General features: G+C 46.7%; 1 protein-coding gene across 1 annotated transcript; it reads right to left on the reverse strand.

The window, feature by feature from the left end:
* Positions 1 to 44279: 44279 nt before the first annotated feature.
* LOC144768378 (heat shock 70 kDa protein-like) lies at positions 44280 to 46890 on the reverse strand. The gene has a single exon (XM_078651985.1). It carries the CDS (start codon positions 46479 to 46481, stop codon positions 44544 to 44546), a length of 1938 nt encoding a protein of 645 aa, XP_078508111.1. The 5' UTR covers positions 46482 to 46890; the 3' UTR covers positions 44280 to 44543.
* Between the last annotated feature and the right edge of the window lie 25199 nt (positions 46891 to 72089).

A 72089-nucleotide genomic window follows, 5' to 3' on the forward strand; every position in this document is an offset into this window, starting at 1 on the left:
AAATCAGTAGGCCACTGATGAACATGAACTTTTATTAAACAACGAACAAAGAAACGATAACATAACGTAATGATAAAACCTATTAATGTCCTAGAAACAAGAAAACGTTAAAATATGCCAGTGGTGAGAGACCAGAAAAACAGTAAGAGAAACCAAATCACCCCTCGCTGTCCCACCGCCTGCCACGCCAAAAAAATCGATAGACTAGGGAAAATGCAAGTCAGTAGAACATCCGCCCCCACTCTGGAAACTTCCAAGGTGGGGCAGGGTTGCGGCTACGCCCAGCCGGGAGCAGCCCATATAAGGCAGGTCCTGCTGCCACGCCTCGGCCAGGAGATCCTAACGTAGGGTGTAGCCGGAGGAGAGGCCGAGGCCAGCGGGACTTTACAACGCTGAACAGTTGCAGGGGGGGGAATGTCTCCTCGACCCTCCCCTCTCTCTCCCAGTCCGGCCGCGGTGGCCCTTGAGAGTTGCAGGTACTCCCGCCACATGCTCTTCCGGTCCGGCCACCAACGGTCGGGGGGCCGAGGACGACGGGATCCGGCTGCAGCCGATAAACCAAGAAACCCGTTCATGGGGCCAGAGCCAGGGGCGTCCGGCCGACATCTACCGGAAGCCCGGCCCGAAGACGGACGGGACACTTCTTCTGTCTTGAATAATGGCTGCGACAACACTGGGTGGGGATGTCTTGCACATGCCTCCGACAGCCCCCCCCCCCACCGTCGTCCTCATCGCCTGGTCCGGCCATAACAAATCTCAAGCGAGACGCCGTGGGGTGCACTGGGAGGGAGAGACGATGCGAACAGGCCTCTCCCGCCTCCCCAGGTGGAGGCTTCCCAGCTGCACCCTCAGCGCTCCAGGCGCCCGGAAAAGGGTTCTTCCACTGTGGCCATGCTGCAACGTCTCGCCCGGCAGGGTGGAGCCCGTCCGCTCATTTGACCCCGCGATCGCCAGTAGCTACCGAACTCTCAAAATGGCGGTCGACCTGGCAAGAGCGGGCCCAGCATAAAGAAATGGCCCGGTCACTGCTTGACTCCACCACCGTAGTCCTCCACGACCTTGAAGATTCTAGAGGAGCCGCGGGAGTCTCCGACCCCCGATGGGGAATGACTGCCATGATCGCCCGTGGAGTGACGAAACTGTATCCGCGGGACGTCGGCGCTCCCATGCTGGCGCCAGCCTCACTTTGAATTACTAGAATCCTGCAGACCTCAGTTCCGGTGAAAGCACAGTGTGACCCGGTAGGAAAAATTGTTGCACCCCCTCCCCTTTTTCACTGATAGTTCAAACCACCGATCCTTTCCTTTGCCCTTTTAACGGAACTTTGGACTGCCTCCCCCTCTTTTACATTTTCTAGAGAAAACAAAACATTAACCACTACATTAGCATAGCAGTTGACACCAGAACTGTTTTCAAATTTAAAACCAACAACATCTTCAACAAAATCCTTTTTGTTTCTGCTGTGACCCTGCTACAGCACAGGCATTGTCCCCAGCAGTAATTCTGCGATGCCGGTAAGAATAGCTGTGGTGCCTACTGGACTCACTCACCCCGCGGCGCCCCACGCCGTTATTTGCTGGGCGGCAACTTACTAGACATCACTTTCGTGCCATCTAGATTTCAGCGCGTTCTGCTGCCTTGGAACTATTCGCACAACAGACTGCTACTGACGACCCACCCCCAGGCAACATCTTCTGAATTTTCATAATTTGAAAGAACTAGTAACATGTCCTCATCAGGAATTCAAAAGAAATTGCCACGGTCTCTTCGTTGTTTAAATGTTTTTACTGTTTTTGTTTTGTTGTATATATTTATATGTTATTAAAGTTTTATATTCCTACTACTTTGTTGGAGTGCTATATATTTTTAATGTGACACATAATTGTAAAAACTTTGATGTACCAAGAGTCATTCCTGGAATCTTCCGCTTCAGGCTCGGTCCCCTCCCCAATCACAATACAGGATGGTTTTCAGATAGTAGGAACACGTGTGGTGTGACGGATCTCATCGGGTGTGGGCCTTGATCTACTATAACTCCTTTGAAGAGGGGTGATTCTTTACAGCTGGGGCCATAAACTACATCTGCAGGGCTAGCCGATAGCCTGGACAATCGGACACAGAGGAAGAGGAGTGTCAGAGGGTGCGGTAGTGAATAGGGCGAAAGGGAGGTGTCGGGCGGGCACAGAGTGTGATTCTCAGGGAAGAGCAGCGCAGATGGGGGGAGGTTTATTGCCGATGCATAAGACAGAGAGCGGGGGTGACCAGTGCCTGGGGAAGATGCTTGCGAGGGTGAGGAGCCATGCTACGAATCGACAGCGTGCAGAGAGTGGGTCTGGTCAAGACATCTAAAATGGCTGCCGTGCACCACAAAAGTGTGGCATTTCAAAAAAGGCAAGATGGCGCAAACAATGTTTTTCAACACTTCCTCATTTCCTTCGAATCGAACGTTAACAGACGTTGGGGCATATTACCAAAGTTAAGCGATATTTATCGCTAAAGATGCTTACCAACGAATTTTTTACCGCTAAGCATCGTCAGAAATTATCAAAGATAAACCTTGCTATTATCAAGGTTTATCGCAAATGCGATAATAAACGGCCGCAATGCATCAATATCGCTAAAAACTCAGCGATATTCATGCATTACCGAGCTAATGCTCTTAGCCATGTTATCCACCTCCCATTGGATAACATGGCTAAGAACTGCTCAGGGCAGGTGTTACTTTTTGGAGATATTCGCGCTTAGCGCGAATATCTCCAAAAGGAGATAGATATCTTGCATGTTGTAATGCAAGTTATTGTGGTATAAGTAACTCATACCATAATCTCTCAGGAAAGCAGAAACTGATCCTTTTGGGACCGCCTAAAAAGGCCTAGGGGGTGAGGAGTACTCTACTTTGCCCCCTTTTCACGTTCCGAACTATTTTATTTTACTCTCTTCTGTAATTACACAAAATAGCAGCGATAAGATGCATCGGAGACACACAGGGGCATATTACCAACAACTAGCGAAAATTTTTGTCTCTAACTTGTTTAGAGACAAAAATTATCGCCGCACATCAGCGATTTTTATCGCAGATAAACCTTGCTATTAGCAAGGTTTATCGCAAATGCGATAAAAAACGGCCGCAATGCATGAATATCGCTGAAAAGTCAGCGATATTCATGCATTATCGAGCAAATGCTCTTAGCCATGTTATCCACCTCCCATTGGATAACATGGTGAAGAACTGCTCAGGGCAGGTGTTAGCTTTTGGAGATATTCGCGCTTAGCGCGAATATCTCCAAAAGTTGGTAATAGGAGATAGCGATGTTAGCGACTGTTTCCAGTCGCTAACATCTTGGCACGCCCACTTTGCATGTCATTAGTGATAAATATCACTGACATGCAAAGCGGGGCCCAAGATGGTCGCTATCTCCTATTAGCTGTCACTAACTGGTGTTAGCGACAGCTTGGTAATAGGGAGATAATTTTATCTCCGCTTTCTTGGCTTTTAAAGCCAAAAAAGCGGAGATAAACCCCCTTGATAATATGCCCCACAGTGAGAGAAAGGAGGCCGGAGATGAAGAAGAGATGTCAAATACACATTGGAGATAATATAGTGGCAGAAGGGAAGTAAATATGAGTAAACTTACCATGTAACATAAAAATGTTGCACTCTATACTATAAGTCTCATTTTATACTACAATCACTTCTCTACAACCTCATAAATTAAAAATAAAAATGAATAATGTCTCAAACAATTTTTGATTTCTAAATATAAATTTATTCTTCAGAATTTTCTAAATTTGAAAGAACTAGTAACATGTCCTCATCAGCAATGTCCTCATGAAAAGTCTGCAATGATGATTCTTGTAACTCTATGATCTCCAAACATTCGATAAATTCGCCATCAAGAGATTGATCAAAAAAATCATTCAAGTCATCTCCTCCTTGTGACAATATTTCATTATTGGTGCTGTCAATTTCAATCAATGTAGTGGAATCATTCAAGTCATCTCCTCGTGACAATATTTCATTATTGGTGCTCTCAATTTCAATCAATGTAGTGGAATCATTCAAGTCATCTCCTCCTTGTGACAATATTTCATTATTGGTGCTGTCCATTTCAATCAATCTAATGGAATCATACAAGTCATCTCCTCCTTGTGACAATATTTCATTATTGGTGCTCTCAATTTCAATCAATGTAGTGGAATCATTCAAGTCATCTCCTTGTGCCAATATTTCATTATTGGTGCTGTCCATTTCAATCAATCTAATGGAATCATACAAGTCATCTCCTCCTTGTGACAATATTTCATTATTGGTGCTCTCAATTTCAATCAATGTAGTGGACAATTCAAAAGAAATTGCCACGGTCTCTTCATTGTGAGCCATTTTATTTTGAAATTGCTTGCTGTAAATTGCAGAAAAAAATAATCACTTTCATTTATCGTTTTTAGTAATACATAATATAAAACTAACTTTATCAAGTATTTAGTATAACAGAAGGACTGCAAATAAATAACAGAAAACATTTTTCAAATTATCTTCAAGTGTACAACATAGTTCCCCTTACAAATTAACAACTCACCTTTTTAAAAGTAGGAGAAGTGTTAGTACTGTGTAAATCAAACACCAGAAATTCACCACCAAAAATTCCTCACAAATGTACCTCAGACAGTAGTATCACAAAATGGCTGTGGTTTCCTCTCATTTGAAATATATACATAACCAATTAACTTTCATCACACACAAATACAAAACCAAACTAACATTTTAATTGGTTCTAAATTTCAACACTTTCAAATGTGTTTTCCCCATGCAATTTTCCATAGGACATTTACATACGTCTACAGCCTGAATGGCTGAACGGAATTACACCAAACTTGGCAAAATGGTACATCAAACCTAAGAGGTCAGGAAGGATCTACTATGCCCCCTTATGGTCATTTCCCCCTTCGCTTTGGCCTCCTCTTGTCTCTCAATCCTACCGAGAGACAAGATGGTGGCCGCTACGGACTGTTTGGAATGTTGACAGACGCCGGAGAACCAATCAGCTTCGCAAAGCTCCGTAACGCGAAAAGTACGCGAAGCGGAGCGCTGTTACAGATATATATCTTTTTTTGAACGTTAATTTCTCAAAATCCACTGGAGCACATATATTGAGACCTAGCAAAGGCACATCGGGCTACCAGTCTCTAATATTTTGCCAAGTTTCGTGCAAATCCATTCAGCCGTTCGATTATTATTATTTTATATTTTTTTGCCCCGCGGGGCCCTTTTAAAACCTCCACATCAAACGTTGGGGGTCAGCGAGGATCTACTATTCCCCCTTATGGTCATTTGCCCCTTCGCTTTGGCCTCCTCTTGTCTCTCGATCCTACCGAGAGACAAGATGGCGGCCGCTACGGACTGTTTGGAATGTTGACAGACGCCGGAGAACCAATCAGCTTCGCTTCACAAAGCTCCATTGCGCGAAAAGTACGCGTCCTGGAGCGCTGCCCGGTCCGCTGTTACAGATATATATCTTTTTTTAAACGTTAATTTCTCAAAATCCACTGTAGCACATATATTGAGACCTACAAAAGGCACATCGGGCTACCAGTCCCTACAATTTTGCCAAGTTTCGTGCAAATCCATTCAGCCGTTCGGGCTAAAATGAGGCCAACCGCCCTATGGAAAACTCAATGTTAAAAACACGTTTTGGGACCCCCCTTTTTTCTCAGCCCCCCCTTGACGAACCCCCCCCAAATTTTCAAGGGCTGCTCAGAAACAAAATGTGCCATTTTCCTGGAAATTTCAGCCAATTCCGTCCACAAACGCCAAAGTTATTAGACATAGAATTTTCAAAAATCCCATAGAGAAAAAATCCTAACTATATATACCTACTGGCGACCGCCAGTAGGTAATATATATATATATATATATATATATATATATATATATATATATATATATATATATATATATATATATATATATACTTATTTAAATATCGAACCAAACCACATTCACTGGATGATGTCATCAGAGATGTCATCAGTGATGTCATTTGAGATGTCATCAGTGATGTCATCAGTGATGTCACTGACCATGTCATGAATGATGTAGTATGTGACATCATCAGCAGTGGATTGCGGGCGCGCGAGTTATAGTTAGTACAACTAACTATAACTGGGGAATTTCAATGGTTTTGTACAAGTGAAATGTCCAACTAACTATAACACCCCTAAAACCTATGATTTGTTCAGTGAATCTCTAAGGTTTTTTAAATGCTAATTCCTAACTATAACATGTCTGAAACGTATGGTTTTTTCAGTGAATTTCAAATGCTTTTTAAATGCTAATTCCTAACTATGATTTACTAAAAATGTTTAAACTATTTATTTTTAGATATTTTATTTGTTAAATCACATTATAATTACATTATACATTACATTACAAAATATATTTTCTCAGAATGAATTACTTTAGTTTAAATACTTTGCAAATAGGCAATAGACTTTTAAGTACAGTAGTTACAGTTGTTGCAATGGGCAACACAATTTTAAACACAATGCAAAATTGAGCTGAATGGGAATTTCTAGTTAAATTCAATTAGTTACTTTATGGAATACTTTTCTAACCACAGGACTGGAACCTAGATTCAGTCCTGGGACATCTCCTGTAAACAGTTGAGTAAAAGCATTTTGGTTACAGTAGTGATTTTTAAGGAATATTATTGTATTTTAAAAGTTGACACAGAAACTTTTTCACATAGAATCACCAATGTTATCCTATGGGAGGAAATTCACTTAGCAAGTAAGTAGTGTTGTCGTTACTTTTTCTTACTCAGTGGTGGATCCTGGATCCAGCACTGGTGAATCTCCTGTAAACAGTTGAAAGAATGCGTTTAAGTCATACAGGCGAAATTGGTAAGGAATATTTGTAGTTTGTGAAAATCAACACTTAGAAACTTTTCTGGTGAAAACCAGACAATGGATTCCTATGGAAGGAAATACAAGTTACTTGTAACTATGGTTAGAATTACTTTTCAGGGTCAGTGCTGAGCTAAAAGATGCAGCACTGAGTTCTCTCATGATAACAGGTGAGTAAATCGGAATTCGTTGTTCGGATGATTTTAGGTGAATATTTTAAAGTTCCAAAACTCCACACCTAAAAGAATTTCTAAGTGAAACCAGTCAATATTACCCTATGGAAGTAAATTCACTTAGCAGGTAAGTAGTGTTATCGTTACTTTTTCTTACTCAGTGATGGATCCTGGATCCAGCACTGGTGCATCTCCTGTAAACAGTTGAAAGAATGCATTTAAGTCATACATGCGATTTTTTAGGAATATTTGTAGTTTGTGAAAATAGACACTTAGAAACTTTTCTAGTTAAAAACCAGACAATGGATTCCTATGGAAGGAAATACAAGTTACTGGTAAGTATGGTTAGAATTACTTTTCAGGGTCAGTGCTGGGTTAAAAGATGCAGCACTGTGTTCTCTCCTGATAACAGGTGAGTAAATCAGAATTCGTTATTCAGATGATTTTAGGTGAATATTTAAAAGTTGCAAAACTCCACACTTAGAAGAATTTGCAAGTGAAACCAGTCAATGTTAGCCTATGGAAGGAAATTCAAGTTACTGGTAACTATGGTTAGAATTACTTTTCAGGATCAGTACTCGCCTCAAAGATGCTGCTTTGAGGTCTCTCCTGATAACAGGTGAGTAAATCGGAATTCATAGTACATCCAGTAAGTGCCACAGAGCTGCATAGCAGAAAGATGTAAAAAGGGGCACGCGGACTCTCCTTTGTCCCTACAGCCCCGTTCCACGCGTTTGAACTCCACAAAGATGTTCAGGCCTTTTTTCGCAAGATCAGGCTTAAAAAAATTTTCATGAACAAAGAGACTGAACCTTCTAACAACATTTCAGGCTTTCGACCACCTTCTGTTTTTACCCCAACTCTTGAACAGGTTGGCCCAGAAGTTGGTGTATTTGAGAAAGCAGTATGTACCAAAATCCAGGACCTTACCAAATGTGTTCCTAAATCAGCATACAATCTCAGCTATGACGAATATCATGCACTTAAGAAATTGTCTGCTGACAATTCCCTTACCGTAAAACCATGCGATAAGGGTGGTGGCATTGCGGTGCTAGATAGTCTTACCTATAAAGATCGAATTTTATCTATGCTCAACTGCCCGGAACATTACAACAAGGTCATGACTTATCCATCCAGAAGGATCATGTCAGAAATTTTTGAAGTCACTAATGGCGCCCTACTTCGAGGCTCCATTTGCAGCCAGGAATTTGATTTTTTCAATAAAACCTTCTTTAAAATCCCGGTTTTATACGGACTCCCTAAATTGCATAAAAATCTCATGGATCCGCCTTATAGACCGATTGTGTCTACTATCGGATCCCTGACGGAACCATTATCTAAATTTGTGGACGCCTGCCTTTCCCCTATTATATGTCGCCTTCCTGCATACGTTCGTGACACTGGCCATTTAATTACTAAAATTGAAGGCCTAGAATTTAACTCACACACTGATTTACTTGTCTCAATGGATATTGAGGCATTATATTCTAATATCCCTCAGGAAGGTGCACTAGAAGCGGTGAAAAAGATGCTTGATGGGGCAGATTGTCCCTCGGAAAAATTGTTCATTCTCGAATGTCTAGCTATTGTCCTTAAAGAGAACTTTTTTGAGTTCGATAAAGTTATTTACCAGCAAGTACTGGGCATTAGCATGGGAGCGGCATGTGCCCCCAATGTAGCAAACGCATACATGGGTGCTTTTGAAGAAAAGTACATCTATAACGAGATCGCCCCATTTTTTGAAAATGTTACCCATTATAATCGATACATCAACGACATTTTCTTTATCTGGCGAGGCCCTCAGGAACAACGGGATGAATTCATTCTGTGGATAAATCTTTGTGACCCACATCTCAAGTTTAGCGCGAATATTAGCTCGTCTAAGATTGAGATTTTGGATGTCTGGATTTTAGTGAACGACAACCACATTGAAGTATCTCTTTACACCAAACCCTCTGCCCGGAACTCATTGCTCCTCTACGATAGTTACCACCCGCGGAGCCAGAGAAATAGCATTCCATTCAGCCAATTCCTCAGGCTCCGTCGTAACTGTACTAATATGAGCAACTTTGAGTACCATGCTGGAGAAATGAAAACGAAGTTCCTAGACAGAGGATATCCCAGGAGACTCATACAAAAGAGCCAAATATTTTGACAGGGAAACTCTCTTGGAACCTAAAGAGAAAAAGAATGACAACAAACTTGTCATGGTCTCTACCCACTCCAACTTCAATGAAAAACTGAGATTTATCATCAACTCTCATTGGCATCTCCTCAATATGGATAAGTCCATAGGTAAACTGGATAAACCCATTTTTGCGTTCCGACGCAACAAGAATTTGAGAAACTTTTTAGTGAGGGCATCCCCTGCTGACCCCCAGGCCCTATCCAAAGGAGCATCACCGGAGCAAACCCTATTACAGGTAGCCACAAGTGTGGCGGATGCCACGCCTGTGATCAGGTCATCGGTACCCCTGAGCCTAAGTGGGGTAAAAGGAATATCGAGTTTAGAGAAATGACCAACTGTAAGACAAGCAACGTGGTGTATCTCCTTACCTGCCCTTGTTCTAAAGGCTACGTGGGAGAAACAGGGAGAGAATTCCATACTCGGTTCTCTGAACATAAATCCTGTATTAGAAACTCACGTTTGGGAGCACCACTAGTTGCACATTGGAAGGACCTAAGACACTCGATTGAGGATCTTAGATGGCTTATCCTTGAACGGATTCACTGTCCAAAGGATGGAAATTCCGATGCCCTCAGGAGTAAAAGGGAAGTATATTGGATTTTTCTTCTTGAGACGGGCGTCTCAGGATTGAACGAATATATTCCATGGGAGAACGCGATTCATTAATTTACTGGTTCTTGGATTTTTTACTTTGTTCTGTACTGCGGTCATTATTACGTATGGTCTGTTTTAGAGCTGACGCAATTATGCTATATTGTTTTCATTTTTCCTGTTTCATTCTTTCTTCTATTCCTTTTCCACTGTGTTATTTTTAGTCCTTTTTTTTATTTTTAGGGCTCGCCTGCTGGGCGCATGCGCCTAGCTGGCGAAGCTCTATTGGGGCTTAAACAGACTTTACCGAACTTGGCGATTTGGTGCTGTGCCCGTGGCTTTTAGGTCAATGCGTTTGCGCATTGACCTAAAATGCGCGTGCACATCACCAAATCGCCGTCTGTTCCCTCAGCCGCACCTTTGAAGTGAAGCTTAGCTTCACTTCAAAGGCCCCTGCTGCTTTCACACCCTCTCCCCGCTCCGCCCCCTCCCCTGCCCGCCGTGTCGCATTTCTCCCCCCCCCCCTTCTCTGCCTTCCCTCCGTCGCTCGGCCCCCTCCCCTCCCTCTGTTCCATCGCAGAATTAAGTAGCAGCCCACGCAGAAAGCAATTTAGTTAACACAGATGACTCGGTGTGTTAGAGTTTTATTGTATACCCTTTATTTGCTCATTGCATGTGCTTTCTGTGGTGGCAGGCTCTGTCAATTGTTATTCTGTGCCCTTCTGTGGATCCACAATTGTATTCCTACTTCTGTTTGTGTAATGTCTCCGTTTTTGTGTTTTTTACACAATATGTTCCCTCTTCTATAAATTCCCTTCACCTAGCAGCCTTTATCCCACCTGTCACCCCCCGATGAGCGGACCAACGCTTAAGCATGAGTTGCCGTGATTCCCTGATTCACTAAACCTTCTCTCTTTCCCTCGAAGTCTATCCTATGTATCACGGACATGATGTCCAATACTCGATTGTTTTCTTCCGCATATTTTTTGCCAAACTTCAGCGACCTTTTTTGCAATGGCTAAACCTGAATTACTGTTCAAACATGACACTTACCTAGCTTCACTCCATGAACATGGCATGAATGAGAGAGAGAAAGAAAGCGAGCATTCGCAAAGCCAGTAACCGAGCCTGTCATCCTTCTGAGGTTGGTAAAGTGAGTGGTAAAAGCAACATCTGTTATTTTACAATGCTTATTTTATTGATAAATTATTAGGGTGCTTTCAAACACCAGGTCTCGTATGGAACGCTCTCTCTATATGTGCAAGCATTATAGGCATACATGTTTATTACTGCAGGTTCCTAAGTAATGCGGCGCAGTTTTACATATGGGTGTGTGGGTCTCTATAGGTGGCACAGGCTGATGGGTGCTATGGCGACATCTCTCTTTTCCATCGCGTCGTCACTGCCATCTCTCTTACCTTCTCCCATGCCTCTCTCTCACCCCTCAGACCTTCTCCCTACCTCCTCTCTCTCTCTGTACCCTTTCTTTTTATGGCCCCTCTCAACGCTCTGCAGGCTACAGCACCAATGCCCCGTTGGGCGCTTGGCCTGCCTTCTCAGCCTTCCATGGAGCGCGACGTCCAGGCCACCCCTGCAGCACGGTCCTCAATGGCCTCTAACTCACAGCAGGAGGCTTGGTTTTTTTCGGGATGGCTTCGACCGTTGGTTGTGTAATGTACTCTTTGTTCGAAATTCCGGAAGAATTGGATTTGTCTTAGACACAAATACAGACACGAATTTAAATGTTATTGAAATAAGATCATCTTTTCTCTGTCACAAACCCTTATGGAACCCACAGGACCACCACCCCCACCACCACTACATCCACCACCACATCCACCACAACCACCACCCCATCCACCACCACCGCATCCACCATCACCGCATCCACCATCACCGCATCCACCACCACCGCATCCACCATCACCACATCCACCACATCCACCACCACCGCATCCACCACCACATCCACCATCACCTCCACATCCACCATGACATCCACCGCCACATCCACCACCACCACATCCACCACCACCGCATCCACCACCACACCCACCACCACTACATCCACCACCACTACATCCACCACCACATCCACCACCACCCCATCCACCACCCCATCCACCACCACCACCGCATCCACCATCACCACATCCACCGCATCCACCACCACCGCATCCACCGCATCCACCACCACATCCACCATCACCTCCACATCCACCATGACATCCACCGCCACATCCACCACCACATCCACCACCACCACATCCACCACCACCACACCCACCACCACTACATCCACCACCACATCCACTACAGCCACCACCCACCACCCCATCCACCACTACCACCACCACCGCATCCACCACCACCACCGCATCCACCACCACCACCGCATCCACCACCACCACATCCACCACCACATCCACCATTTATTTGCAAGTTTGTACCGCGCTGGCTTCACTCCCGGAGGAGTATCTCCGCGCCTTTGGCTTCTACAAAGAATTAAGAAGAAGGGCTATTGCAGATGTTCTAATCTACTGTTGAAACAGGAAGGTCTTCAACATTTTCCTGAAGGGAACCATCACCACCACATCCACCATCACATCCACCACCACATCCACCACCACATCCACCGCCACATCCACCGCCACATCCACCGCCACATCCACCACCACATCCACCACCACATCCACCACCGCCACATCCACCACCACCACATCCACCACCACCACATCCACCACCACCACATCCACCACCACTTCACCAACGCATCCACCACCACCACATCCACCGCATCCACCACCACCACATCCACCACCACCACTGCATCCACTGCATCCAGCACCACCACCACATCCACCACCACATCCACCACCACATCCACCACTTCCACCGCATCCACCACCACCACATCCACCACCACATCCACCACTGCATCCACCACCACCTGATCCACCACCTCATCCACCACCTCATCCACCACTGCATCCACCACCACCACATCCACCACATCCACCACCACATCCACCACCACTTTCACCACATCCACAACCACCACATCCACCATCACCACCACATCCACCATCACATCCACCACCACCACCACCACATCCACCATCACCTCCACATCCACCATGACATCCACCGCCACATCCACCGCCGCATCCACCACATCCACCACCACATCCACCACCACCGCATCCACCACCACCGCATGCACCACCACCACCACACCCACCACCACCACACCCACCACCACATCCACTACAACCACCACCCCATCCACCACTACCACTACCACCTCCACCACCGCATCCACCACCGCATCCACCACCGCATCCACCACCGCATCCACCATCACATCCACCATCACATCCACCATCACATCCACCATCACATCCACCATCACATCCACCATCACCTCCACCGCCACCACATCCACCACCACCACCACATCCACCACCACCACCACATCCACCACCACCGCATCCACCACCACCGCATCCACCACCACCACATCCACCACCACCACCGCATCCACCACCACCACCACCACATCCACCACCACATCCACAACCACCACATCCACCACCACCACATCCACCACATCCACCATCACCACCACATCCACCATCACATCCACCACATCCACCATCACCACCACATCCACCATCACATCCACCACCACCACCACATCCACCATCATCTCCACCATCACCTCCACATCCACCATGACATCCACCGCCACATCCACCACATCCACCATTTATTTGCAAGTTTGTACCGCGCTGGCTTCACTCCCGGAGGAGTATCTCCGCGCCTTTGGCTTCTACAAAGAATTAAGAAGAAGGGCTATTGCAGATGTTCTAATCTACTGTTGAAACAGGAAGGTCTTCAACATTTTCCTGAAGGGAACCATCACCACCACATCCACCATCACATCCACCACCACATCCACCACCACATCCACCGCCACATCCACCGCCACATCCACTGCCACATCCACCGCCACATCCACCACCACATCCACCACCACATCCACCACCGCCACATCCACCACCACCACATCCACCACCACCACATCCACCACCACCACATCCACCACCACTTCACCAACGCATCCACCACCACCACATCCACCGCATCCACCACCACCACATCCACCACCACCACTGCATCCACTGCATCCAGCACCACCACCACATCCACCACCACATCCACCACCACATCCACCACTTCCACCGCATCCACCACCACCACATCCACCACCACATCCACCACTGCATCCACCACCACCTCATCCACCACCTCATCCACCACCTCATCCACCACCTCATCCACCACCGCATCCACCACCACCACATCCATCACATCCACCACCACATCCACCACCACTTTCACCACATCCACAACCACCACATCCACCATCACCACCACATCCACCATCACATCCACCACCACCACCACCACATCCACCATCACCTCCACATCCACCATGACATCCACCGCCACATCCACCGCCGCATCCACCACATCCACCACCACATCCACCACATCCACCACCACCGCATCCACCACCACCGCATGCACCACCACCACCACACCCACCACCACCACACCCACCACCACATCCACTACAACCACCACCCCATCCACCACTACCACTACCACCTCCACCACCGCATCCACCACCGCATCCACCACCGCATCCACCACCGCATCCACCATCACATCCACCATCACATCCACCATCACATCCACCATCACATCCACCATCACATCCACCATCACCTCCACCGCCACCACATCCACCACCACCACCACATCCAGCACCACCGCATCCACCACCACCGCATCCACCACCACCGCATCCACCACCACCACCGCATCCACCACCACCACCACCACATCCACAACCACCACATCCACCACCACCACATCCACCACATCCACCATCACCACCACATCCACCATCACATCCACCACATCCACCATCACATCCACCACATCCACCATCACATCCACCACCACCACCACATCCACCATCATCTCCACCATCACCTCCACATCCACCATGACATCCACCGCCACATCCACCACATCCACCACCACCACATCCACCACCACCACATCCACCGCATGCACCACATCCACCACCACCGCATCCACCACCACCGCATGCACCACCACCACCACAGCCACCACCACTACATCCACCACCACATCCACTACAACCACCACCGCATCCACCACTACCACCACCACCGCATCCACCTCCTCCACCGCATCCACCACCACATCCACCACCACATCCACCATATCCACCATCACATCCACCATCACATCCACCACCACATCCACCATCACCTCCACATCCACCATGAAATCCACCGCCACATCCACCACCACCACCACATCCACCACCACCACATCCACCACCACCACATACACCACCACATCCACCACCACATCCACATCCACCACCACATCCACCACCACATCCACCACCACCACCACATCCACCACCACATACACCACCACATCCACCACCACCACCACATCCACCAACACTTCCACCGCATCCACCACCACTACATCCAACACCACATCCACTACAACCACCACCCCATCCACCACTACCACTACCACCTCCACCACCGCATCCACCACCGCATCCACCATCACATCCACCATCACATCCACCATCACATCCACCATCACATCCACCACCACATCCACCACCACATCCACCACCACATCCACCACCACATCCACCACCACCGCATCCACCACCACCGCATCCACCACCACCACTGCATCCACCACCGCATCCACCACCACATCCACATCCACCACCACATCCACTTCCACAACCACCATATCCACCACATCCACCATCATCTCCACCATCACCTCCACATCCACCATGACACCCACCGCCACATCCACCACATCCACATCCACCACATCCACATCCACCACATCCACCACCACCACATCCACCACATCCACCACCACCGCATCCACCACCACCGCATGCACCAGCACCACCACACCCACCACCACTACATCCACCACCACATCCACTACAACCACCACCCCATCCACCACTACCACCACCACCGCATCCACCACCTCCACCGCATACACCACCACATCCACCACCTCCACCGCATACACCACCACATCCACCACCACCACATCCACCACCACATCCACCATCACATCCACCACCACATCCACCACCACATCCACCACCACATCCACCATCACCTCCACATCCACCATGAAATCCACCACCACCACATCCACCACCGCCACATCCACCACCACCGCCACATCCACCACCACCACCACATCCACCACCACCACCACATCCACCACCACTTCCACCACATCCACCACCACCACATCCACCACCACATCCACATCCACCACCGCATCCACCACCTCATCCACCACCACATCCACCACCTCATCCACCACCACTTTCACCACATCCACAACCACCACATCCACCACCACCACATCCACCACCACCACATCCACCACCACCACATCCACCACCACCACATCCACCACATCACCACCACATCCACCACATCACCACCACATCCACCACATCCACCACCACCACCACATCCACCACCACATCCACCCCCACCACCACATCCACCCCCACATCCACCACCATCACCACCACATCCACCATCACCACCACCACCACATCCACCACCACCATATCCCCCAGATCCACCACCACCACATCTATATGTGTGTGGCTCTGTGTGTGTGTAGGTGCAAATGCAATGTTCTTGGATTTTCGTCACAATAAAATACACTGAACATAATCTTCACAAAAGTTATTTACAAACGTTTAAGCTATTGCCATTATAAATTACAAAAACTTTTATTTAAGTATTAATTATTTACAAAATTAAAAGCCATTGTTATTTGTAATATAAATACATCTAAGTCACGTAAATACAACACACATTGCATTACAAATGCTATAGGTGTCACATTTGCGAAAGTTAAAACTAATGACATTGTAACTGACAAAGCTATTAATTTTGTTACTCTCAAAACCAACACATAAATAAAAAAAAGTGTCATTTACAATACCAATAGCTCAAACTTTCCTAATGCGAGACCTATTGCATTTCCAATGCTTGTTACTTTTATTGTTGTTATACCTTTTGTGTCCTCTATTTTGACTGTTATCTTATTTTTAACATCCTTAGTGGCAGAATCTGTTTCTCCCTTTTCGGTTCTACCTTGGAGTCCTGCCCGATTATTATCATCTAATTCTAAAAGCTCCGAGTATATCTCGGCTATTGGGAGTCATCTTCCAATATGGCGGCCTGCTTCCGCTTTCAGTCGTTGTTATCTCTAGCGGTCTAGTGCTGTGCACGTCGTGTTAATCTAACTCACACAGGTGCCGCGCATTGCAAGATTTACCGACGGTATTTATACCTTCCGGTTTTTTCACGGGCTTACCTTCCCCTATCGGTGTAGGAGACAGACCTGAGTGGCATGGATCCCGAGATTTTCGGAATGTTATGTTAGGTAAGCACTCTTCGGCGCAGTCGACTTTATATCTTCTATGGACATTCGCCCTGGTCGTTTTTAGGTCTCGCCTGTCGATGCGCATGCGCATCGAGCTTGCGAGACTATGGGGGCTTAAACAGTCTTTAACCAACTTGCAAGGAATCGTGGCGATTCCTTGCAGTGCCCGTGAAATTCAAGCTTAATGCGCATGTGCATTGAGCTTAAAAGCGCGTGCACATGCCCCCAGCCGCCTGCCTTGCATGTATTTTCCCTCAGCCGCACTCCTCCCACACCCCCGCTCCGCCCCCTCCCCTGCCTGCCATGTCGCATTTCTTCAGTTCCCTTAGCCGCACTCCAGGCCCCTGCTGCTTTCACACCCTCATGCCGCTCTCCCCGCTCCGCCCCCTCCCCTGCCCGCCGTGTCGCATTCATCCCCCTCCCCTTCTCTGCCTTCCCTCCGTCTTCCCTCCCACTAGTTCACGACGCGCGTCCACATCACAGCCATCAGCCTCCCTCCCGCGGGCAGCTTGGCCTCAGGTATTCACCCCAGCGCGACTTCTCCTCCCCCCTAATTACATGCCTGCTGTTTACTTCTTTCACGGCAGCTCTCTCGCACATCAAAGGCTGCCCCCCACGCCTCGCAACAGACTTCATTGGAATGCGCTCCATGCATTCTCCCCTCCCTTTCAGCCTCTTTCCCAGCTCCAAGCCGGACCCTCCTTTCTCACCTCCTCTTTCTTTATTTACAGGGAGAACTTGTATTTTTCCCCGAGGCAACCAGTTCTGACACTGCCCGTCCCAGCACACACCAACTTAGAGCTTGACTTGTACTGACGCTGTCACCCCAGCAGACATGCAAGCATCAGACATCCACAAGCATCAGACATATATATATATATATATATTGATAGATGGCTACTTTGATTGATAATCCGTCTTGGATACTTGTGTTTACGAGTGTCAGGATAACTCTGTAGGGTTGTGCTAATCCAAGGGGCTACTGCTTGACTCTTAACTTGCACTTTTCTGCTAGAGACTATTATGGGAGCTTGTGCTAAACTATGGGGAACACTTTGATTTTGAACGTGCACTATTGCTAGAGAATAATAGGGGAGGGCGTGTTATGTTTTTTTATCAAGTTTTACTTGGTTTGTTATTTTACGGAACTATGTTTTAATGTTATCTGGATGTATTACACCTTTCATGGTTTTATCTATGTGAAACTGATTAAAGTTTATTTGATTTGATGATGTTTTCTAACTTTCTAGGTGCCATTTTTGTCTTCCACTGTATCTATTTTGAATTCAAAGAATGAATTACTGGAATTAATGTCCAGTATACGAGGGATGCTTGTGTTTAGAGTCACAGTGCACGCCTTTCCTGTGCTAAACACAAAGCCAATGCAACAGGGGCTGCAGCTGTTCCTGCTTCCCAGACTGCACAGGCAGCGTCTGTGTAAGCGTGTGTTGGTTGTATTTGACAGCTGCCCGCAACACAAACGTAACGTCAAACATCTAACACCACAGGCTTCAAACACACCGTGACAGCACAGGCTTTACATGCACACGTTGCAGCAAGCAGACTTTGCTGTAACGGCACACATCGCAAACCATTATCCTCGATTCACAGCACAACTGTACCTGCGCACACCAGCAAGTGCAAACTTAATCAACAAACAGATCACAGCACAGACTTTGCACATATACATGCATTCAAACACCTTCCAATCCTTGCCCTCTAACAGCAAAGGCCTTACTTGCCACAAGCGCAGCACAAGCTTTACACACGCAGTTCAATATTCATCTAGATGTTCGTTTCTATAGACCTACCCGGGGAGCACAGCACCGTAAATAAAACATGTTCACAAGAGGTACATTATTCTGTTAACATATGTAGCATGATGTACCTTAGGCCTTTGACATGGCAGACGTCACAAGTGCAACCCTCGCTCCCCTACACACTTAAACGCACCTGTCAGCACCCGTGCTTCCGGCTGTCTCTGCAGTACTGGGCACAGTTTTGCGAACTGTAGTTCATTTCCTTGCGCATTGTACTGAGCCCACAAGCTGTATTTTTGTGCGGCTAAGATCCTGGTGTCACCTGGCTCTATCTTGGTGAAGAACATAGACTGAACAGTACAGCAGTGTTTGGATTTAAACTACTTGCTACTCGAATCTGGAATTCGTTTCTGGCTAACCTTCAAGGTGGCGTTGAGCTTTCTCATTGGCAGCAGTTCTGCCTTTAGTGATTCTGTGCATGTTGACACTGCATCTCTATTTACCTGTCTGAGGAGACTCCTGACTTGGGTCAAGAGGATGCAATTTTATCAAATCTACTTGTCCAGTTAGGTAGTTTTTGGAGAAATCGACTTGTCCGATTTAAAAAAGCTTAACTTGCCATATTTACAGAATGCAGTGAAGTGACTGATCACGGAAGAGATCGTATTAGAGCTCTGATAGCTTCTCTGGCTATGCCAGGGTTCTATTAAGTCAGCGTTTTTTGTATCTTTGTGATGATACAGGATTTTAGATATACCAAGGCTTAATTTGCGTCAAATCTTTGAATATTCACGCGCTGTGTGTTCATGGCCTCTGTTTATGAACACGATAATCTTAGGCCAGTTTTCTTATGGCAGGGCTTAAAATATGCCAGCATTTAGTTCGCTAAAATTCATATTATAGCAGATTTGAAGAAATATAATCTTTTATATTGTACCACTGCATCAGACATCCACAAGCATCACAAGCGTCAGGCATCCACAAGCGTCAGACATCCACAAGCATCAGACATCCACAAGCATCACAAGCATCAGACATCCACAAGCATCAGACATCCCCAAGCATCACAAGCAGCAGATATCCACAAGCATCAGACATCCACAAGCATCAGACATCCACAAGCAACAGACATCCACAAGCATCAGACATCCACAAGCATCAGACATCCACAAGCATCAGACATCCACAAGCATCAGACATCCACAAGCATCACAAGCATCAGACATCCACAAGCATCAGACATCCAAAAGCATCAGACATCCACAAGCATCAGACATCCACAAGCATCAGACATCCACAAGCATCACAAGCGTCAGGCATCCACAAGCGTCAGACATCCACAAGCAACAGACATCCACAAGCATCAGACATCCACAAGCATCAGACATCCACAAGCATCAGACATCCACAAGCATCAGACATCCACAAGCATCACAAGCATCAGACATCCACAAGCATCAGACATCCACAAGCATCAGACATCGAAAAGCATCAGACATCCACAAGCATCAGACATCCACAAGCATCACAAGCGTCAGGCATCCACAAGCGTCAGACATCCACAAGCATCACAAGCATCAGACATCCACAAGCATCAGACATCCACACGCATCAGACATCCACAAGCATCAGACATCCACAAGCATCACAAGCGTCAGGCATCCACAAGCGTCAGACATCCACAAGCATCACAAGCATCAGACATCCAAAAGCATCAGACATCCACAAGCATCAGACATCCACAAGCATCACAAGCGTCAGACATCCACAAGCATCAGACATCCACAAGCATCAGACATCCACAAGCATCACACATCCACAAGCATCACACATCCACAAGCATCACAAGCATCAGACATCCACAAGCAGCAGACATCCACAAGCATCAGACATCCACAAGCAACAGACATTCACAAGGAACACAAGCAGCAGACATCCACAAGCGTCAGACATCCACAAGCATCACAAGCAGCAGACATCCACAAGCATCAGACATCCACAAGCAACAGACATCCACAAGCATCAGACATCCACAAGCATCAGACATCCACAAGCAACAGACATCCACAAGCATCAGACATCCACAAGCATCAGACATCCACAAGCATCAGACATCCACAAGCATCAGACATCCACAAGCATCAGACATCCACAAGCATCACAAGCATCAGACATCCACAAGCATCAGACATCCACAAGCATCAGACATCCAAAAGCATCAGACATCCACAAGCATCAGACATCCACAAGCATCAGACATCCACAAGCATCACATGCGTCAGGCATCCACAAGCGTCAGACATCCACAAGCATCAGACATCCACAAGCAACAGACATCCACAAGCATCAGACATCCACAAGCATCACACATCCACAAGCATCAGACATCCACAAGCATCAGACATCCACAAGCATCACACATCCACAAGCATCACAAGCATCAGACATCCACAAGCATCAGACATCCACAAGCATCACAAGCATCAGACATCCACAAGCATCAGACATCCACAAGCATCACAAGCAGCAGACATCCACAAGCATCAGACATCCACAAGCATCAGACATCCACAAGCATCAGACATCCACCCACAAGCATCAGGCATCCACAAGCATCAGACATCCACAAGCATCAGACATCCACAAGCATCAGACATCTACAAGCATCAGACATCCACAAGCATCAGACATCCACAAGCAACAGACATCCACAAGCATCACACATCCACAAGCATCACACATCCACAAGCAACAGACATCCACAAGCAACAAACATCCACAAGCATCAGACATCCACAAGCATCAGACATCCACAAGCATCAGGCATCCACAAGCAACAGACATCCACAAGCATCACACATCCACAAGCATCACAAGCATCAGACATCCACAAGCATCAGACATCCACAAGCATCAGACATCCACAAGCATCACAAGCATCAGACATCCACAAGCATCAGACATCCACAAGCATCAGACATCCAAAAGCATCAGACATCCACAAGCATCAGACATCCACAAGCAGCACAAGCATCAGGCATCCACAAGCATCAGGCATCCACAAGCGTCAGGCATCCACAAGCGTCATACATCCACAAGCATCACAAGCAGCAGACATACACAAGCAACAGACATCCACAAGCAACAGACATCCACAAGCAACAGACATCCACAAGCAACAGACATCCACAAGCAACAGACATCCACAAGCAACAGACATCCACAAGCATCAGACATCCACAAGCATCAGACATCCACAAGCATCAGACATCCACAAGCATCAAGCATCCACAAGCATCAGGCATTCATAAGCATCAGGCATTCAGAAGCATCAGACATCCAGAAGCATCAGACATCCACAAGCATCAGACATCCACAAGCATCAGACATCCACAAGCATCAGACATCCACAAGCAACAAACATCCACAAGCAACAGACATACACAAGCATCAGGCATCCACAAGCAACAGACATCCACAAGCATCAGACATCCACAAGCATCAGGCATCCACAAGCATCAGACATCCACAAGCATCAGACATCCACAAGCATCAGACATCTACAAGCATCAGACATCCACAAGCATCAGACATCCACAAGCAACAGACATCCACAAGCATCACACATCCACAAGCATCACAAGCATCAGACATCCACAAGCATCAGACATCCACAAACATCAGACATCCACAAGCATCACAAGCATCACACATCCACAAGCATCAGGAAAGATAAAACTATTGGCATTGTAAATAACAAAGCTATTAATTCCCTATTTTTAAAAAAAGCACATACATAAAAAATGTGTCCTTTACAATACCAATAGCTCAAACTTTCCTAATGCGAGACATATTGCATTGCTTTGCTTCTCTCCCCTGCTGCACTCTCCTGCTCTCTAGAGATGTAGCATAACGACCAGAGCTGCCATATAAGTCACGTAAATACAAAACATGTTGCATTCCAAATGCTATAGGTGTCACATTCGCGAAAGTTATAACTATTGGCATTCTAAATGACAAAGCCATCAATTTAGCAATTTTAACAACGAAAAAAAAAAAAATATGTCATTTACAAGACCAATAACTACAACTTTTCTAATGCGAGACCTATTGCATTCCAACCCCACTCATCCACGCAACGCCACTCACACACGCAACGCCACTCACACACGCAACGCCACTCACACACGCAACGCCACTCACACACGCAACGCCACTCACACACGCAACGCCACTCACACACGCAACACCACTCACACACGCAACGCCACTCACACATGCCACTCATCCACGCAACGCCACTCATCCACGTAACGCCACTCATCCACACAACGCCACTCATCCACGCAACGCCACTCATCCACGCAACGCCACTCATTCATTTGCAAAACGCAAAAATGTCAAACTCTTCTATTTCGAGACCTATTGCATTTTCTAAAAGTCAATTTCCCTGCTAATATAATTTTCTCCATGTATATTGATGAACATTGACACTACATGTGTGGATAATCGCTGAGCATTGTAGCTTCACTTGAAGTAGGAACACAGCTATTAATTTAGTAATTCATCACTCGAAGATCCAGTCCCGGAACAGTACGTTGATGTCAGATAATGTCTTTATACAGCAATTAAGCAATGATGTCTGCTGAATGTGTATTTCAGAGGCAATGAAACGCTGCCAAGGATGATTAAGCAGCAAGTGCAGCTGAAGTGTTAAATCAGCATTTAAAGATGTTAGGTTTCAATCTGTTGCAATAGAGTAAACATGCCAGCTATAATTCGATGCGCCACTTCACATAGGATGGACAGACAGATAAATAAATATATATATATATATATATATATATATAGATAGATAGATAGATAGATAGATAGATAGATAGATAGATAGATAGATAGATAGATAGACAGACAGACAGACACGCAGGTGGTACGGTAGGTATTCAGAAAGATAGAGCTGAATGGAAGGATAAGTGGAAGGCTGTATGGACAGGTTCGGATTGGATGCTGGTGGATTTCAGCTCCCTCTGCTTCATCAAACTATTATACTCGTACTAAAACAACATGTGTTTACCCTTTCACCGGCTCAAACAACCACCTCTTCTTCCTTCAAGCACCTGCAAAATATGGTCTTTAATAGGCTCACTCACAACCCAACAACCAACAGCAGATCAATGATTGACCTTGATTTAAGCAGTAAGCCATGTGGTTCCAAATCTGATGGGGTCTATATTGTGTGCCTGCACTATACTCTTTGTGTGGAGACGTCCTCCGACATGTTATCTTTCCAAAGTCAAACAACCCATCATTATGCCAGGCCCAAACCAAAGAATAAAAAATATAGCAATGTGTGTCCCTATCTGTTCTAAACATATTAAGAGCTTTATAGTTGGTACTGAAACTATACAAGTGTTTAATTTAGAGTTGATGACGTGTCAATTATTTTCTTGTTCTTGAAATTTATTTAATTCAGAGGGCATCTTGGAGATGGATGAATACCATGTGTCGACATAATTATTTCAGATTTTGAAAATCCATGGGGGTAAATTTAGAAACAATATGAACCTCAAGTGTGTTTACTTATCAAATTTTTATTTTAATAAGTTAAAGAAATGCATCCATTAAAATATAAAACCTTAACACAGTAAAGTAATTTACATTTCTAATGGCTAATTGAACAAACTCATACAAAAAAAAGCAAAAAAGTTATAGTTAATAACTGAAACAAAAATATAATACCGCTGTAAATTAAGCCACCGGAATAATTTCATCAATGTCCACAAGCACAGATACATTACAGATTTTAAGACAAAGCATTTCACAATTAGTTTTCGTCTTATTTGCACCAGCGCGTTAGTAGTAAATTAGCTAAAAATGACTCCAAAGTTAAACGACATAAAGCCAAATGGCCTATATATGTGAGTGAGATTTTTTCCATTGTGCTAGAACAGCAGTACATCAAATATACAAAAAAAGAAATTCGCTACTCTACAGTAATGTGGACATAAGTCAGAATTCTGATAGCAACATGGAGAAAGCATAACAAAAGAAGACAATATTGCTTTAAAAATACATCGTAACACAAAGCGGAGACATTGCATTGATTATTAAAGAAGAGGAAGTATCACAAACCACAGCACGAAATTTACATACACATCAAAATAAAAAGCTATACAAACATACATTTAATAATAACTGAAATAACAGAACGTAGAGATGAAACAATATAAATTATTCACGCAGATATACAACATACTACACAATTACACAAAAAAAACACTGCTCTAATTATTAACACAACTACTAACGAAAAGCAAACATTTTAAAAATTAGATCTGTAAAAATAGGATACAATGCATTACATACATAAAGAGCCGACAATTCAAAATAAACATCCTTCGTTGCAAAAAAAAGACACTACTATGCCAATAAAAATAATAGGAAACAACAAATCTAATAATTCATAACACTATACACACACAAAACAAACAACAAATAACAACTTACCTGTCGAACGATGCACGGAACAGACAACGAAGCCAACACTCCTTACACGGGACCCGCTTTCAACAATATGGGGATTTCCAATTAGACGCGAGTAAATTGTTACGCAACGTGAGAGGATTTTGAAATCTCATTGGCTGACACGGACGTCAATCAAAATAGTACGGGATTCCAAATAAAAACTAGAACGCAATAACTTAAATACGTTAATATAATTATGGGACAGTCACACAAGCACACACACCACAATCACACAAATACACAACACACAAACACCCTCACACACCCTCACCCTCACACACCCTCACTCACACCCACCCTCACCCCCCCACCCTTACAACACACTCACCCTCACTAACCCTCACACACACACCCTCACACACCCCCACACTCACACACCCTCACCCACCACCACCCTCCCTCACACACCTTCACACCCTCAACCTCACACATCCTCACTCACCCTCACACCCTCACACACCCTCACTCACCCTCATGAACTCAACGACACACCCTCACATGCCCCCACCCTCACACACCCCCACCCTCACACACACCCGCCCTCACACACTCTCACACATCCTCACACACCCACACACATTCTCAATAAGCCTCACACCCTCACCCTCGCCCACCCTCACTCACCCTCACCCTCACTCACCCTCACCCTCACTCACCCTCAACACCTCACCCTCACTCACCCTCACTCACCCTCAACCCCTCACCCTCACCCTCACTCACCCTCACCCTCACTCACCCTCAACCCCTCACCCTCACTCACCCTCAACCCCTCACCCTCACTCACCCTCACTCACCCTCACTCACCCTCACTCACCCTCACCCTCACTCACCCTCACTCACCCTCACTCACCATCACTCACCCTCACCCTCACTCACCCTCACCCACCCTCACCCTCACTCACCCTCAACGTCTCACCCTCACTCACCCTCAACACCTCACCCTCACCCTCACTCACCCTCAACCCCTCACCCTCACGCTCACTCACCCTCAACACTTCACCCTCAACGCCTCACTCACCCTCACTCTCACTCACCCTCACTCACCCTCAACCCCTCAGCCTCACCCTCACTCGCCCTCACCCTCACCCTCACTCACCCTCAACCCCTCACCCTCACTCACCCTCACCCTCACCCTCACTCACCCTCAACCCCTCACCCTCAGTCACCCTCACCCTCACTCACCCTCACTCACCCTCAACCCCTCACCCTCACCCTCAACCCCTCACCCTCAACCCCTCACCCTCACTCACCCTCACCCTCACTCACCCTCAACCCCTCACCCTCAACCCCTCACCCTCAACCCCTCACCCTCACTCACCCTCACAACACATATTGTGTTACTATAGGTGTCACATTTGCGATAGATAAAACTATTGGCATTGTAAATAACAAAGCTATTAATTCGCTATTTTAAAAACAAGCACATACATAAAAAATGTGTCCTTTACAATACCAATAGCTCAAACTTTCCTAATGCGAGACATATTGCATTGCTGTGCTTCTCTCCCCTGCTGCACTCTCCTGCTCTCTAGAGATGTAGCATAACGACCAGAGCTGCCATATAAGTCACGTAAATACAAAACATGTTGCATTCCAAATGCTATAGGTGTCACATTCGCGAAAGTTATAACTATTGGCATTGTAAATGACAAAGCCATCAATTTAGCAATTTTAACAACGAAAAAATAAATAAATTATGTCATTTACAAGACCAATAACTCCTACTTTTCTAATGCGAGACCTATTGCATTCCAACCCCACTCATCCACGCAACGCCACTCACACACGCAACGCCACTCACACACGCAACGCCACTCACACACGCAACGCCACTCACACACGCAACGCCACTCACACACGCAACGCCACTCACACACGCAACACCACTCACACACGCAACGCCACTCACACACGCCACTCATCCACGCAACGCCACTCATCCACGCAACGCCACTCATCCACGCAACGCCACTCATCCACGCAACGCCACTCATCCACGCAACGCCACTCATCCACGCAACGCCACTCATCCATTTGCAAAACGAAAAATGTCAAACTCTTCTATTGCGAGACCTATTGCATTTTCAATGCTTGTTTAAGCCGTGTTCTTTTTTCTTAAATTTGTAGGACTGTGCTAGAGCTTCATGTCTCCCTGACTCCGGCGACTGCATCGGTTTGAGTTTTTTTCCCCGATGTGTGTATATGACTCGCCTTCTTTCGCAACAAAGGTAAAAATCTTCCATGAGATTACCGCTTCTTATTGTGAGATCTAGGTCCCCCCCCTTTTTCGAATTCTTTGGTTTATATCGGACCATACCCCCATATATTGTTGTAGCTGTTTAGTTGATGGTGGCACCCTCGTGAATTTGTTGTTGTTTCTTTTTGTTATTTTCTTTGCATTTTATATTATCTGTGGTGCATTTATAGGTGAATGTTTATTCTTTGTTTTCTCTATTCAGAGTGCACTATTCGAATATTTATTTTCTCGTTGCTCCAACCAGGAAAGTCGGAATTTAATACCTTCTTCGAACTCTCGCCCTTCCGAACATTCAGGTGAGCTTCTGCTGCTCTTTTGGTACACACATTTTTCGGATATTTTAGGACTGTTTGCATTATGTTTTGATGTGCTGGAATTCGACATGGAGTAGGAGCGTTAGTGTTAAGAGCCACTCTATGATATCTGTAATTATATGGCCCCCCACTCTCTCTCTCTATGTACTGCAGCACAGATTCTCCTGAAATGTTCGCTTCTGACCTTACTCTGACCACCTAATATCGTTCGTGAGGCTGCTTGTCCACCATTCTTATGTTCCAGGCTTCGTGGGAACTTATTTCCTGGTATGTAAATATTTTAACATCTCTCTCTCCCTTTCATTAGCGAGCTGTCTCTTCTATATTGTGGGACTGGTTGATCCTGTGATCTTTAAGGAACAGATATGATTATCTGACTAATGGATCCCCCAGGGTTGTTTTGATCTTGATGCTCAGATTTCTCCATATAAGAAATTCTGTAATTCTATTTTTTCTTCACTGTATGTATGTGGATTGTATGGGTTAGAGCTTCATTTTGTTCTGTTTTACTCCATGTCATGACCAATTCCTTCTTTGCATTAGAGTACTTTATTTAATTTTGCATTTTTTATTGATTATTTTTGTCTTGCCCACAGATATGCTCTTGTTTGCCCAGAATTTATGAATATGATCTAATTTTATCTACCTGGACATCTGGAAGTCCGTGGTGTTCTTATGTACCCGGATGATTTGCGCCCTGATGAAGGAATTCCCCATTGTGGCACTGTTCCGAAACGCGCGTCGGCGCTTCTTTCTGTCTGGTTGTTGAGAGTTTTTCTAGTTGTCTGAATCTATATGGATGTATCGGTGTGTAAGTGTGTTTGTGACTGGTAGAATGAGTGAATGATGTATGTGCCTTTTTTACTGTTCCTTGTGATTCTGGGCTGATGCGATATGAACTGCATGTGCTGTTTCACTCAATGAAGTATGGATTGTGCTCTATGCATATTTTTCTATGAATACAAATGATAATAAAATAATTTGAATACAATCAGCTGTTCTGTGGGCAATTGTTACTACTGGAACTCTTAGGTCTTTTATATTATTGGGAACTGCCTTTCCATGTTGTTATATATGTAAAAAGGGGCACGGCCTGCACCACCTCTCTGCAACGCAGCGCGGTGGCGTTTCCTGGAAGCACCTAGTGGGCTACTTGGCCCCCATGGTCCCTCAGTTTTGAAGCGGAATTTTTTCCCCAACTTAAAACGCGCCACAGGGTGTGTTTTTACACATCACGTCAGGCCCCTCCCCTCCCTTCACCACTGTGTAAACGAGCCCTGTCACCGTTCTAAATTGAGAGATTAAGTCCCCTTCAATCCTAAGGGTTCCTACGGTCAAACTATCCCACTAGGTACCTCCAGTAAGCGCCAGAGAGTTGCGTTGCAACAAGGTGAAAAAAGGGGCGTGGCCTCTGAACACCTGTCTGCAACGCAGCTCCCTGGCGCATACTGGAGATACCTGTTGGGTTATTTGGCCCTCAGGGACCCTCAGTATTGAAAGAGAATTAATTCCCCAACTTAAAACGTGCCACAGGGCACGTTTGCACAGTGGTGAAGGAAGGAGGCGTGGCCTTAGGTGATATGTCTGCAAGCACACCCTGTGGCGCGTTTTATGTTAGAGAATTAATTCCTCCTCAAACCTGTGGGTCCCTGGGGCCAACTAGCCCAACAGGTCCCTCCAGTATGCACCAGGAGGCTGTGTTGCAGAGAGGTGTTCAGAGGCCACGACCCTTTTTACAACACTCTGCAACACAGCTCCGTGGCGCTTACTAGAGGTACCTGATGGGCTAGTTGGCCCCCAGGGACCCTCAGTATTGACAAGGAATGAATTCCCCAACTTAAACCGCGCCACAGGGTGTGTTTGCACACATGTGAACTCAGGACCCCCCCTCCCTTCACCACTGTGCAAACGCGACCTGTGGCGCGTTTTAAGTTGGGGAATTAAGTCCCTTTGAATCCTGGGGGTCCCTGGGGTCCTTCTAGCCCACCAGGTACCTCCAGTAAGCGTCACCAGGCTGCGTTGCAGAGAGGTGTAAAAAGGGGCGTGGCCTGGAGCACCTTACTGGAGGTACCTGGTGGGCTAGTTGGCCCCCAGGGACCCCCAGTATTGGAGGGGAATTAATTCCCCAATTTAAAACGTGCTACAGGGCGCGTTTGCAGAGTGTGTTTGTGAGGAGGCGGGGTCTTGAGACGATATCGTCTTTTTAAAATAAATTATACATTTGAAAGGGGGGCTGTTTGGCCCCCCTTCCTTTTACTTTTTTTGGGCCCTGGGGACCCCATCCCCCAGATCCTGACCCCCAAATATAAATGTTTACAATTTTTTTACGGGAAGGGGGCCGCGTGGCCCCCCTCCCGTGGCCAATTCCGGGCCCCGGGGACCCCATCCTCTGGGGCATGGTCAATTAATTTAATTTTTTTATGGAGGGGGAGCTGCATAGCCCCCCTCCTCAGGCCACTTCAAGGCCCCGGGGACCCCATCCCCCGGGGCCAGCCTTTTTTAAAAAAAAAAATGTTTTAATGGGGAGGGGGCCACGTGGCCCCCATCTTGGGCTACTGGTAGCCCTAGGGACCCCATCCCCCGGGGCTGGCCCTCACCGTTTGGGACCGTGGGGGGGGTCCCCAATCCCCCCACGGTCCCGCCGGCTCCCTGCCTCCTGCGGGAGCCGGCATTGCTTTTCCATATGGGGAGAAGCTAACATGCTGCTCCCCATATGGAAAAGCAATGTGCTTTGCTTCATTGAAGCGAGAGCAGGTTTCCCTGCTCTCGCTTCAATGAAGCAAAGCAGTTTGCAATGCAAGGGTGGGAGCCCTCCACACTATTGTTTGAAAATGCCTCCGGGATTTGGCCCTCCTGGGGGCTAATAACCTTCAAAGCGTGGGAGCCCGCGCTTCGTTTTTTTTTTGTCAGCTGCAGGATACGAGGATCCTACGCGCATCCAGCGATTAAAAAAAAAATAATAATTTGGGGGGCCTTGGAGGTCCTTGTGGGACCCCATGAGCAGACCTACGCGGTCAGGGTGTGTCTACCCTGCACCCTTTTCACGTTTTGTGGCGTTTTTGGGGGGGGTTCTTGTGCCTCGGTTCTACCGAGGCACAAGATGGCTGCTAACACTTCATGATTTGGATTGTTGACAGCCAATTAAAATACAAGTCATGCACGGCAGGGTGCACGTAAGATGCGCGTAGGGTACGCGGATAGGATCGTGGATCCACCGCGCCCATAGATATATAGATGACTTTAACTGTCATTTCCCAGGAACTACTGAACGGATTTATATCAAATAAGCAAAAGACACGAGTCTGAACCAAGAACTACCTCTTTGCCAAATTTGGTGTAATTCCGTTCAGCAGTTCGGGCTGTAGCTGCGGTTAAAGGTCCTATGGGAAATTGCATGGGGAAAACGTGTTTTGGGACCCCCCTTTTTTCTCGGCCCCTGCTTGATCAATCTTAGTGAAACTTTCAGGATAGGAGCGGACCAGAGCTGGCCAAAAGTTTGGAAACTTTCACGCAGATTCGTCAATCGGCGCCAAAGCTATTCCAAATAGAATGTTGTGGATTTCCTATGGATAATAGGTCCTAATTATAACTACCGACTGCCTGGTAGACTATATCCAATAATCAACCTAATTTAATTCCCAGTGTTCTTTTTATTTTCCTTCATTTGTTCTATGTCTGGTTTTAACAATGTTTCCATCTCCGTTCTATCCACTTTGTTCTTTGCATATCTGATAGTGTCATGTTTGTACCCTCTCTACAAAAACCTATTGGTAAGTGCCTCCTGTGCTTCTTGGAGCGCCATAGGTTCACTGCAATTTCGTTTCATCCTTAAATGTTCTGCATAAGGGATACTCATTTTCAACCTTGGGGGTTGAAAACTTTCTGCTTGCAATCTCGTATTGCCAGCAGTGGGTTTTCTGTACGTACGGGTATGAATCGACCCCTGTTTCACATATACCTTCAAGTCCAAGTATGTAACACTAGAGTTACTGGTGTGTTCTGTGAATTTCAAATTTAAATCATTTGTATTGATATCATGTACAAATGCCTTGGCTGTTTCTTCCGATCCATCCCACAATATGAAAAGATCATTGATTAATCAAATCCACATTACTACAGGGTCGTTCCATTCCCAATTGTTTTCGATTCTGAGCACCTGCTCCTCCCAACAGCCCGTCTGCAAATTAGCATAGCTTGGGGCAAAGCAGATGCCCATTGCAGTACCCTGTAGCTGCTTGTACGTGTCTCCACCAAACATGAAGTGATTATTAGTTAGACATAATCTACACATTTCCACTAACATGCTTGTATGTTGGTATAGGTTGATAGGTCTTGTGTTTAGAAAATGACGTATTGCTCGCAAACCGTCATCGTGATCAATGCTTGTATATAAGCTCACGGCATCTAACATGATCAGGAGATATGAATCTTTCCATGCCATGGTAGCAATTTTATTCAGAAACTCCCTTGTATCCTGGATGTATGCAGGTAGTGCTTTTCCATACACCTGCAGGAAAGAATCTAAATACCTAGAAGTTGGCTCAAATAGACTGCCAATGTCAGAAATTATTGGCCTGCCTGGTGGAGTTTCTTTATTTTTGTAGATTTTCGGTATCAGATATAGGGAGGCATCACTGGATTGTCCACTTTCAGGAATAGGTACTAAGCTTGCGAGATTAACCCTAATCCCCGCCACCTTGCTAAATCCTTCAAATTCTTCTGTTGTACTTCAGACAAGTTACTCTGTGGTACTTTGAGATAGCAATCTTGGTCCTTTAATTGTGACTATATATATATATATGGCATAAATCTTCCTTCATTCAAAGAGAAGCGAGGGACTCAGCGGGGCTCATGAAGACATTTATTTAGAAAAGCAAACGGCATGACCGGTTTCGGCATGGAGCCTTTTTCAAATGCCACAGTTCGCTCGTTCTTCCCATCTAGTATTTGTAGGGCTCCTCCTACCCAGTGATGGCGGGCCCAGCTGCAGCTCATTACGTGCTGATGCCCCCACAGGGGGCACGGACTGCCGATCCCATCATGCACCTTGCTGGTATTCTGTGAGCTGCAGTGGGAGAGATCTTGCAAAAATCCTGGGCAACAAATGTCCTTAAGTCCCCAACTTCCAAGTCTCCTTGTGCCTGCGTCCTCAAGGCCGGGGTTGCAGAGACAGTGCACGCGCTATATACATACATATATATATATATATATATATATTACCTACTGGCGGTCGCCAGTAGGTAGTTTTAGTTAGGATTGTTTTCCATAGGAAATCCGCAACATTCTATTGGGAATAACTTTGTCGCCGGATGAGGGATCTGCCTGTAATTTTCCTTAACTTTGCCTCGCTGCGCTCCGCTCCTTCCCTGAAAGTTTCGGGGGGATCCGTCAAGCGGGGGCCGAGATAAAAGGGGGGTCCCAAAACGTGTTTTCCCCATGTTAATTTCCATAGGGCGGTTGGACTCACTTTTAGCCCGAACGGCTGAATGGATTTCCACCAAACTTGGCAAAATTGTAGGGACTGGTACCCCGATGTGCCTTTGCTATGTCTCAAGATATATGCTCTAGTGGTTTTTACGAAAATTAACTTTGAAAAAATATATATTGGGCTACATTGGGCTATATATATGTTAGAGCCCTAATGTAGCCCAATGTAGCCCAATGTAGCCCAAAGATGGCCACCGGAGACAAAAAAAAACAAATGTAGCCCAAATATCAGCCAGATGTAGCCCAACTATAGCCCAATGACAGAATGTCCCAGAGTGTTCTAAAGAACAACTAGAGCGCTAACAGTCTTACTTATGACAAAAGTATGGCACACCTGAAGTCATCTTGATTGGAATAAAGTGTTAACACTTAAAACATTTAATTTGCAAAGGAACAAAATGTGGGGGTTCATTTTGCCATAGAAATTAAGATTAGTGCTGAAGAAAGAAAAATTAGGGCACATTTTGAGTGACTTCTCAAATCCTCTTATATTTCATTAAAAAAATTCTGATATGCAGTCTCCCAAGATGGCCACCAGAGACAAAAGAGCCCAAATGTAGCCCAAATATCACCCAGATGTAGCCCAACTATAGCCCAATGACAGAATGTCCCAGAGTGTTCTAAAGAACAACTAGAACGCTAACAGTCTTACTTATGACAAAAGTATGGCACATCTGAAGTCATCTTGATTGGAATAAAGTGGTAACACTTAATACATTTAATTTGAAAAGGAACAAAATGAGGGGTTTCATTTTGCCATAGAAATTTTATATATATATATATATATATATATATATATTTATTTTTTTTCACTGAAAAAACCATACGTTTCACACCAGTTATAGTTAGGAATTAGCATTTAAAAAACCTATTAAATTCACTGAAAAAACCATAGGTTTCACACCAGTTATAGTTAGGTGGAAATTTTACTTGCATAAAACCATTGAAATTCCCACGTTATAGTTAGTTGGACTTACTATAACTTGCGCGTGCAATGCACTGCTGATGACGTCACATATTACATCACTCATGACATGGTCAGTGACATCACTCATGACATCACTGATGACATCTCAAATGACATCACTGATGACATCATCCAGTGAATGTGTATCTTTCTGAAAAATAAATATTTTTTATATATGTATATCTAAAGGTTGATTGAAGAATAAATGGGTAAATAAATGTATAAATGGATGTTTTTTTGTGTAAAATTGATTGGTTAACTGACTTATTAAATGTATCTTAGTGAATACATATATTAGCGAGTAATGTTTAAATATTTAAATATCTGTATCTGTGTCTCACTTTGTGTATAAGTGGCTGCATGGGTTGGTGAGTAGCTACATGAGTGTGTATGTGGGTTATTAGTTGTTTTTTTGAGTATCAATATCAGTGTCTGTATGGTTCGGTGGGGGATATTACTTAGAGCACAGATGCATGAATGAGTGACTCACTATTTGTATGTATTTTGAAGACAGCATGTGTGCAAGACTGTATGGGTGGATGATTGTGTGTATGGGTGGGTTAGTGAGTATGTGTTTTTATAATTGATTGTTTAAGAGAGTAAATGTGTTTCCGTTTCTGTAGAAGTATGTGTAGTGGTGTGTATATAGCAGTATAATCAAGTAAGTGGTTCTTTGATAGTTTATTTGCATGTGTGAATTTGTGTGTGAGTAACTATATGGATGAGTATTAGTGTGTAACAGGATGTATAGGTGTATGAGTACATATAATGAGTAAGTACATGCATGAGTGACTATATAGAACTGTTGGTGAATGAGTGGATGTGTATGTAGATGTTGGAATTACCTAATAAGTTGTTGTAATTGGTATTGGTTTCTCCTTTTTTAAGAAAATTTTAGTTTCTATTTTTGAATGTGTGTGTCAAAGGTTATTTTATGCTGATAGGAGGTCTGCCACTTTGTCACAAGGATGTTGTCATCAGTGATGTCATTTGAGATGTCATCAGTGATGTCATGAGTGATGTCACTGACCATGTCATGAGTGATGTAATATTTGACGTCATCAGCAGTGCATTGCACGCGCAAGTTATAGTGAGTCCAACTAACTATAACGTGGGAATTTCAATGGTTTTATGCGAGTAAAATTTCCACCTAACTATAACTGGTGTGAAACCTATGGTTTTTTCAGTGAATATATATATATATATATATACTACTTAGCGGCGCACAGCTGCAATTGCAGGTGATTACTAGTGGAGTGAGTAAAAATAAATAAATGGCAACAATATATAAAGGAAAAATTACGACGAACAGTAGAATAGATGGACGATGTAGTTCTGAAGTAGCTAGAATAGTGTCTCCTGGATGGTGGGGAGAGTGAAGGCATAGGTTAACCCTAGGTAGTGATGCACAGATTTATTTAAAGGGTGCGGGTAAGGGAGGAACAGATCAGCCAGATGGTTTAAGGAGGGTTTAGATATTTGTTGGAGAGAAGTTTCAGTTTCTTCTTGAAGTGAGGGAATGATTGTCACGTATGTCCTGTGGCAGTGATTTCCAAATTCTGGGATTCCTTTTATATTCCTCTACCACCAGTGGCGGCTCGCATAGGGCGTGCTGTGGAGCGGGCGGGGGAGGGGCAAGGTGGTGGTAGCAAACACGGACATACGATGGAACGGAGGAAAGTAATTATTATGTTCCGTCGTATGTCTGAGTATCCTACCCAATAGTAACAAAGGAGATCCCTTGGGGACAAATACTTGCGACACACAATGGTATTTGGTTAACACCAAATTAGCCCATATATTAGAAATAGATATCCACAAACCAACCAATAAATTGTATAGTTACTCTTTATTTTTTTATGTTAAAAAACTTGCTTGAATTTTACCACAAAATTAAAAACAGTACATAACAAGTGCATTCAAAAACATTTACAGTTGCATCATATTAAAAAGTGTTTTGACTATTAAAAAGACAATCCTTTGTTAGAGGAATTGGCCAGTACAATACAATATAAAATACAAAATCATAAAAAAGAGAAAGTAAGGAGAGAAAGCAACAGACAATCCTATTTGTCATATGGATACATATCAGGGAATCTTAATGTAAACCCCTACTCCAGGACACACTCTACTTTTGGTGTCTATGGGGTAAGCTCTGTCCCTTGATTATGTGAACCGGGCGTCGACGCGTTTCGATGGTTTAAAAACAATCGACCATCTTTTTCAAGACCTATATCAGACACCAAAAGTAGAGTGTGTCCTGGAGTAGTGGTTTACATTAAGATTCCCTGATATATATTCATATGACAAATAGGATTGTCTGTTGCTTTCTCTCCTTACTTTCTCTTTTTTATGATTTTGTATTTTATATTGTATTGTACTGTCCAATTCCTCTAACAAAGGATTGTCTTTTTAATAGTTAAAAAACACTTTTTAATATGATGCAACTGTACATGTTTTTGAATGCACTTGTTATGTACTGTTTTTAATTTTGTGGTAAAATTCAAGCAAGTTTTTTAACATAAAAAATAAACTATACAATTTATTGGTTGGTTTGTGGATATCTATTTCTAATATATGGGCTAATTTGGTGTTAACCAAATACCATTGTGTGTCGCAAGTATTTGTCCCCAAGGGATCTCCTTTGTTACTATTGATTAGTACTCTAATCCACTGGGTGTAACAGGGTCTCTCTCTTAATTTTACTCTCTGAGTATCCTACCCCCCTCACTCTGCCCCTCCCCTGCCCCGCCTCATCGCTCCGCAGAACGCCCTATGAGAGCTGCAACTGTCTACCACACTGTCACTCAATTTCCATGTCACATCTCAATATTGTAACTGCATATTTGCATGTATTTGTCTCATTTACTACCTATCTATCACAGTTGTTTCTTCTAGGGCTGTCTGTTACTTTACATCTTTGGATTTATTCTAGCCCATTCGTTCTATCGCTGCATCAAATTCTGAACACTGGATGTAAAACATGTTGCCTGAGTTTACTAAAGGAAAAGCAGAACCAAGAACATGTTTGTCTTTTCGCTCCTGAAATTGAAACATAGGCAAGATGATCCTTCTATGAAACATTTATGAAAAACACTCACTGGATGATGTCATCAGTGATGTTGAGATGTCAACAGTGATGTCACTGACCATGTCATGAGTGATGTAATATGTGAGGCCATAAGAAGTGCATTGCGGAGTCATACATTTTAGTTAGCTCCGGTAACTATAAATGCTGGATTTCTGTGGTTTTGTGTGTGTAAAATCTGAGCCTAACTATAATGTCCCTGCAACCTCTGGGTTTTTTCAGTTAATTTCGTAGGTTTTTAAATGTTTTTTCCACACTATAACGTCCTGTCACCTTTGGTTTTTAGTGAATTTTGAAGGTTTTTTTAAATTATATTTCCTAACTGTAACCTGAGAGTGGGGGGTGTGAGTAGCTGTATAGGTCGGTGAGTCGGTGTGTGAGTGGCTGTGTGGGTCTGAGTGTGTGTGTGAGTGGCTGTATGGTTGTGTGAGCAGGTGTGGAGTGGCTGTATGTGTCTGTGTGTGTCAGGGAGCACTGTCTCCATCCTTCACACCTTGATGTATGGTGCTTCACAAAAGCTTCAGGAATGCAAGCAGCACCCTTTGCTTGTATGGGAGGTGGTTATGCAGCCTCCATCTCTACTAAGGGAGGCTCTACTAGCGGAAACCCAAAACGAATCTCACTGAGCTTATAACCATACACTTCCTTGACATACAGATTCATACCACTCACCTGTTACTCCTTGCACATCTACAATGCACTCAGGGTGTTAGCAAAGGGCCTGGTGTCACAGCAATTTAGAGGAAAATCAGAGTGAGAATTGTGTGTTTTGTGAGCTCCTACAGACCACTGAGCAATACTCTGAGCCTTCAATTTCAATACACATATAAGGCCTCAGCACTCATGAATGATTGCTGCATATTCTGGGCAACAACAATCATAAATACAGTGGATTTTTGCAGTTATGTAAATGAGATCAGAGGTGCACTCCATGCAGGGGGCATTCCTGACCCCACGGGGTGCTCAGCTCGCAACTAGGAACTCGCCGCTAGACTCCAATTCCTCCGTGTTCCACTGCCCCCTCCTGGGGTTTTTACAAACGTTCTGTGACTGCACATCTTTCTCCACTGCTGTCACTCTGAACGTCCTAGCACATCATGTTTTCAGCCCCTCACCTAGGTTTCCCTTCCTTCTCCCCTGAGGGTTTCCCAGAGACCACAGGGTAAGAGCCAGAGGCGAGAGGCCTATACCAGGAGGCCCCACAGCACTCACCTGTGGGCTGTCTGCCCCGTCACATGTTGTATCCCACTCAATGTCTTCACCATAGTTGTCCTCCTCCAACCCTTACCAGAGTTCTTTCTCAGATTCCTAACCTTAGGGTTCATTCACCTGGGATTTATCACCCAGAGACCTCTCCCTGCAGCCCCCCGAATCCTCATGCAGTGTCTCTCTCAGAGTACTATACCAGGCAGCCACTCAGCTCACATGTGGAGGCCAATTCCCAAGGCCCTGTCAATCAGATTCTCACTACCAGAGTCTTTTTCCTGGGTGTCAGACAGCTCTCACCCAGCCACTTCCAGAAAGTAGTCTCACCATCTACATCTGTTGCAGAGTTACATTTGTCTGTAGTTCTCCCTCTCTCTATATCAGAGGTCTTCAAACTTTTCCATGTTGAGCCCCCCCCAGCTGAATTCCCCAAGATGTTGGGCCCCCCCACCACCCGACAGAAACCTCGGGAATCCAGCACACCACATGATCGACTGCCACGTGCACACCACGGGCCATATCCGGTAAAGAATGCTCAACACAACAAGAGTGCCTAGTAAACTGCAGGCCTGTGAGTGGGTGTGGCGTCCCTCCATCTGTGCCCCATCCACATCCAAACGCCTTCAACCACTTGCAAACCCATCCACCATCCATCCATCCATCATCTCACCCATCCATCCCTCCATCCACCCCCTCACCCATCCATCCATCCCTTCACCAATCCATCCACTCTTCCACCCATCCATCCACCCACTCATCCACCCATCCACCCACCCACTCATCCATCCAACCATTCACCCCTTCACCCAAGCTATCCTCCCACTCATCCATCCACTCCTCCACCCATCCATCCACTCTTCCACCCATCCATCCACTCTTCCACCCATCCATCCACACCTCCACCCATCCATCCACACCTCCACCCATCCATCCATTCACTCATCCATCCAACCACCCACCCTCTCACCCATCCAGCCATCCCCCCACCCACTCATCCATCCACCCAGTCACTCATCCGTCCACCCACTCAACCCTCCACTCATCCACCCACCCATCCATCCCTCCGCTCTCCACCCTCCCCCCACTCATGCATGCACTCTCTGACCCATCCATTTCCATGCTCCTCTCCTCACCCATCCTAGCACACACCTGCCCATCCACTCTGCCAATCATTCATCCATGTCCTCACTCATCCATCCATCCATCCTCCCCCTCTCTCTCCATTCCCCCCTCAGCCAGCCACCCATCCCTCCATCCACCCTTCACCCATCCATCCACTCATCCATCCACTCATGAATCCATCCATTGACCACTCATCCAACCCTTCACTCCTCCATCCATCCCCGTCCATCCACCCTCCTCAATCACCCATCCATCCCAACATCCACCCCTTCACTCATCCATCCATTCATTCACCCCTTCACCCATCAATATATCAATCCATCCATCACCACTCTCATCCATCCACCCACCGACTCGTCCACCATCCACCCCCCATCGATCCATCCACCATTTCACTGATCCATCCACCCCTCCACCCATCCATCTACCCTTCCAACCATACACACATCCATCCTCTCTCCCACCATCCATTCACCCCTTCACTCACCATCCTTCCACCCCTTCACTCCTCCATCCATCCCCCGTCCATCCACCCTCCTCAATCACCCATCCATCCCCACATCCACCCCTTCACTCATCCATCCATCCATTCATTCACCCCTTCACCCATCAATACATCAATCCATCCATCACCTCTCTCATCCATCCACCCACCGACTCATCCACCATCCACTCCCCCCATCGATCCATCCACCATTTCACTGATCCATCCACCCCTCCACCCATCCATCTACCCTTCCAACCATACACACATCCATCTCCTCTCCCACCATCCATTCACCCCTTCACTCACCATCCTTCCACCCCTTCACTCCTCCATCCATCCCCCCGTCCATCCACCCTCCTCAATCACCCATCCATCCCCACATCCACCCCTTCACTCATCCATACATCCATTCATTCACCCCTTCACCCATCAATACATCAATCCATCCATCACCTCTCTTATCCATCCACCCACCGACTCATCCACCATCCACCCCCCCATCGATCCATCCACCATTTCACTGATTCATCCACCCCTCCACTCATGCATCCATCTTCTCTCCCACCATCCATTCACCCCTTCACTCACCATCCTTCCACCCGTTCACCCATCCATCCATCCCCTCACTCATCCATCCACCCCCCACCCATACATCCACCATGTCACCCTCGCATCCACCATTCCACCCATCACCCCACCCATACATCCACCACTCCGCCCATACATCTATTCACCCACATGGCAACATAATGGACGTCTGGTGTCCGGCTCCACCCGACATCCCTCACACATTTAATGATTCAAATTCGAATCTGCAGACCAACATCCCTGAACACCGACACTTCGGTGCCCACACAAAGATCCTCATGAGTTGAGGACCGCAGACCAGAGCCCACCTTCCCGATTCATGGCCCAAACCCGGATTGCAACCTCTCCCTCCCTTCCCAAAATAACTGAAGGTCGGTCAGCCTTAGTGTGGGAACCTACCTGCGCAAACTGATGAACTGAGTATCAGCAGCATAAGCCAACGTCCTGCTCCTGAAAGATGTAATCAGATCTGACAAAGTACCGACATACATTAGAAAAATTGTAATAATGAAGAGCCACACTGCACTCCACAAAGAATGGCCATCTTCTCCTATCCTAAAGTGCAAGTGACAAAGTCTGAAAGCACCGTATGAGACTTGCGCTAGTCCAACAATATGCTGTCGTATGAGTTTCATGACGCTGGGTGAGCACTAGGTGGTCTACGGTTTCAAAAGTGGTGGAAAGATCCTGCAGGATCAGTGATGCTGCCTTTCTCTCATCAAGTATGGTCCTCCTCTCAATCCAAGGCCAGGATTAGTGCAGTGTCTGTCCAGAAGCCCGGTCTTCAGTTTTTAAGGTGGTGGTAAGGCTCTTAAGGAGCTTGCATTTTTTACCTGTATTGTTGATTTCTTGTGCTATGACACATAATACTTCACACATTTTCTATCCGCGTTGCCTTTTTGCTTAGGAGAGCCTACCACAGGGAGGTCAAAGAACCCTAATGGAAAACTGTTAATGTTTGGGGACTGGCTTGGGGAACATAACTCAGAAGGTCATTTTCCCAAACTTGCTGTAAGCTTCCTTCGAAACGGTTGGTCTTGTTTCCTCACTCATTAGCTAGGAGCTTTGACAAAGTGAGACCTTTCATACATGCTGTCAAAAGTTTATTCTTTTCTTGTCATCTTCCTATCATGGTGACTGTAAAACAGGATTCATCCCTTTTGATTCTAAAGTGAGGAAATTGGTGAATGGTGTGGCAAGACCAAACAATAGGCCACATTCCGTCATTATGCGTTAGCACACTAACACAACTCTCTGCCTGGGAATACAGGCCCTCCCCCCCCTCACTCCCACCCCCCTTGAAAGGTTGGGGCCCTGGGCCAGAGCCCACCCCGCCCGTGCCTCGAAACCTCTCTGGAAACCTTCTCTGCCTTCTGTGAAAAGCAAACTCTCCCAGGAGGGGGTTAATTCACAGAGTCCACAGCTTCAGCTGCAGTGGGAGGTAAAGGGTCTCCTCTGCTAAAACTGGAAGCGTGTCTGTTTGTTTGCTTTTGTTTTTGGCAGAGGAGACCCCTGCCTCGCACAGCTGTCGACTCCGTGAATTGGCCCCCTCCTGGGAGAATCACCCAGACAAAGGGAAGACCGGAGTGGAGCCCGCGCCCCCCCTGGGATGGTGCCGCGGCCCCCCAGGGGGGCGCGCCCCACAGATTGAAGAACCCTGCTCTATATGGTCTGTATCTGATACCGTGCCTTGGGGTTTCTACCAAAAACTATGCATTGGGGTGCCACAGCCTTCACTTGTGGTGCCTTCCGGGCTCCTTTAGCTGGGGGTCCCCAAGGCCTTCACTTGGGATCTCAGAATCATCACCTTGGGTCTCCTTTAGAGTGCTGTGTCTGGCTCTCTCTCAGCATCCAATTATTTGTGGTGTCTATGAGCTCTAACCAGAGGTCTCATCCAAAGCCATTCCTTGGGGTGTCTGGGTGTTCCACCTGGAGATTTCCAGAGATTACTCTACCCTCGGGTTCTCTACCCCACAAATGATATCTCTTCCAGTCATGACGGTCTCGCATCGGGGTCCTCCCAAGTCCACATTTGGGTCTCGTCCAGATCCCTAAATTTGGCAAAGCACCATTCCAACCTCTCCCGGAGCTTTAAGAGAGCATAATTAAGGTAGGAGCACCAGGACATGTGAAAGGGAGACACTCCCCTAGCAGAAACACTGAGAATACTGGGTTGTGTGGCTGGCATCAATATTTAGAACAAGGTAGGAGTTGAACTGGAAGGAAGGGCTAAATGTACTAAATAAGGGTTGAAATTTGCATTTATATTTGCACGTAAGTGCAATTGGTAATGTTTCACTGGAGTTGGATGGAAGGAAAACCTTGAACTATGAGGGGGGTGTACTGCGATGGGAGCTGACTGGCATATCCAGGAAGACTATTCTAGATGGGCTCAGACATATCTTGAACAGTGGTAGGCCTGGAAGGAAAATCTAGCACTGAGGGGGCTACTGAGAAAATAGTGCACTGGGAACGAGGACGTATAGTAGACACTGTAAAGTGGTGAGAACTTGGAGAGATGCCCTGTACTGGGATGTCAGATGCAGTCAGTTTAAGAGCTGAGTAAAGGGGCTGGTTGCTCGTGTGATGTTTCACTGTATTGGGGACAGAAAGTGAGGTACTGGAAGGACAGAGTCCCGGCATTGCTATGGGGGCTGGAGAAAGATACAATCTCAAGATGAGAGCTGTAGGTGAGATGAGGAGTTGAAGGGAGATATACTGTGAGGGGACAGTGGAAGAATTATACTAGCTCTTTCCAGATGTCTCGTTTTCACATTGCGCTGCGCCCCCCCCGCCCCCCCATCCTCCTCCCTGCCCCCCTAAACACGTTTAATAAGACTCCCACTCCAGGAACAGATATAGCTTTCTACACGTTAAAGAGTTCCACAACAACGCTCAAACAGGAAGCAGCATCAAGAAAACAATGATTTAAAATTTGAAACTGAACATATAAAAATATCTACTGTACCAAAATGTTTACTTCTTCACCCGTAGACATTTTCACAACAGAAGGCAATTTATTCACAAGGAAAAAACAAACAACCTCAAAGATAGAATAAAAATAGCATTTTATTTTAAAATTTCAAAGTACCAGCTTTGAAATGTTACGCCCAATCAGATTAAATATCTGCTAAATTACTAACAGCACATCATCTCTCACACTACTAGACTTAAAAAATAAAAATAAACAAATCTTCATGTAAACATTAGGGTCTTCAATTGGCAGAACATATTCAATTTTAAAAAAGTAATCTGTCAATTCAGTCATTAACAAACAGATGGGAGTCCATGAAAATAGTCCATTATTGTTCATCATTAATCTACTTCCTCAATGGTGGGTCCAGTGCCGGAGCTCCCTTGGCGAGCCTGAGCTCCACAGCTCCCACCAGGCATTCCCCCAGGCATCCCACCCTGGTACAGTTTGGTGACGATGGGATTACAGACCTTCTCCAGCTCCTTCTGCTGGTGTTCATACTCCTCTTTCTCTGCCAGCTGATTGCTCTCCAACCAGGCGATAGTCTGGTTACATTTGTCCACAATCGTCTTCCGCTCATCTACGCTGATCTTGTCTTTAAGTTTGTCATCCTCCACTGTGCTCTTTATGTTGAAGGCGTAGGACTCCAGTGCGTTCTTGGCAGAGACTTTCTCTCTCTGGGCTTCATCATCTGCTTTGTACCTCTCTGCCTCCTGCACCATCCTCTCAATCTCCTCTTTGCTCAGTCGGCCCTTGTCGTTGGTGATGGTGATCTTGTTCTGTTTGCCAGAACTCTTGTCCACAGCAGAGACATTTAAGATACCATTGGCATCTATATCAAAGGTCACCTCGATCTGTGGCACACCACGAGGGGCCGGTGGGATTCCGCTCAGATCAAATTTCCCCAGGAGATTGTTGTCCTTGGTCATGGCTCTTTCACCCTCATACACTTGAATGAGGACGCCTGGCTGGTTATCAGAGTAAGTGGAGAATATCTGGGTTTGCTTGGTTGGGATGGTAGAGTTGCGTTTGATGAGGACAGTCATTACACCACCTGCTGTCTCAAGCCCCAGTGAGAGAGGTGCTACATCCAGGAGGAGCAAGTCTTGCACATTCTCAGACTTGTCCCCCATTAGTATAGCAGCCTGCACTGCTGCACCATAGGCCACAGCTTCGTCTGGGTTGATACTTTTGTTTAGTTCTCTGCCATTAAAAAAGTCTTGCAGTAGTTTTTGTATTTTGGGAATGCGAGTGGACCCTCCAACGAGCACAATGTCGTGGATCTGAGCTTTGTCCAACTTGGCATCCCTCAAGGCCTTCTCCACAGGATCAAGAGTCCCTCTGAAGAGGTCAGCACACAGCTCCTCAAAGCGTGCTCTGGTGATGGAAGTGTAGAAATCGATGCCTTCGAACAGGGAGTCAATCTCAATGCTGGCCTGAGTGCTGGAAGACAGGGTCCTCTTGGCTCTCTCGCAAGCAGTTCTCAGTCTCCTGACTGCCCTCTTGTTCTGGCTGATGTCCTTCTTGTGCTTTCTTTTGAACTCCTCAATAAAGTGATTGACCATTCGGTTGTCAAAGTCTTCACCTCCCAAGTGGGTGTCTCCAGCTGTGGCCTTAACTTCAAAGATGCCATCATCAATCGTTAGAATGGAGACATCAAAGGTACCACCACCAAGGTCAAAGATCAGGACATTGCGCTCTCCCCTGCCACTCTTGTCGAGGCCATAGGCAATCGCAGCCGCTGTTGGCTCATTGATGATTCTCAGCACATTTAAGCCAGCTATTACTCCAGCATCTTTAGTGGCCTGCCTCTGGGAGTCATTGAAGTAAGCAGGCACAGTGATGACAGCATTGGCGACTGGGTGACCCAAGTATGCCTCTGCAATCTCCTTCATCTTGATCAGCACCATGGAAGACACCTCCTCTGGGGAGAAAGTCTTGTTCTCCCCTTTGTACTCCACCTGAACCTTGGGCTTCCCACCATCACTCACCACCTTGAAGGGCCAGTGCTTCATGTCAGCCTGCACAACTGTGTCATCAATCTTTCTGCCAATCAGTCTCTTAGCATCAAAGACAGTGTTCTGGGGGTTAAGGGCCACCTGGTTCTTAGCAGCATCTCCAATGAGCCTCTCAGTGTCTGTAAAGGCCACATAGCTGGGGGTGGTGCGGTTGCCCTGGTCGTTGGCGATGATCTCCACCTTGCCATGCTGGAAGACCCCTACACAGGAGTAGGTGGTGCCCAGGTCGATGCCAATGGCGACTCCTTTGGGTGCACTCATTTTCTTCAGTGTTGCCTGAGCAGCGAGCTCCGCTTCAAGATGCTTCGCAGTCTCTTTTTAAAGTCCTTCTTCTGGCAAAAGCTGGATATCTTCAAGAATTGCACCCTGGTAGAAGCCTCTGTGAGATGTGCTTTTTTTCGGCAGGTGACCAGGAGAAACTTCTTCTGCGGTTTTTCGTCTGTGAAGTAGAGAGAGCAGACTGTGCTTCTTCTGTCAGTGTCTCGCCTTCAAGCGCTAGTCTACCGCTGTAGACTCCTCCGGGTCAGGCCTCTGTCTCCCTCTCTTCGATTCACCCCTCTGAGGAATGACAGCTGACAGGCAACACGCCGTATTTATTCTCTGCATGCCGAGGGGCTCGTGCGGGAACAGCCAATCACTGCGCGTCCAGCCCTCCCACCCTTCGACTTCATTCCCGAATATTCCCGAGGTCTCTTCGGCCGAGAAGCTTCCAGCGCTTGCCAGCACAAGCTTCGTAACAACCAATCAGGACGAGTTAAAACCCTGATGTCACTACAATGACAAACAAAACAGAAAAGGGACAAGAGACTCAATCCTCGCCCTACTCCTGGGCGGCCATGTTGGACGAGAAAGTCGAAGCACCGCCTCCGTGTTGAACAACCTGATCCAAAACAGAAGACGATTTATTAAAGTGCCACCATCGCCTTTCATACCAAAAAGCACCTCTCATCCAGTCCTAAACTTACGAATCATCTGAGTGAGAAACGGCATTGGGCCTATAATATTAAATCATGACTGTTACTGTAGGACGTGAATTAATTTTAATGTAAACGCGTTTATTGCTGAAATACAAGAGCTTTTAAAAAAACACATTATTAGGGCGCTTTATTTCGCAGTGGACCTCTGGTGTTATATTATTAGCGCGGTTTCTCGTCCTTTCTAGATTATGTCAGATCGGATCAGGCGAGAAAGACATGCGCATGCGTTAATGAGCTGGCCGCATGGAAGCATCCTGAGCATTCTACAAATGTCCCGAAAAATAGTTATTTACATGGACACGCCCCTCGCCTCTAATTGGTCAATACATGCCGAGCCTCTCGTGGTGCTGGGCGTTTCCTAAGGTCCTCCGATAAGCTCAATGGGCCGGTGTATCAGGAACAGACCAGAGGCTTCGACAATCTGCTCGTTGACCCCGACCAGGTCTCTTCTGATTGGGCCTCAGTAGTGACAGTTCGAGAAAGTACCAGATGTGTAAAAAAAAACAAGAATAGTGCTTGGTCATAGAACCTGAGCCCTGCCCTGGCGCGTGGCTACTTGGCATAAGCCAGTGGCGTCACTAGGGTTGGTGTCACCCGGTGCGGGTAACTCATGGTGTCACCCCCTCACCACTTACCGCATGGACCTCATGTGCCATCAGCGGGTTTGCCTTCCAGTCTGCACCCTTTCCACTGTTTACCTACGGGTACCCTGCGCAAGTTTCAGGACGCTCATCTGCGTGCCAAGCGTGTCCCCTGTATTTTGCGAGCATTTGTGCCTGTATTTGCTCAATATAAACTCACTTGACTGCAGTTTGGTTCACTCTGCGTCTGGGCGTTATACTCAGTTCACTGGTTTCCACCACATTGAATTATTCTCTGGTTCAGGCATTTCCTGAAGCCACTTTTAATAACCACTCACTCTGTGTAGATACAACTATTGCCAGGCATTTTTCTGTGTCTCAACCCACTGCCCACTAAGCAAACTAAAATGATCGCCTTATTGTAAATGGTTCCATTTACTCTGTAGCGCCAAGAGGCCTGCATAGTTAATGTTCAAGTTCATGCATTTGTAAAGCGCACTACTCACCCAGAGGGTCTCAAGGCGCTGGAGGGAGGGGTTTATTGTTTATCGAATAGCCATGTTTTCAGTTCTTTTCTGAAGGAGATGTGATTCTGAGTAAGGCGGAGGTGGGTGGGGAGTGAGTTCCAGGTCTTGGCAGCCAGGAAGGAGAAGGATCTGCCACCCATGGTGGTTTTTCGGATGCGCGGGACTGCGGCGAGGGCTTGGTTGGATGATCTTAGTTGGCGGGTGGGATAGTAGAAGGACAGTCGGATGTTGAGGCATTCGGGTCCTAGATTATAAAGGGCCTTGTGTGCGTGTGTAAGAAGGCGGAAAGTAATTCTTTTGTTGACGGGAAGCCAGTGGAGGTTTTTTAAGTGACCGGTGATGTGCTCTTGGCGCGGGATGTCTAATATGAGTCTCGCTGATGCGTTTTGGATGCATTGGAGCTTTTTCTGCAATTTTGTTGTAATTCCGGCGTAGAGTGTGTTGCCATAGTCCAGTCGACTCGTGACCAGTGCATGGGTGACAGTCTTTCTTGTTTCGAGGGGGATCCAGTGGAAGATCTTTTTGAGAATGCGAAGGACGTTGAAGCAGGAGGACGATACGGCGTTGACTTGTCTGGACATTGAGAGGGATGAGTCTAGAATGAAGCCAAGGTTACGTGCATGGTCTGTGGGTGTGGGCGCAGATCCCAAAGCGGAAGGCCACCAGGAGTCGTCCCAAGCTGAGGGGGAGGATCCTAGGATGAGCACCTCCGTTTTGTCTGAGTTGAGTTTTAAGCGGCTCTGTTTCATCCATTCGGCTACTTCTTTCATGCCTTCGTGAAGGTTGTTTTTGGCGGTGTTGGGGTCTTTGGTGAGGGAAAGGATTAGCTGGGTGTCGTAGGCGTAGGATATGATGTTGAGGTTGTGTTGACGTGCGATGGAGGCGAGGGGACTCATGTAGACGTTGAAGAGGGTGGGACTGAGTGAGGAGCCTTGAGGTACGCCGCAGATGACTTCGGTGGGCTCTGAGTAGAAAGGGGGGAGTCGGACTCTCTGGGTTCTCCCGGCAAGGAACGAGATGATCCAGTCCAAGGCTTTTCCTTGTATGCCGATGTTGTTGAGGCGTTGTATGAGGGTGTTGTGACAGACAGTGTCGAAGGCGGTGGAGAGGTCGAGTAGAATGAGGGCCACTGTTTCACTGTTGTCCAGGAGTGCTCGGATGTCGTCGGTCGCCGCAATGAGGGCGGTTTCGGTGCTGTGTTTGGCTCGAAAGCCGTTCTGTGAGGGATCCAGGGAGTTGTTGGATTCAAGGAAGGCTGTGAGTTGGCTATTGACGGCTTTCTCGATGACTTTGGCCGGGAAAGGGAGGAGGGAAATGGGTCGGTAGTTTTTCAGATCTGAGGGGTCTGCTGTTGGTTTTTTCAGAAGGGCGCTGAGATCGGCGTGTTTCCATATTTCTGGAAAGGTGGCGGAGTTGAAGGAGCAGTTGATGACATCTCGGAGTTGGGGAGCGATGATGGAGTCAGCTTTGTTGAAGATGTAGTGGGGACAGGGGTCAGAAGGTGAACCAGAGTGGATTGAGTTCATGAGGCGAATGGTGTCTTCAATGGTGATTGGGTTCCAGGAGTTGAGGTAGTTAGTTGGAGGGGTGGGATCTGAAGCGGGTGGGGTGAGTTGGTCATTGGGAGTATCCTTGAAGCTGTTGTGGATGTCGGCAATTTTGTTGTAGAAGAAGGAGGATAGCGCATCGCAGAGGTCTTGGGAGTTAGTGATGTCGTTGGATGCTGCGGGAGGGTTGGTGAATTCTTTGACGATATTGAAGAGTTCCTTGCTGTTATGGGAATTGTTGTCGAGACGGTCCTTAAATGCTGATTTCTTGGCGGATCGAATCAGTTGGTGGTGTTTGCGGGTGGCTGTCTTGAGGGAGGCCATGTTGTCAGAGGTTGGTTCTTTTCTCCAAATCTTCTCCAGGGTGCGGCATGTTTTCTTGGATATTTTAAGGTCATCATTGAACCAGGGAGCTATTTTGCTGGATGATTTCGACTGGTGTTTTTTCAGGGGTGCTAGTTCGTCCGCACTGTGAGTAATCCATTGCCTAAGGTTGGTGGCCGCTAGGTCTGGGTCCGTTGCTGGGGTGGGAGTGTTTTGGCTGAGTGATGTGAGGAGTTGGTCGGTGGTGATTTTGTTCCATTTTCTTCGGGGAATGGGTTGTGGACGGTTGTGGGTCAGGGTTGTTTTGTAGCTGAAGTGAACACAGCTGTGATCCGTCCAGTGGAGAGCTGTAGTGTGATCGAAGGAGATGTGCTTGCTGGAGGTGAAGATAGGGTCGAGCGTGTGTCCGGCTATGTGAGTGGGGGTGTCAACAAGTTGTTTGAGTCCGAGATTGGACAGGTTGTCCAGAAGGGTGGTGGTGTTGTTGTCGAGAATGTTGTCAAGGTGGTAGTTGAGGTCTCCTAGAAGAATGTAGTTCTCGGAGGCGAGGGCGTGCGGGCTGACGAAGTCGGTGATGTCGTTGCTGAAATGAGATCGGGTGCCTGGGAGCCTGTAAATGAGGGTTCCTCTAAGTGTGGTCCTGGGGTCGGTGTGGATCTGAAAGTGGAGGTGTTCGGCGGTGGCAAGATTGACGTCAGAGCTGGTTGTAATTTTGATGGTGTTTCTATGGACGGTGGCGATTCCTCCTCCAGTTTGGTCGGTGCGGTCTTTTCGAATGATCTTGTAAGTGTCCGGTATGGCTATGGCGATGTCGGGGGCAGAAGATGCATTCATCCATGTTTCAGTAAGGAAGGCGATGTCAGGTGACGCAGTGTCGATTAGGTCCCAGAGTTCGGTTGCATGTCTGTGGACCGAGCGGGTGTTCAGTAGGATGCATTTCAAGTCGTTGGGTTCGGAGCTGTGTGTGGATGAAGTGTGTTTGGTGAGGGTCCTGAAGCAGTTGAACTTACAGGAGAGGCAGGAGAATGGGCCGTGGGTACGTCCTGGGGTAGCTTCGCAGCAAAATGGGGTGCGTCCGGCGTTGAGGGCGAGGAGAGTAGCGGCATTATAAGTTACTCTGGGGGGTTGGGAGCGGCATAGAGCAAGAGGACGGGCGCTGGGCGCGGTCCAGGCGCGGACGGGCGCAGACGGGCTTACCTTTGGCGCACCTTCGGCGAGACCGCCGCGCGTGACCGCTGCGCGCGTAGGCATCTGTCATATGTGAATGGTGGAGGGGGGAGGGGCGAGGGCGGGGCAGCTGGGAGGCGGGATCGGGGTCGAGGGCCGGTCTGGGAGGCACAACAGATAAACAAACACAAGATGGCTGCAAGCCACGAGAGGGAACAGGACGAGATTGGTCACGAACTATCAGGCAAACTACTGGGCAGCACAATCACAGCAAAGTAATAGGCACAATGTGAAGTTAAAGACGGTCTGTTCAACAAGCGCTGCGGCGATTCAGTGCGCTCAGTTCTAGTGATTTGCAGAGCGAGTGTCACAGCAAAATAATAAGGCACAATACACAGTCAAATACACAGTTTAACAAGCGCTGCGGCGATTCAGTGCGCTCGGTTCTAGTGATAAGCGTTGCTATGGCAGTGCAGGGCAGGCGCTACGATACCAGTTGTGGGGGGGAGCAGGAAGCAGCGAGGGAGCGACCGCTTCAGAGAGCCTTCGGACGGAATGTGTGCCATCTGACATACATTGATAGTGAAATGAATGTCACAGCGCCCAAGTAAGGGCCGGAATCATTCTTACAGGTTTGAAGCGGCCAAGGGGCCATGTGTTTAGTTCTCCGTACAGTATCCGTTCTCTCTTTATTATACATATTCCTTGCTTTACTTTTTGCTCTCTCGCCTGCCCACCGACCACTCAATTCTCACTGTAGCCTATCCTTCCATATCCACTCCTTCTTTACACCCTATTTTGCCATTATGTGATCTCCTTTCCCTCCCTAACCCATATATACAATCTGGAATGTTTCTGAGTTGCATGTATGAACTTTAGATGCCTTAGATGCAAAAATGCAGCTACTCGGCTGCACGCTGAGCCAGTGCACCTGATCGAGTATGGGCCCAGATGTCTACATAACATAAAAGCATAAGAACTACAGCCCCAGGCTGTCATGGTATTTCTTAAGAACAACACTAATGTGTAGAGTCCTGCTGAAAAAGGTTCGGCTTTCTCTGACAACACACCAAAAGCAACTGTATGTTCGTCAATCCGTGATGTTTTGACATCCCCACTTTCTAGTTTGCTGTACTGTCACTTTTGTAAAGTTTATTTATCTTTTTGTTAAAAATGATGAGAATGAAAGGAAATAAAGCACCATAACACGTGGTAAAGAAGACACGAATATACGACACAACAGCATTGATCTCATTAACTACAGTCTGGTACAGCCATATCGTTTTATCAATGCCATAAAGAATAACGTAGAATGAGTCCAAAACAATGACGGTTTTTGTTGCTTTTATCTCTGCACTGTTGCCCTGATCCAGGGTCCTGACAGCATCCATTTTCTTTTTATGTTTGTGCAAGATGAGCAAAATGCGACAGCTTGCCAGGGCCATTAGAATGACAATATGAGAACAAAAGCAAAATCTACATATCCTGTGGCTACAAATGAAATCTTTTCTGTATAAATCACCAAGCAGAATCGCGGGTTGAACACATACTTGAAGGTCGAAGCATTAAAAGCGTTGGTCGCCATGATGGCCACGTCAGCGTTCACTGCCATGTTAGCTAAATACAGAACAAAAATCATAGGGTTAACCAAACTTTTAATTTTGTCTTTCTCAATCATGCTGGCCTTGGTTCTGCTGAGGATACCTGGCAAGCACTGGAACTTAAGTGTGCCCTGTCATACGGATTTAGGTCAGTCGGGCCCAAGCGCGCACTGACACAATCCTCAGCACACCAAGGACTCTTTCAGAGCAGAAAACAAGCCCACGAAGTCACCATCCTTGCCCCTCCCCCACTCTCTGCTGAATACACTCTGACTCTCCCTACTGTATACACATGTCTGGGTTAAAAAAAAAAAGTCTGATGTCGGATACTTCCCAGAGCGACATAGTGGCATGTCAGACTCAAAAGACAAGGGGGAACACGGACATAAAAGTAACAGAAGACAGTTCTGGGTAGGAAAAACAGCAGGGTCAATTGAATCACCACCAAGCCAGGCTGTTTAAAGGAAAGCCTGGCTCAGACTGAGAGGTGCAAAATACAGCAAAAAGAACCATTCTGTGTTTGCAGCAAAACAAGCTGACAGCACCAGAGAGAGGCCGAACATTTCCTGATAATTGGATTATTACACGAGATGATTCTCGAATGAAAGAGAGAGAACAGCACACATTATTAATAGGGGGGGGGATACCTCCAGCTCCAATGTTAGGATACTGCCACTAAGCCATTAATTAAGGAGCCACGCCAGTACACACAAACACTGCTGAAATAACTGCCTGTTAGGACTATTTTCTCACAACTTGAAAGAGAAAGTGGCCTCAAAACACTTTGCATCATTATCTTGGCGCTGAAACACGCACCTTACAACAGCCGTTACTTAACTAACTTGTAACTGTACCATAAGCATTTATTTTAAGGATTTCTTTTCCAGCATTTGGTTTATTCTTGAGAACACAATTTACATCTACAAGCCCCAACATTTTGGCCACTATGCATGGGTGCTGACGGGTTCCTATATAGGTAGTAGCTACCAGGCGGCCTTATTACCAACCAAGAAATGGGTTCCAGATGCAACAGCTCTTATTTAGATAGTGGGTTTGAAAGTTAAAGAATACAGTTGCACAGATTACTATAAAGGTTCTTATGCTGAATCCATCTCAGAATGTTTGCATTTGGAGGGTGTGCAACTCACGGGGAGGCGTTTGTATTTAGAAGATGTGGAACACACTGGAAAGTCTCACTGATCTTGCTTAATATTGTGAACGTAAGCCGGCATCCTCTTAAATATAGCATGAAATGTTGGATTCATATTTTGTGCAATTAGGTGTAATTTGGTGCATATCTGCAGTAATTCTGTGTAATTATGCAACAGCAAACCGCGCACATTTCCCTAACCCCTGCTAACAACCACATATTCCATGACTTTCAGGATGCATAAATTGCTTGTTTCACAATCACGGTGAAAACTCTAGAGAATTCAAGCTCGTAATAAAAAGCCACTTTTAACGTTAACTCACACTTTATAAACGCTTCTTTAATAAAAAAAAGTAGTCACCCCAGTTACCTCTTAATGTCAGAACAGGAATAACAGAAGATATCAAAGACATTAGATAACAAAGCTGCCTCGGAAATTGTTGGACTTGGCCCTTCTGGCAGGTTCACCCCTAGACTTTTTGCTTGTAATGGTGACCTGGTGATGGTGATTTTTGGGTCTCTGCGCACTTTTCCCTGTGTCCCAGAGTAAAAGTGCGTGCGTGTAGTATGGCTGGCCTGCCCTCCCATAGGAATGCATGGGGAATGTGTGTGTCCATGTTAGTTCCTGATGTGTGGGGAGTGCAGGCTCGAGTTTGGTATGTGTGAACTCGTGAGAGTGAATGCTGCGCAATGGTATGTGCTGCTTGTATGTGTCTAGTGGGGAAGTGCCACTTCTAGACATGGCTATGTGTGTGCAGTGAGGGGGCTGGAGCGTGATTGGCTGGAGCTGGCTGGCATGCCAGGCTCCAGGATGTCTGGATGGGTCTGCCCAGGAGTGAGTGGAGAGATCAGCATGAGTGATGTGTGGGAGGGCTGCACCTGGTTCCTGATGGGGCTGGGCTTTTCCCACACAATGCTGGCTCCACCCCCCTGTGGTGCGTCTAACGACCCTAGCCTCCCCAGTGAATGAAAGGGGTGGTTGGGCCATCAAGGGTGCTCCAAAACCAGCTGCGACTAGTTTCTCCCCCACCCTGCACCTACAGACAAAGGAATGTGGTGTATAAAAATGGGGCTGTGTCCCCACAGAAGTTGTTCTCTTCCAGGATCCTGCCTGAGGGGGCTGCTGCTGGGCCAGAGGACCGCCACTTGGACTGTCTCCCTGCCTGGAGACCCAGTGAGCTGGCTCTGGGCCCAGCCTTGCCCCCTGCCTACCTAAGGACTTTCTCTGGACTTGTGCTGTACTCTAGCGCTGGGAAGTGCTGGAATTGCCTCCTAGCGCTTGGAAGCGCTTTGTTTTCCACTTATGGCGCTTGGGAGCGCTGTATTCACCTGTATAGCGCTTGAGAGCGCTGTACTTTCCTTCTAAGCACCTGGGAGCGCTTTCATGTCCTTTTAGCGCTGGGAGCGCTGTAATTATGCCCCCGAGCGCCTTTGAGCGCTTTATTTGCTGTTAGCGCCTGGGGTCGCTTTATCTTCTGAAGCCGGTGCCCACCCGGCATTGTCCGCCCCGATCGAGTGCCCACCTCGATCTATTGTTCATTTTAAAACGGAGCCGGTGCCCACCCGGCATTTACTGCTTGCTGCCTGCGGTGCCTGAAACGGGCCGCCGCGCTGCCCGCGACGACCCGGAAGGGTTAGGGCCCGTCGGCCAATCGCAGCGCGGCCCCGACCAACGAACCGGAAGTCCCGCCCTGCAGCCGCAGAGCGAGAGAGAGAGCCGGCGCCTGGTCTTTCCCCCCCCACCCCCGGGGCTCCCAAGCGCAAGGGTGAGCCCCGGAGAGAGAGGGAGAAGTGTGGGGAGAGCCTCCGAGGAGCGGGAGCTCTTGAGAGAAGCCGCCACACAGAGGAGCTGCAGCACCATCCCACAGAGAGCCGGTGAGTGGAAAACCGGCTGGGGGAGCGGAAGGGTGGAGCGAGGTCGCGCCCACCAGGGCTGTGCTAGCTTTGTGGCATTGGGGTGCTAAAGCCCACGAAGCTCAGAGGGCGATTGTTCCCACCTCGAGTCCCCAGAGGAGGGACTTCAACGACGGGCCAGTGTTCTCGAGTCCCCCAGAGGGGGGGGACTTCCACAGAAAGGCGCCACAGTTGTTTTCGGAGCCTGAGAGGCTCCCGAGAGGCCGCAGTTGTTGTGAAGCCACGAGGGCTTCAGGGGGGACATTTTCATTCGAGCCTGCGAGGCTCTTGCTGACACATTCTATTCCCAGAGCCGCGAGAGGCTCAGAGCGCCATATTTGGTTAGAGTCCTGAGAGACTCTCAGGGGGCACTATTGTTTATCTAGAGCCTGCAAGTCTCCCCCATCGTGTTGGCCCCATCGTTGTTCTTTCAGCTGCCCAGCACTTCGTGGGCAGCTGCCACGTTTAGGCCCCCTGACTTTGGGCACAGGGCGTCCTAGCCCTAGAGAGGCCAGTTGGCCTAGGGACAGTCACAGGTGGTGACTTATGTGAGTTTGGCGCAATTGTTCTTCTGCTGCACCTCTGAATGTGTTTTCTATGCGTCATGTGCCTTGTCCTTACACCTCTGAATGTATTGTTGATGCATCATGTGTTTACCTTGTTCTTTACACCTCTGAATGTATGTTGATGCATCATGTATTATGTGCTTATACCCCTACAGGTATTATGATACTTAGGTGGTTGTTTTTCTCCTAGTGCAGGTGGTGCTAGTGAGGTCCTGGTTACCAATGATTACTGGTTGTGTACTTTATGCTCTAATTTCTTGCTACAGTGATTTTATATTTTAACTTCTAAGTGCTATTTCTAAAAGTGTTACTTCTAAAGTGCTGATTCCTGACAGTGGTCCAGGTGGCCCTGTCTTGTACATATCCCCTGTAAATTCTGCCCGTGCCTGTTGGCACAACGTAAAGTGTGTGTTTTTATCTAATGTGTTTTGGTGTAATACAAAGGCTATTTTTATATAACCTTGTGTGGAGTTTCCTTTGTGGTGGGCCTTGGGAGTTGTTGCTGGGGTGCATGCGCAAATACTTAACTCACATCGCCTCCAAGTTTAGCCTTGCTGCTCGCGCCACGTTACCTAGAGGGTGAGCAGGGGTTATCTTGGCGTGTAACTCCCTTGCCCTGACTTAGGAGTGGTGGTCTCTGACTGACTTTGGCGCAAGCCCTGGCCAGCCGGGGATCCCATTTCCAACAGAAATGCACTCAACATAAATTCAAACAAACGGGACACCGTTTAACCTCTGAATAACAAAAGGTCGGGTACTCAAGAGCAGAAAATTAGGTTGCCATGAGAAGAGACAACTACTTCCGCCACAGGCCTGCAAAAGTTACTCTGAATCTGGAGATATAAAAACAGAATGAGAAATGACAAGAGCGATGTTTACTTTGTACTATTTGCGTGAATTCCTGCAGTTATGGTATTGTACCGAGTTGCATTTTAAATCCATTTTGGGTTTCTACTGTAAATTAAGCTACTTATATTGTGCATGTGTACAGGTGCACGAGTCTGGGAATTGGCTGTTCAGCGAAAGTCTAAGAGTGAGGATTTACCCTTTGTACAGGAAACAGGCGCGTTCCGTTCCTTACCTCAGTCTGCACACGAGGTCCCGCGGGCCCCGGCCGGTCTCGGAGGCCCCCGCCTGTGAGCCATGGTGTGGGGCACAATCAGGAAAATATGGGGTAAAACCCCGAGCCCCGGGAACTAAACACTCCGGCGGGGCCAGGTGGGGATCAGCCGCACGGTACTCCTGGGTTCAGTGGATCACGCAAAAGCATTCCGCCGCTCCTTGCGTGAGTGACGTTTGGAAGTTGAACGTCATTGACGTTCGGACGCTGACGTCGAACAGCAGCCTAATAATAATCTTGGCCTGCGGCCGGGTAATGGGTTGGGTGACACCGTGAGCCTCTGCTTTAAATAATCGTATTGCTTTGCTACATATCAGGAGGCTCGCCTCCTGATATGTAGCAAAGCAATCCGATTATTTAAAGCAGAGGCTCACGGTGTCACCCCATGTGACGGTATCACCTGGTGCGGTCCGCACCCCCCGCACACCCCTAGTGACGCCACTGTAAGAGCTGCCAGGGGCGTGGCTTCCAATGGTGCAACGGATGCATTGGCACCTATGTCCAGAGTATGAGAGCATACTTACTGACATTTAGGAAGAGGGAAGACGTTTTCTCCATTCACTATCATTGAAGTGAAGGCAATTTCATACAGGAGGCAACTACAATAAAGCCCCATTTAGCTGTCTAAATGGTGGAGGCATTTCCTTCCTTGCCTTAGGACACATTACTCACTGACTAATGTAGGAGCAGAGAAGAGAGGATGTCAGAGGCGCAACTAGAGCCAAACTTAGGGGGGGCTACTAAAAATTCCTGGGGGGTTGGAGGGGGGGGGGTAATTCTTCCAGAAATAGGCAGAGTGGAGATGAAGGGGTGAAAAACAACAAAGCCTCGGTGCGAGAAGCTCAAAAACTGTGAGTGTGCCCGGGAAGCTGTCTCAGCCTGGGCTGACACACACACGGCAGCGGGGGGAGTGGGGGGGGGGGTTGAAGCTCTTTGAGCCCAATGGGAATTGTGCACCTGGAGGATGTTACATACGAGAATCTGTGTGAAATGTTATACAGTTTGTTCAGATGTAAGGTTTCTCATGTTTTCTATGCACTGTTTGTTCTGCATTTGTATTATGCTCCTTTTTGACTCTATAACTCTCCCTTGATTCTCATGCATACATAACTACATTTTGAAACGAGACAGAGAATTATGTTGGAAAAATATTGTGAGACTTCATTTTCCCCATTGACGTACATTGAAGCAGAGGCAATTTCAGACAGGAGGTAGTTAAATTAAGCCAAATTTGGTTTATAAAAATCAGGAGTCTCGTGTCTTAATCAGGTTCTTTGCAGTGTATGCTGATGGGTCTGTGCGCATGGATTGCTCTGTGCTGCATATAGAATGTTGGCAATGGGAGCTGGGTGGTTGAGGCATGCTATAGAAGTTAAGGCAATGTTCGGTGAATAAAACATGAGGCCCCTGTGATCATTACAACCTTAACATGGAAAAGCAGACAGAGAAATTGTTTCCAGAGTACTTGGAGACAGTGGCGGCTCCTCCGCCATGGCAGAAGAGCGTTGATCCAATGCTTTTAACCCATTCCCTGCTAGGCCTTTTCCCCCCTGTGCTCAGCCTTGTTTTGGGCTATTTGGGGTAGTTTGCGCTTAGGCCCCTGTACTTTTTGACCACATAAGGTATCCACGCCTAATTTTCGTCCTTTTCTTTCAACATCATGGGGATTTTAAAGGTACCCAGAGTTTGTTAACTCCCCTGGAGGGGACCCAGAAATTAGCCCAAATGCAGAAAAAAAAATGGGGGGTGGAGGGGAATGGGAAAAAGTGCTGCAGATCAAAGCTTTTGGTGGCATATCAGCAACAGACGGAGATAAATATCGCAAAGCGCGCTTAGCGCTTTTATATCTATCGCCATCTATCGCTGGAATTTATTGCCTGTTAGCGCGTTATCAACAATGCGTTACTCCAGGGCGATAATATTCCAGGGAAATGGGCAAACATCGCTAGGAAACCAGCGATGCGATGTTGCACCCAAAACGGAGCTAGCGTTGGTGATACGACCCTGTGGTCGTATCACCATAATCCACCCCCCATGTTAGCTATGCCTTAGTCAGGAATTTAACAGACGTTAAGGCATAGTTAACAGGATGTAAAATATCGCTACCCCTTGTTGATGATATCAGGAAGCCGGGTAGCATTTTTTTCCCATGGTGTTTTGTCAGGAACACCTCCTTTGCATCTCATTAGAGATGCAAAGCGAGGTGTGAACAAAACGGGAGCTGAATCAAGGAAACACGCGTTAGTGTGTCTTTGCAAATAATGCGATATAATTATCGCAGCTTTAGCCTGAAAACGGACGCTAAAGCGGCGATAATTAGATCACCAGCCCTTGATAGGCCCACCGTTTTTTTCCCTGGAAATGGTATCAACAAAGGGTTTGTGGTGCTGAAATCACCATTTTCCCAGCTTTCAGGGACTGACAGACTTTTGTCAGCAAATCAACATTTTGGCACAGTTTTGGCATTTTACTGGGACATAGCCTATTATTGCTATTTTTTGTGCTTTTAACCACCTTCCAGTTACTGGTAGAAATGGGTAGGTAGGAAAACAATAATGGATCCTAGAAAGCTTTACATTTCAGAAAAGTAGACAATATTTCGAATTCAGTCAAAGTGTTTTTTATAGAAACTAACAGTTAAAAATAAGAAAAATAGAAAATAAGTTGAAAAAACACAGCCATTTGTGCTAACGTTTTCATCTGTAACTTCTTCTAAAAACAACAGATTTTTTAAAGCAATATACTGTAACATCCACTGGACCATTCTGGTTGTGGGGATATATAAGACTTGTAGGTTCATCAAGAACACGACAAAGCCAGGTTTTTTTCAGCTAAAGTTGAGGTTTGCAGGGGATTCTGGGTAGGGAAACTATGGGGGATCCATATAAGCCATACCTCACTGGACTCCCCAGGGTGTCTAGTTTTCAGAAATGTGTAGGTTTGGTAGGTTTCCCTAGATGACCGCCGAGCACGGGCCAGAAACCCAGGTGCCCCCCCTTGCAAAAGGTCGTTTTGTAATAGGTTATTTTGATGTCTCCACAATATGTTTTGGGCCATTTCCTGTCGTGGGTACTTGATCCACCCACACGAGTGTGGTACCATTTTTATCAGGAGACTTTGGAGAACGCGGGATGGATGAAAGTTTGTGGACCCACGCAGATTCCAGAACTTTCCATCACAGAAATATGAGGAAAATGTGTTTTTTTAATAAAGTTTGAGGTTTGCAAGGGATTCTGGGTAAAAGAACTTGATGAGAGCCACTCAAGTCACCCCATTCTGGATGTCCCTGGGTGTCTAGTTTTACAAATAATGTATAGGTTTGCTAGGGTTCCTGCTGGTAATGGCCCTTTTTACAGGGTTATCCCCAAACTTTTTGCTTCTTCCTCCTGTCATTTCCTGGCCTGTTTGTGTTGGTTTTAGGACTCTGTGCATTTTACCACTGCTAATCAGTGCTAGCTAAAGTGCATATGCTCTCTGTATAAATTGTGTTATGGATTGGTGTTTCCATGATTGGATATTTGATTTACTTGTTAGTCCCTAGTAAAGTGCACTGAGAGTGCCAGGGCCTGTAAATCAAATGCTACTAGTGGGCCTACAGCACTGATTGTGCCACCTACCTGAGTAGCCCTGAAAAGGTAATTTAGACCTGGCATTGCAGAGTCTGCGTGCAGTTTGTAACTGCCATGTCGACTGGGCCAGTGCACACACTTGCCAGTTCCTAACCTTTCCTTTTCTTACATGTCAGGCACCCCTAAGGTAAGGTACCCCTGTGGGCAGGGCGCAGTGTATGTGAAAGGTAGGGCATGCCCTGGTGTGTGTGGCATGTCCTGGTAGCGAATTATGGTCATTTAATTTTTTTTGCTAAAGCAAGGCTACCTGTTCCCCAAAGGACAGAATGGGAAGTGTGTTTATAACATCTTATAAACATAACTGGCCTGGGGAATTAGGTAAGAAAATAAAGTTTAGTATGCCTGAACTCAGAATCTAAAGATGCATCTTTTAGTGAAGGAGATTTTTACATTCTGTGTTTGAAAATACCACTTTTAGAAAGTAGGTATTTTCTTGCTCAGTCATCCCGTTTGCCTGATCTGGGATGTGGATTTCCTTTCTGGGTTTTGGATGACAGAAGGCTGCAGAGCAGGAGTGGCTCCAGAAAGTCTAGGTAGGTCAGGAAAGGGCTGAGTAGACCTGGGCTGCGATGGTGGAAGGGGGAGGAGGTTTCCTTGCACCTCATAGGGCCGGTCTGCCTCTGACAATGCCATGTTTGAGTTTTGGCCCTTTCTCAGAAGAAGAAGTGGGTAAAGTCATGCTAGAAGTCAAATCTGGCTCCCCGTTGGATCCCTGCCCGCACCATATTTTTTCGCTATTAACCCCGATAATCTGTCCGGCTGTAACACAAGTACTCAACTACTCACTAAATTCTGCGGAATTTCCAACAATCTGGAAAAATGCGTGTGGGGAAGTGGGTGTAGCGGGCCGGAAAATCAGGCGAGGAGGCCGTAGGTAGTGGGCAATACTGGTAGTTTTATTTCTTGGAACAACAAGGAATGTCACAAGCGAGAGGAAGGGAGGCTCCCGGCGATGTCTTCTGATCCGGCTCTTCTGTCTGCAGCTCGAGGTCTTTAGGCTCTCCTGGGATGGCTCCGATGGCGGGGAGGATCCACGGAGGGCAGTACGAGAGGAAACAAAAGACAAGGGACCGTTAGTCCTATCCGGTACTCTACGCAGTGGATACCGCTCACCGTCACCCGGGCAGTGCGAGGGGGGGGGGCGGAAACAGGCTGTGAGGAAAGGAGGGTACCGGGAAAGGGAATACAGGGTAGGAAATAGAGAGGGTGCCAAGGGGGGAGGACGTGAGAGGGACGGGGTTGTCGCTGTGGGGTGCTATACAGTTCTTTATACAGTGCAGGGAAGGTGAGACTATGGAGAAGGGGTTATGTACAGGGACAACACAGGGACTCCTAATGAGTAGGGAATAGGAAGGTAAAAGGCACTCACGCGGTCCGCCGTAACTCTCCGGTGAGTTACGGCCGCTCTCCAGCCACCTCCGTTGGATTCCACCACTCCTCAGTCCACACGTCTTCTTCACACGCCTGTTCTCCTTCTCCGTCTCCAGCCAGAGGGTCCTGCCACGAAACTCCGACAATGGGTTCTCTTTGCTCCTCGTTTTTATCCTGTGCTGGCGCTGCCTTGGGGGCGGGACTTCCGGGGTCAGCACGATATGGTTCCTCCGGACCTGCTGCTCTGGTTGGTCCCTGCGGGAGAGAGAAGGGCGGGGTTTCGTTGGTCAGGGCTGGTGTTCCGAGTCTGGTCTCGGATATGGCGTCCTGGCTCTGGAGCCGCAGTCCCGGAGGTAAGGGATGAGGTATAGGCGGGGGAGGGGGGCCCCCGACGTGGGCTCTTCGGGTCGCCGTCTCACAATGCGGTATTCACCCCATTGATAAAAAAAGCAGGTGTAGACATCAATAACCCCGCCAATTATCGACCCATATCACAATTACCCTATCTATCGAAAGTCTTAGAAAAGCTGGTTAACAGGCAGCTTTCTAATTTTCTTGAAATCAACAACTTATTGGATGTTTCTCAGACGGGTTTCAGGGCCAATAATAGCACTGAGACAACACTCTTGGCCGTGCTGGATAGCATCAGAACACAGGTAGATTGGGGGAAAACAGTCGCCCTGATATTATTAGATCTCTCGGCGGCGTTTGACACCGTACCGCACAACCTGTTATTAGGAACCCTCGCAGCAAAAGGAATCCAGGCAAAAGCATTAGGTTGACTGCAATCATTTTTTGTCAGACAGAACTCAATCGGTGCGTATGGGCAACTTTTCGTCTTCCCTCCGGAACATCAAATATGGGGTCCCACAGGGAGCCCAACGTTATTCAACGTGTTTGTATCTTCCCTGGCAGAGATAGGAAGAAAGTGGGGTATCGATATCTGTTCAAATGCAGATGATACCCAACTAATGGTAACCTTAGCCTGGGAAAATAACCCGAAGGACAGGCTGTTAAACTGCCTCACTGAACTATCCGGCTGGATGCACAGTCACCGTTTAAAGCTTAACGCCGATAAGTCGGAAATACTGCTGTTCGGTGGACACACGCAGCTTTGGGACAACAGCTGGTGGCCCAGTACTCTGGGTACCCCCCCTCCCCCAATCCAACACTGACAGCAAGGAATCTAGGAGTTATCATTGACAGCACCCTGTCTATGGAAAACTATGTGTCAACAATCTGCGGCAAAGGTTTCGCACTATTAAAAATGCTCAGAAGAGTCTTTCCCTGGATCCCCACTGAATGTAGAAAGATTCTAGTCCAGTCACTGCTGATGAGCAGGCTGGACTATGGAAACTCCCTGTTTGTAGGTATGGCAGACTACCTCTTCACAAAACTACAATTAGTGCAGAATGCAGCGGCAAAGGCAATCTGCAATAGAAGAAAATATGACCCAGCCAAGAGTTGCCTAAGAGAGCTCCATTGGCTCCCAATGAGACAAAGAGCCACTTTCAAAATGATGTGCATAACACATAGAGCACTGTATAACACTGGCCATCATATCTTAAAAAATAAGATCAAGTTTTATGCACCCACTAGGAATCTCCGCTCTCAATCAACAGCGAGAGCAACAACTACCCGAGTGAAAAGAGCCAGGATGGGAGGACGGGCCTTCTCCCACCTGGCCGCAACTAGATGGAACGATCTGCCCAAGGATCTCAGACTCACGGACTGCCACCTGACTTTCAGAAAAAAATTAAAAACCTTTCTTTTTCCTAAACCCGACTAAACTTTGTATCACTCAAGTATTAGCCCATCGCTTATTACAGAAATCATAGCGCCGTGATATCCTATCCAGGATGATTGTTCGCGCTCTAAAAGCAACATTAACATTAACATTAACATCTCCACCTCCTGCCAGGAAATCACACCAGAGTAGGCAGAACTGGTTCTAAGAGATCAAATGATTTTGGGATATAAATATTGGGGCCCAGACCCCTGAGCTTTAGAACTCATCTGGATCAAGAAGACTGCCAAGAAGAGCCGGGGAAGCTGTGAGGAGGAACGACCGCTTTGCTGGGTGCTTTTGCTGGGCTGACCTGCAGTGGCTGCTTCTGCTTTGGCAGTAAAAGGCCTGGACTGGACTTTCTGCAACCTAATTTGTGTGTCTTTCCAAGGGCTTGAGGTAGAGCTTGCCCCCTATTCACGAAGTATCAGGAACAGCAAAGACTTCAATCTCTTCTGCCCGCAGCTCTGGGGACTGTTGGGCAGATTTACAATAACTGGCGCATCCCTGCATATCAGCAGGGATGCACCAGTTATTGTGTGTCACGGCTCCGCCACAATGGATGCGCCTCATGGGGCAAAAAGGGACAGATGCGTGACGCATCTGTGCCGTAAAGGCAGCGCATTGCTGGAATTGCATAGCAAGCGCGACGCAGCTCCAGCAAGGCTCTGGTGTGCCCTATCTTAACAATGCTGCGTCAATCCTTACACCTGCTTCAAGCAGGCGCAGGGTTTTGACGCAGCATGGGCTCAAAATCTTGTAGATTTCACTCAGCTACTTTTAGGAGGTGTTCCTGCGCCTGAACGCCCCCCCCCTTGCGCAGGAACGCCTACTTCTGGCACAGGGCTTTACAACGTGACGCATCTCCCAGATGCGTCACGTTGTAAACACCCCGCAGCATGGCGCTGGTTTTGTGCCACCGCTGCATCACAAAAGTGACGCAACTGCGGCGTAAAAGGGGCACAAGGGGCTTGTAAATCTGCCCCCCTGTGTTTTGTGCTGTAACAGAGGAAAAAGCAACTTGACGACGTCTATGACACCGCTGCCAACTCCGTGTCCTGACGGCACCGCAGAGGGCAGCGCCGCAACACCACAGCGCAACCCTGTTTCTCACCGACGATGCCTGCTGACGCCGCCACCGAGCCACTGCTCGCACCGCCACCTTTGGGCACCGCACTCCGCACCGCCTCGCATCTCGTGGACACCTTGGCCTCCCCGATGATGACGCTCCACGCCCAAATTGACGCTGCTGCTTGCATCGTGGTTCGAGGACACAGTTCGTAAAGTTACACGATGCACCACCCTTATCCCACACCGCAGCCATGGCCTACCGACTCCGGTGCCATCGACTCCAGTTCGTCAGCTGACGACAGCGCTTCCACAACGACGAAGCCACTGCTTGCACCGTGACCTGCTAGCACCGTGACAAGCACCAACTTCATCTCGCACCGCGACCCTGCTCTCACGACGATGCTATCTGATGCTGCCACCGAGCTGCTGCTCGCACCGTGACCTGAGGGCACTGCATGCCTTACAGCTGCACTACGCACTGCAGCACCCGATGCCTGCCGACGCCAGCGCTCCTGATCCCAACAGAGAGGAGATCGACCTGCAACGCGAGTGAGTTCGAGGGCCCACCGACTCCTGCACCGATCTCCGGAACCGACGCGTGCGGACACCGTTTTTTCAGAAGCTCAACGAGAGGTCGCATGAGGCTTAATAAAGAGTTCAGTGACAGATTTAGTGAATTTGAGCAACTGGAGCCCTGTGTGATGTTCACTTCAAACCCCTTCATGGAAGTGGATGTTAGTGACATTTCAGAGAAAATGAGTGTGCTTTTTAACCTTGACTCTGCCACAATGGAAATGGAGATTGGCACACTTCAAAATGACATTGAATTGAAATCAAGGCAATCTAACATTAATTTCTGGAGTCTTGTGGATGCTGAAAAGTTTAAGAACATCCACACAGCTGCATAGAAACTTTTTTCCCTATTTGACTCTACCTATCTTTGTGAATCAGCATTTTCGGATATGAACTTCATAAAATCTAAGTTTCGCACAAGTCTAACTGACGAACATTTAAATGACTCCATAAGAGTTGCCCTCTCAAGCTACACCCCACATTACAAGGGATTAATGCAGTGGTTCCCAAACTTTTTTGACCCGTGGCTCCCTTGACCTAATCGGCAGTTGGCCGTGGCTCCCCACCATTTATTTTTTTTAACCAGTGGGCGGGATGTAAGCCCGACCTCGGGAGTACTTCCTGTTGTCTTCCGTAAAGTAATTGGGACGCAATGAAGGTATTATAATGATATTAGTAACAAAATAAGAAGATAACAGTTGTTTAATAAAAACTTGTTAAGTGAGAAACAATACAAGACTTTTTTGGACCACACAACAATAGTTTAAAAACTTCTGTATAATAAAATATCTTTTTCAATGAACAGGGAAAACAACGGAATCCGAATTTACCTTACAAACTCTAGTGAGATGGATGTGCTTGTTTTTCCTTACATAGCTCCTGAAATCTTGGAGCTATTTTTGAGATCGCAACACGCATTTCCTTTTCAAGGTTAATTGTTGCCCTATATTTGGACTTTATTACTGCAACTGCTGAGAAACCAGCTTCACAAAGGTATGAAGTAGCAAACTGGATCAAAACATGCAGGGCTCTCTTGCTTATCATTGGGTATTCATCCCCAGCTTGGCACCAGAACTCAAACAGTGACTGAGACTGGAACCTTACTTTCAATGCCAAGTCACTTGCAACATCAATAAGCTGTTCTGCTTCCTCATTGTTGAAATGCTGAGGTATCTCAGCATTGAAAGGGTTGTTCACCCATTTTATTGGCTCCACTTCATCCTCTGGAAAATATTTGTCAAGGTAAAAACGCAGTTGCGACAAATACAGAACAAAAACTGTCTGCAGTTCCTCCTTTAACACCATTCCATTCTCCTGCAGAAACTGGTCCAATGAAGGGAAACATTTATAGTCACCCTTGCTTACACTGCTTTTCCAAAGGCTCACTTTGTTCTTAAAGCCTGAAACTTTGGATGACAGTTGCAAGATGTTAGTGTTATTGCCTTGCAAGGACTTGTTCAGTACATTCAGTTTTTCAAATAGATCAGAAAGAAAACCCAATTGTATTAGAAAGTCTGCATCAATAAATTTGTCAGCAAAACAATGTTCATCATCATGTAAATATGAGTATATTTCATTCCTCAGCTCATACACTCTAAGCAGGGAATTACCAAGAGACAGCCACCGAGAGCTGCTGTAGAACAAGAGGCATGAGTGGTCGGCACCCATGTCCTCACACAGTTTAGCAAAAAATCGTGCTTTCATTGGTCTTGTTTTAATATGATTTACCACTTTGATTACTATTTTCAAAATACCATGCAGTTCTTCACTGAGGTTTCCTGCTGCCAGTGCTTCTCGGTGTATTATACAGTGTGTCCAAACAGCATTGGGCGCTTTAGATCGTATGCGAGCTTGAAGTCCTTGGTAGCATCCTGCCATTGAACGACCCCCATCTGTACAAACTCCAACACATCTCTCCCAGTCAATTTGATTCTGTTGCATAAAATCATCCACAACTGCATACAAGTCTTGACCTGTAGTTCCACCTTTGATTTCTTTACAGAACAACAAATCCTCAACAATTTGTTTTTCGTGTACAAACCGGACATAGCAAATAAGATGGGTGTCTTTGTGGTTGTCTGTTGCCTCATCCAACTGCAGTGCAAAGTCTTTTCCTCGTAGATTACAGATGAGCTGATCATTAATATCTTGAGCCATATCATTGATCCTCCGGCTGACAGTATTATTAGAAAGAGGCACTTTCAGCAGCTGTTTACCCGCATCTTCGCTGACCATGTTTGTTACCATTTTAACAGCAGCAGGCAAAATCAGCTCTTCTGCAATTGTGTGGGGTTTTTTACTCTGTGCAACTAGATAGGCCACTTGATATGAGGACAGGAGGGCATTACTATTAATTTTGGTTTGTTTAGAGAAAGTGGACTTTTGTACTTTGGCTTCTGCAACTTTTCTTACAAAAATTTCCCTTGGTTTTCCCACCACATTTGGGTGAAGACTTTCAAGATGCCTCTTAAGTTTACTTGGAAGCATGCATTCCAGAGCCAAAACTTTTAAACAGATTGCACATTGCGGACGGTCCTCATTATTAACCTGAACACATGTGAAACCATAATCCAGATACCTGTCATCGTACTTTCTGTACTTGGCTTTTCGTTTCCCGTCCTCTTTGTCAGAAGAACCTGCAACTTCACTTTGCGCAGATGAACTTGAACTCTGGATTAGAAATCTCTTCATTGTCAATCAGAAAGATGGAAATCAGTTTCACGCGTCTGAATTATTCGGATGGAGAAGTCTTTCTATCTGTAAAGTTCCTGGCCTTCTTTGCTTTTCCTTTGCTCAAGTATGTCCAGGTTTCTTCCGGGTCTCATCCAGTCTCCACGGTATAATAAGTCTGAAGTACAAAACATCCAGGTAAGAAAAGTATAAGTAGAACAAAAGTTATCCTCTTTCTAATGGTGGATCTATTATTGATGTTAATATCCAATAGCAGCCCGTGATGATGATGACCATTTGGATTAATTATTCTTATTGGTACCCCACACAGGTAGAAATAGCATTCAGTTTTGTAATGAGATCTAAGATGGCACATTTTTGCAAACAATGAAGAAAGCCAAATTGCAGCTAATGTGTACATCAGACTGATTTGTAACACCAAAGACCACACTTCAACAATTCCTGGGCCCAGCCAAGGACATATCACAGTAGTACAGAGTACGCTACAGAACGGACATATAGTTTTTAATCCAAATCATGGCAGTAGTTTGACTGACATTACAGCAACCCCTACTGAGTTTTTTCTGCTCCCTAATACTTTTTGCTCTCTACTGAGAACGGGCTAAACCGAGAAACACGTGTCTAGAAAGAACAGGACTACCTACAACTTTGGTGAAAGACTACAGCAACTTTGAAAGTAAGCATACTGCATTTACCAGGATGCAATGGGATGAACTCTGCTGGGATGAGAGGCAAATGCTGCAAAGCCCGAAACATGTAAATGCAGACGCCTGTGTGCCTGTGGAGAGGTACTGTGACCTGTGAAGACTTGGGCACCATTTCAGCAACCCCTGATGACTTTTCTGCCCCTTAATACGTTTTGCTCTCTACTGATGACGGGTTAAACCACCCTCCCTCTCACTCCTGGAGGGGGCTTGAGCCATCTGCAACATCCTGGTGGGCCTTACTACTGGTCGAGAGGGCCCGTGCCTCACCCACTGAAATTGAGTGAAGAGATGTGTGGGATAGATAGACTGCAAAGGAACGGCATTTGGTAAAACCACGTGCTTACCACACAGCAGTCAGCACCAAAACAGGGCATCAAGGACCAAGTACAGAATGCTTGCATTATTGCAAAAACTAAATAACATCCTTAATAAAGAGCCTTCAGGCACTGTGTGTGCCACCTGCCATAAAGCAACAATGGGAGCGCAGCAGAACAGCATTGAGCCGCAGATAGACTGGAGTCATGAACACAGAGAATGCTCAGCAATTGTAGTATTATACCTCTGCTTGTAGTTTCTACGTTTTTGTAACTTGCACAAGTCACTTTTTCCAACTGTAATGTACCTTTTGGTACTTCTTGTAGTTTGTTTGCTCACGTTACTGCCTCATGTAACTTAACGTTTGCTTTTGTAATTTGGTCACTTGTAATTTTCTCCTCATGTATCATTACTGTTCCTATTGTGAAGTGCTCTGACACCTTTGGGTAAAGTCTGCACTATATAAAAATGCATTAAATCAATCAATAAATAAATAAATATGATGCAGAAGTGGAGACCCATTCATTGGAGCATGCAGGACTATTTCTAGCAGGTGAGTCCCACCCACCTCTCTCTGTGCCATTCCAGAGAGCTCCACTGCCAATAACCTATTCTTATTCAGAAAATGTTCCCACAGAGTTTTCCATTTCTGATGCCACAGCTGTGACCCCTATATTATGAATTGGTTCTCTGCTCCTTACTGTAGCATCAGAGTCGTGCATACAATTTTCTTGACCGAGGTAACGATGTCACCGCTGGAGAAAACCACATGCATCATTTGAATGAGGAAAGATGTCCTTTAAAACGGAGACGACATTTGAAAGGGGAAAACACGGTTTCCCATCACCTTAACAAAGCTTATTGTGCAGTCAGATGGAAGCCTGTGAATCATAGCACGCACCAAGCATTGAAGAGCTGCTCAGGCCAGAGGAGATTGGCAAACCATGATATAAATTAGATTTTAATTGGACACATTAGTAAAAATGATGGATACCATATGCCCCTTCTTTCACGAAGACACTTTTTCCTGCAAAAAAATGTAAATATCACTTCTGCCCCTTTCATTCAGCCGGATGCGTGGGTGCTTTGGTCAAGTTTCGCTTCTCATCATAAATCAACTCAGAAAGAAAATCTTATGCCAGTAAAATTGAACATGGAGGCGCGCAACTACACTACCGTCTCAAATACATGCATACGAGTAAAATACAGTATTAGTGATTGCTGCATTAGTTTACAACTAGCTTACTTACCGATTTTTGTTCCACAGGGTCCCACGAGGCGAGGCGAGGCGAGGCACGGCAGGGCAGGGCACTGGGGTCAACAGCAATGTTCGAGGCGATGCACGGCAGGGCACTGGGGTCAACACCAACGTTCCTCCGAAGTACAGGGTCCCACGAGACGAGGAGCGGTGCGGTGAGGTCGGGCTGGGCAGGGCAGGGCAAAACACGGGGTCAAGGGCAACGTTCCTCCGTTACACAGGGTCCCAGAGACGAGGCGAGGTGAGGTGGGGTGGGGTGTGGCGGGGCAGGGCAGGGCAGGGCAAAACACGGGGGTCAAGGACAACGATCCTCCTACGCTCCAAGCTTGCTAAGGCACTAATGGTGAGCCTACGCAGCTTAAGTAGGATGCGTGCGTGCGCACGTACGCATGGATGCGTGTGCTGGGCCAAACCATTACGAGGGCGCCGTTTTAAAACCCCCCCGCATGTTGGGCTTCAATGTAGGATCACCGCGGCGCCCCTGGCTGCTCATCACGGCGCACCAGGGCGCCGCGGCGCACAGTTTGGGAAGCACAGGATTAATGGACACCATGCAGTGTCAAGTCTCTCACTGAAATAATTTGAATGCATTTGCAATCAATACTTGTTCAGTGACAGTTCCTGGTGAAATCCCAAACCTAGGTATCTGTTCCATTACGAACACCAAGATTAAAGTTGCTGTAGAGAAGAATCTTCAACCCACAGTTTTTTTATTAGTTGAACAAAAACAAAGGAACTTGTACTGCAGGCCTGTTTTAGTAGCTGGAGAGAAGAATCTTCAGCACCTTTCCAAATTTGTATTTGCTGCACAAGAGCAAAGCAGTGTTTGCTGGAGGCCTAGTTTATTGAAATCAAGGAAAAAAGATAGCTATATAGAGAAAATGTTCAGCATCTTTCAAAATTCCTTTTGTTAGTAACAGTTAGTAGTTGAACAAGAACAAAGCAATGTGTAGTTCATGCATGGGTTGCAGACACCAAGAAAAAAGTAGTTGGAGAGAAGAATCTTCAGCACCTT

Source organism: Lissotriton helveticus, chromosome 1_1 (genome assembly GCF_964261635.1).
Source record: "Lissotriton helveticus chromosome 1_1, aLisHel1.1, whole genome shotgun sequence".
Taxonomy (NCBI): Eukaryota; Metazoa; Chordata; class Amphibia; order Caudata; family Salamandridae; genus Lissotriton; species Lissotriton helveticus.

Bases quoted from the DNA above. Each gene is read 5' to 3' on its own strand.
- LOC144768378 (XM_078651985.1), bottom strand. From the start codon at position 46,481: ATGAGTGCACCCAAAGGAGTCGCCATTGGCATCGACCTGGGCACCACC.